At 44.1% G+C, this 72,089-nt stretch overlaps 1 protein-coding gene across 1 annotated transcript; it reads left to right on the top strand.

Moving 5' to 3' along the window:
- The first annotated feature begins 28,739 nt into the window (after nucleotides 1–28,739).
- LOC124613851 (serine protease persephone-like) lies at nucleotides 28,740–52,843 on the top strand. Its single transcript, XM_047142576.1, has 6 exons — nucleotides 28,740–29,250; nucleotides 36,569–36,657; nucleotides 38,853–38,968; nucleotides 40,949–41,202; nucleotides 50,798–50,949; nucleotides 52,581–52,843. Exons 1-6 carry the CDS (start codon nucleotides 28,740–28,742, stop codon nucleotides 52,737–52,739), a joined length of 1,281 nt encoding a protein of 426 aa, XP_046998532.1. The 3' UTR covers nucleotides 52,740–52,843.
- Nucleotides 52,844–72,089: the final 19,246 nt, after the last annotated feature.

The following is a 72,089-nucleotide window of genomic DNA, read 5'->3' as shown; positions in this document are numbered from 1 at the left end:
TCTTTAGTGGGTTATTGGTTTTCAATGCTATTGTCACACTTGTATTCTTAAATAATTTATTTATTTTATCTGAAATAGGTCACATGTATGTCATTTGTGTACATCTCCTCTTGGATTTTATAACAGCATCATTTGTTTGTTTTAATTTTAGATATAACAGATCAACTGATAGGAATTATAATTCTTAGCAACTGCTATCTGTTTTAAGGTATCAGTTTCCTTCTGGAGTGCATCATGTTGAAGAGGTAATATCAATATCCTATGTATCATCGCTTTAAGAAGTGTCATTTTGTATTTTAATGGATGGCATGATGTAGCATTTATTATTACATCGGTTGATGTGGGTTTCCTATAAACAGAAATATTATGTTCTCGATTTCTGTTTGCAATTGTGAGGTTCAGGAAATTAATACTACTGCTCCTTTCGTGTTCTACTGTAAATACAAGTTTTGTGTGTAAATTAATTGAGTTTTTAATGAAAGTATCAATTTCTTCCACTGAACCGTTATATAATAGCAATGTGTCGTCAACATATCTTTTGTAGTATGTAATTTTATTTGTTATTTCTCGATTATTTTTGAAAAATTGAATTTCGACATAATTGCCGAAGATATCTGCTATAGTGCTAGCCAGGGAATTCCCCATTGCAAGTCCATCTTCCTGAATATATACACTCCTGGAAACTGAAATAAGAACACCGTGAATTCATTGTCCCAGGAAGGGGAAACTTTATTGACACATTCCTGGGGTCAGATACATCACATGATCACACTGACAGAACCACAGGCACATAGACACAGGCAACAGAGCATGCACAATGTCGGCACTAGTACAGTGTATATCCACCTTTCGCAGCAATGCAGGCTGCTATTCTCCCATGGAGACGATCGTAGAGATGCTGGATGTAGTCCTGTGGAACGGCTTGCCATGCCATTTCCACCTGGCGCCTAAGTTGGACCAGCGTTCGTGCTGGACGTGCAGACCGCGTGAGACTACGCTTCATCCAGTCCCAAACATGCTCAATGGGGGGCAGATCCGGAGATCTTGCTGGCCAGGGTAGTTGACTTACACCTTCTAGAGCACGTTGGGTGGCACGGGATACATGCGGACGTGCATTGTCCTGTTGCAACAGCAAGTTCCCTTGCCGGTCTAGGAATGGTAGAACGATGGGTTCGATGACGGTTTGGATGTACCGTGCACTATTCAGTGTCCCCTCGACGATCACCAGTGGTGTACGGCCAGTGTAGGAGATCGCTCCCCACACCATGATGCCGGGTGTTGGCCCTGTGTGCCTCGGTCGTATGCAGTCCTGATTGTGGCGCTCACCTGCACGGCGCCAAACACGCATACGACCATCATTGGCACCAAGGCAGAAGCGACTCTCATCGCTGAAGACGACACGTCTCCATTCGTCCCTCCATTCACGCCTGTCGCGACACCACTGGAGGCGGGCTGCACGATGTTGGGGCGTGAGCGGAAGACGGCCTAACGGTGTGCGGGACCGTAGCCCAGCTTCATGGAGACGGTTGCGAATGGTCCTCGCCGATACCCCAGGAGCAACAGTGTCCCTAATTTGCTGGGAAGTGGCGGTGCGGTCCCCTACGGCACTGCGTAGGATCCTACGGTCTTGGCGTGCATCCGTGCGTCGCTGCGGTCCGGTCCCAGGTCGACGGGCACGTGCACCTTCCGCCGACCACTGGCGACAACATCGATGTACTGTGGAGACCTCACGCCCCACGTGTTGAGCAATTCGGCGGTACGTCCACCCGGCCTCCCGCATGCCCACTATACGCCCTCGCTCAAAGTCCGTCAACTGCACATACGGTTCACGTCCACGCTGTCGCGGCATGCTACCAGTGTTAAAGACTGCGATGGAGCTCCGTATGCCACGGCAAACTGGCTGACACTGACGGCGGCGGTGCACAAATGCTGCGCAGCTAGCGCCATTCGACGGCCAACACCGCGGTTCCTGGTGTGTCCGCTGTGCCGTGCGTGTGATCATTGCTTGTACAGCCCTCTCGCAGTGTCCGGAGCAAGTATGGTGGGTCTGACACACCGGTGTCAATATGTTCTTTTTTCCATTTCCAGGAGTGTATTTTGTTATTAAGTGAAAAATAATTAAAATCCTGAGTAAACTTAACAGTTCAATGAACTCTACGATTTCTTCAGGACTCATGATATTATGATACGTTAAGTTACCTTTAATAATAGAGATAGTCTCTTGAATAGGTATACCCATGTAAAGATTGGTGATGTCCACCGACGCGAACCTTGCGTTTTTTGGAATATCCACATCATAAATTAATTTAGTGAATTTAAAACTGTTTTTAATGCTATAATTTTCTTCATAAATGTAAAATGATTTTCAGATTTGGTGAAGCTTTTTGTTCAGTTTATAAGAAGGCTGTTGATATTATTAACAATAGGAATTGGTAAATTTGGTTTGTGTAATTTTATTATTATGTTTATTTTTATCTTTTTCATTAGTAATGACATTTTTAGTTTTACATGCAATGTCACATATTTCAGACCTACTAAATTGTGCATGTTTTGCAGCAATGTTTACGTCAACAGTCACGCGTTTAATATTGCGTTGGTCAATTCTGGAGCTAGATTATATTTTACGCCTTTGTTTAAAAGTTTTGCCTCAGCAGGAGTAAAAGTAATTTTGGTTAGATTGGATAAAAGTTATGTACATTTGGTGAAACATCTTGTGAACCCAGATAATGGTGACTAACAAGGGCTACAATCTTCTGATTATCCTTATTAAGAATAGTTTCTTGGACTGCATTAACTTTGTCATCTGTAAAGTTAAGTAATTGTGAAAATATAAATGGTGACAATCCAGTGCTAATTTTTTGATGTAAATTGTAAATTTCAAGATTAAATGCATCTTTTCCCTTCTATACATCATTAATTTCAGGTCTAATCCATAGAATGCTACTCTTCTAACATAAAAATTTTTCTATATTTGATCTGGTATTAAAACTAATTTTTACATAATTAGGAATCACATGATTCATTAGGCATTGTTTGTTAAAAGATATTTTGGAATTAAGTTTCATAATGTTAGTGCGCAACCCTCTAAACTTCTTGTAATCTCCCAATACCTGACTTGGCAATAAAAAAAATGGTTCGAATGGCTCTGAGCACTATGGGGCTTAACTTCTGAGGTCATCAGTCGCCTAGAACTTAGAACTAATTAAACCTAACTAACCTAAGGACATCACACACATCTATGCCCGAGGCTGGATTCGAACCCGCGACCGTAGCGGTCGCTCGGTTCCAGACTGTAGCGCCTAGAACCGCACGGCCACTCCGGCAGGCCTTGGCAATAAATTAATTACTTTTGAATACATTGTGGGAGTGAACAGTGATCAATATGTTACAAACATTTACTACCAAGAACAGTCTTGATCACAATTTATTTATTACAGTGACCGGTTTCGACCACTACCGTGGTCATCTTTAGACCTACAAGTTGTATACAAAGCTTTAATTAGAGCGTTACATACATTAAAGAAAATAGATAAACTTATAAAGCTATAAAACGATGAATTACCGATGCGTAAGGACATCCTTCTGGTGGTAAATCACTACTGGTGAAACCAGTGCACGTCTTACTATATATAATGGAGGCTCCGCCCATCTAAAATCGTCTCAATACAGACATGTTGCTGCTCAGTAGTACATCGTCTGACGTGACAGTCTTTGTCATTCCACTTTCGCAACAACTTAGAAAGAAGCCTGCTGGCACATCTTTGCACTGGCGTTTATCCTCACCGTGGCAACCACTAGTTTGCCTATCGACTTTACAACAACTTCAGTGGAAAGAAGCCTGCTGCCACACTTTGGAACGGTGTCTGACTTCACCATGGCAACCAGTTGGTTCTAATTGGTTCGCTAACAGGCCTTGAGAGGGTGACCCATGTACAGTCAAAACGAAGTTCATTATCCTAGATGTTTAAATATTTTTAACGCTTCTTAATTGACAGTAGGTGTTAAACGAGCTAAGTTTAGTATGTGTTTATTTTCCTTTCTTGACAATGTTCTTTTAACTAAGAAATTTTACATTGTTATTCGACCTATAACCCACTAGCTAGTAATGACCTCATTCTGCCTGAAGTGGGGGGAGTCTCCATTATATACAGTGTGGTCCACTGATCGTGACCAGGGCAAATATTTCACGAAATAAGCGTCAAACGAAAAACTACAAAGAACGAAACTTGTCTAGCTTGAAGGGGGAAACCAGATGGCGCTTTTGTTGGCCCGCTAGATGGCGCTGCCATAGGTCAAACGGATATCAACTGCGTTTTTTTTAAATAGGACCCCCGATTTTTTATTACATATTCGTGTAAAACGTAAATAAATATGAATGTTTTAGTTGGACCACTTCTTTTGCTTTGTGATAGATGGCATTTCCGTTGTCCATTAGTGCATATTATGCCGTTTTACGTTACCGCTGTTGGTGGATGACGCTTCGTCGCTAAATAGAACGCATGCAACAAAATCTGTCATCGTCCCGTAATTTCTCTTGTGACAAGTGGCAGAGCTGTACACGACGTTCAAAGTCGTCGCCATGCAATTCCTGGTGCAAGGAAGTATGATACGTGTACAATCGATGTTGTTGTAGCGTTCTCAACACCGACGTTTTTTAGATTCCCGATTCTCGCGCAATTTGTCTGCTACTGTGACAAACACATGGCTTACAATTTTAGACGACAGTTTTTGATAGTAAAAAAAAATGTTTTAAATGTTGTAGGATAACTGACGACGCCTGAAGAATGAAAAAGCGGCGTCAAATCGAAAGACTTGCACCGACGGAGGGTCTACCCGACGGGAGACCCTAGTCACACGACATTTACATTTACATTTTATGTCACGAAGTTGGTGAAATTAAATTTACTGCTTTTTGGAACACGCACGGAAAAGGCCGTGTTAGTACAGGGGATAGGCAAAATAATGTGAATACCCTTAGTTACTTTGGACTCGTTTGTTAATAAGGGGTTTGACCCCCATTTGCCAGTAATACAGCTGCGAGTCTTCTTGGAATACTGGCATATAATGATTGTATAGTCTCCAGTGGAATGTTATGCCTCTTCGATCGGAACCTCTTCCAACTCCTGTAGTGACGAGGGAGGTGGAAATCTGCTCCGTAGTCTGTGCTCAAATACCGCCCACCATAGTTCGATAATGTTGAAGTCCGGGGACTGTGTTGGCCAGGGAAGACGCTACATTTCAGTTGCAGACTCCTTATATCACGACTGTACTCTCCTGGCTGTATGAATGGATGCATTATCGTCCTGAAACACAGAAATTGCATCGGGATTGAATACAAGTGGCACAATACCGACTTATGTATATGCGGAGTGACGCTTCAAACTGCGCTTTGAACCTTTCCTGGGAGAACAGTATTAGATTCCGATGCACCACTATAGGTTTATTGTATCCCTTGGACCTTCACATTGACCATGAAACACAGAAATTGCATCGGGATTAAATACAAAAGGCATCACTGTTGGGGAACAACATTTCAATCATGGGGTGCACCTGATCACCTAAAATATTCACATAATCGTTGACTGTCACATGGCCTTCGAGAATAATGATGGGACCAGCAGAATTCCATGATATGGTTGCCCACACCAACACACTTCCACCTCCATGCTTAACCACTGTAATCATGCAATCAGGATTGCAGGCTTCTTTTGGTGTTCTCCAGACGTAAGTAAACCACAATTTTCTCATAATGCGGGGCCACAGTCATAATATATTTCTTTAAAGTCAGTGTCGCCATTAGACTGTTGTTTATTTACAGTGTTACACTTACACAATCATGATTTACACTTACACAATCATGATTTCGGCTTCAAAGTGCCACTATCAAGTGTTTTCTGAAAGCCGGTTAGACAACAACAGAGAAATACATAACAAGTGATATAACCGTATAAGAATCGATATTTGCAATCATGTGGATTCTTATGCGGTTATATCACTAGTTATGTATTTCACTGTTATTGTCTAACCGGCTTTCAGAAAACACTCGATAATGGCACTTTGAAGCCGAAATCATGATTCTGTAAGTGTAAATGTAACACTGTAAATAAACAACAGACTAATGGCGGTACTGACTTTAAAGTAAGTAAACGAGTCCCGATGTTGGAAATAACGAAAACGCTGGCTTTTCGGACCATATGACGTGTTTCCAGTGATCAGTCGTCCAGGATTTATGCTCCTGGCACCATGTTTTATGCTCCTTTGCGTTGGTTATCGTCACTAATCGTTTCGGTATAGCAGCTCGTCCACGAATATTCGCTTTATAGAGTTCTCGGCAGACGGTACCGATATATACGGGATCTCGAAGATTGAACTCTGCAGTCACTCTGTCCGCCGTAGTTCTGTGTTTTGACACAATTCGTGTTAACGAACGATCTCTGTTATTTAGTTTTGATTTGAAACCACTATTTCTGTCACACGGTGATGTCTTTCCATGTTTTGTGTAAGCTGTCATGACCGTTGAAACAGTTGCTCTCGAAACGTTCAATAAGTTGGCTGTCTTGGTTACTGATGCTCCAGCTAATCGGGCCACCGCAGTCTGCCCTATTTGGAACTGTGTTAGGCTTTTCACTACACGTTGACCTCGGCCTCTGAATGCAGATACAAAGTGTACACTTCTCGTAAGCAACCTGCACTGATGCCTAGTCCGCCCTGAACACGCACGATCCAGCGCGACATGTTCCTTACGTGCAGTGTTAACCGTCAAACACAACCATCCCATTACTACCACTGTTCCTATTACTTTGCTTGTCCCCTGTATTATGCAGTACAACAAGTCTGCACTGAAGAAGAGAACACGTAGAATGCAAAGGTCTACTACCGACCGCTACAGGAACCGGATGTTGTTCTCGCTTCACAAATGTCGATGAGCGGCGCCAGTCTAGGAGAACCAACGACAGAAGCAACGCACCTCCTAGACGCACGCTATTCGGCTAACGTCTGAAGACCGAGAGAGCAGCTTTGTGACGCCGGAAATGGGTATCCTCCTATTTCCATCTATTGTACTATTATTTTTTTCCTTGTTTTGTTACCTCAAGATATGACATTTCTGTCTCTTTATATATTGTAATTGTTTTACTGTTTGTATATATATATTTATGCACTTATGTCGATGTATAATTGGTTTGTTTCGTAAATATTATTTGTATTTTTACGCTGGGTCTTGCCTAGGGAAAACTGCTATCGAACGATTACATCGATGGGTCGTGTGAAGAATCAAAGTGTGTGGGATCTTTGGTAGTGTTAACTCTGCCGCGTGGAGCGCGGGCAGGGAGAGTCTGGCTGGGGTGGTGCAGTGGAGCAGGTGTGTGGTGTGAAGCTCCCGCGAGCTGCCACGCTTTCGGGGTTTGGCAGCATGTAATTGCGCTCGACTTGCGATGATAGTTTCTGACATGGTGTCGCGGACGGGAAGCATTAGCTGGCGCACGTCAAGAGCCCGTTTCGTCTGGTGACCGTGTCGAGAAGAAGGCGCGCCAACATCCAGCTCCTGCAACAGCGACGGCCGACAATGAGTGACTGTCGCCACCTCCCCGATCGACGACTGCAAACCTTCAATCAACCAAGAAGGAAGACTGGAAGCACGTAAAGTTTTAGAACTGTATGGCAGACCTCAGCTTTTCAAACTTTTAAAATTGTTGCATCACAAAATTACAGCAACTTAGCATGAACCTTTGTTGCTCATTGTCCCAATTGCATTGCCAAACAGGGTCCCTCCCTTTTCCGAAATGAACCAGAGTGTCGTTGAAATTCAAACGCCAGCATTAAAGTAATATAATTCGATTTCACTGCTTTAATTTCAAAGTTCAGTTAAGGTATTCATAGCTGGCTACAACATTTAGATTACACAAGCACAAATTAAGAGTGCGAGTTTTGTTACCGTATTTTAGCTTACCTGTGACTGCAGCTCAGCTTGGTACGTACTAAATTTTACTATTGTTAATTGTTCAGAATCATTTAATTCAAGTTCAAAGTTAAATCTCTTATTTCTAAACTGCGTAGATTCAAGTAGCTTTTGAAATGATTGTTGAGGTAGTCCAAGACTAACCGTATTTTACTGAATTTCGATGTGCTTCAGAAAGAAAGCTCACGATTAACTTCAGTCACTAAATTAACTTTCGATTTTCCGGTTTTATTAATTCCTTTGCTAAATTAAGTGTAGCGAAATTTATTACTTCTGACAAACTTTCAGTTTTCACACTACACTTGTCAACCTTCAGTTGCCACGCTTCTAGTGCTAATTATATGTATAATAACCTTTCTTTTTGAGTTATTATAGTAATTGTCCATAGGACTGGCGACCGTAATTTTCCCCAAATCTCAAACATCTAATTACCGCTAGTTAACTGTTAACGTAACGGCCGCACATTTACTTTCTTTATTAACTTTACCCCTTTTCAAAATTAATTTTCACCAGTTTCATTTGCATTTTTCCTTTCATTAAGATGTAACCCTTTCTTCCCTGTTTACCGACAGATTAACTTCGGTGACGATTGCTTTTCCCAAATTTCCATTAGGTACACGCGGTTTAATTTTTCACTGTCTTTAAGGTCGATAAGTGAGGGGGAGGTTACAACTTCATGTCCTCAAATTATCTAGGTTCGAGTTATTTGTCCACGACGCGAGTCCCGTGTAACTGAAGTCTTTACACCTAATAGGGCGAAATTTACCCCGTTCACGAACTTTTACTGGATGATGAAGAATAGTTGCGTCGTCTTTCCCAATTCAAGAACTTATGACGTGAAATAAGAGTTCATCCGTGAAGAGAACGGTCCAGTGAGTGCTGACAAAGATTCTTTCTGCGACTATCGCTGAGCTCTCCACATGCTGCTGGTCCCGTGGCGCACGCAGCCCCTTCACGAATCAACCTGCGAGCTGTACTCGACGATACGAGCCTCCCGGTCACCGCAACGAGGAAGTACGTGGCCCGGATGTGGTTGCCGTTCCTGCTTCTTCGCGCCCATAATCGGATACACAGATAGCCGGCGCTTGACGTGGATGACCCTTCTCGGTTCCGAAGCCGTACTAGGGAACAGCTCCATCGTCAGATAAGTAAGGGTGAACATCTAACAAGCTGAACGTTTCTTCTTTTATTTCTCGTCGGTGTTCTGACTGTGTGAAGCGGCCCGCCACGAATTCCTCTATTGCGCCAGTCTCTTCATTCCAAAGTAGCACTCCCACCCACACAACTTACTCAATTATTTATTGGATATTTATTTATTTACACGTCAAGTTCCGTAGGACCAAATTGAGGAGCAAATCTCCAAGGTCATGGAACGTGTGAGTACATAAAATTACAACATAAAAGTAATAACAGTTAAAAATAAATGCTTATGAACCCGAAAAAAGTCAATCCATAAGTTCAAGTAAACACAATCAACAATACAATAAGAATCAGCTTAATTTGTCAAGGAACTCCTCTACAGAATGGAAGGAGTGACCCATGAGGAAACTCTTCAGTTTCGATTTGAAAGCGCGTGGATTGCTGCTAAGATTTTTGAATTCGAGTGGTAGCTTTTTGAAAATGGATGCAGCAGTATACTGCACACTTTTTTGCACAAGAATTAAGGACGTCCGATCCAAATGCAGGTTTGATTTCTGCCGAGTATTAACCGAGTGATAGCTGCTTATTCTTGGGAATAAGCTAATATTGTTAACAAGAAATGACAGTAAAGAATACATATATTGAGGGGCCAATGTCAAAATACCCAGATTCGTGAACAGGGGTCGACAAGAGGTAACGATCACTGACTCCTTCTACACTCTTTACCCTCTACACCTCCCTCCAGTACCATGCAAGCTATTTCTTAGTGTCTTAATACATGCCGTATAGTCCTGTCCCTTCTTCTTACCAATGTTTTTTACATGTTCGCCAATCTTCGAATAATCCATTCCTTATCCTATCAGTGCACCTAATTTTCAGTATTCTTCCATAGCACCATAACCCAAAAGCACGTTCTCTTCTTTTGCGATTTTGCCGCAGCCCATGATTCTGTACAGCACAACGCTGTCCTCGAAATGTGTGTTCTCAGGATTTTCCTCTTGAAATTCAGACAGATGTTGGATAATAGTATACTTACTTGGGCCAGTAATTCCCTCTTTGCCTGCATTAGTCTGCTTTTTATGTCCTCCTTGCTTCGTACGTCAGGTGTTAATTAGCTTTCAAGTTATCAGAAACCTTCACATCGACGTCTCCAGTTTTAGTATGTCGGTAATTTCATTTATGCTACTTGTCAATATTTCCGCCTTTCTTAAGTTTACTCTCAGTCCATAGTGCGTACTGATTTGACTACTCAGTCCATTCACCAGCTCCTGCAATTCTTTTTCACATTCGCTAAGGATAGCAATTTCATCATCGAATCTTATCACTGATAACTATACTAACCTAACCTAACCTAACGTAACCTAACCGACAGGAAGAAAATGCTGTGATATGCAAATTATTAGCTTTTCAGAACATTCACACAGGGCTGGCGCCGGTGGCGACACCTACAACGTGCTGACATGAAGGAAGTTCCCAACCGATTTCTCATACACAAACAGTAGTTGACGGCCGTTGCCTGGTGAAACGTTGTTGTGATGCCTCGTGTAAGGAGGAGAAATGCCTACCATCACGTTTCCGACTTTGATGAAGGTCGGATTGTAGCCTATCGGAATTGCGGTTTATCGTATCGGGACATTGTTGCTCGCGTTGGTCGAGTTCCAATGACTGTTAGCAGAATATGGAGTCGGTGGGTTCATGAGGGTATTACGGAACGCCGTGCTGGATCCCAACGGCCTCGTATCACTAGCAGTCGAGATGACAAGCAACCTATCCGCAAGACTGTAACGGATCGTGCAGCCACGTCTCGATCCCTGAGTCAACAGATGGGGACGTTTGCAAGACAACAACCATCTGCACGAACAGTTGGACGACGTTTGCAGCAGCATTGACTATCAGCTCGGAGACCATGGCTGCGGTTACCCTTGACGCTGCATCACAGACAGGAGCGCCTGCGATGGTGTACTCGACGACGAACCTGGGTGCACGAATGTCAAGACGTCATTTTTTCGGATAAATCCAGGTTCTGTTTACAGCATCACGATGGTTGCATCCGTGTTTGGCGACATCGCAGTGAACGCACACTGGAAGCGTGTATTCGTCATTGCCATACTGGCGTATCACCCGGCGTGATGGTATGGGGTGCCATTGGTTACACATCTCGGTCACCTCTTGTTCGCATTGACGGCACTTTGAACAGTGGACGTTACATTTCAGATGTGTTACGACCCGTGGCTCTACCCTTCATTTGATCACTGCGAAACCCTACATTTCAGCAGGATAATGCACGACCGCATGTTGCAGGTCCTGTACGGGCCTTTCTGGATACAGAAAATGTTCGATTGCTGCCCTGGCCAGCACATTCTCCGGATCTCTCACCAACTGGAAACGTCTGGTCAATGGTGGCCGAGCAACTGGCTCGTCACAATACGCCAGTCACTACTCTTGATGAACTGTGGTATCGTGTTGAAGCTGCATGGGCAGCTGTATCTGTACACGCCATCCAAGCTCTGTGTGACCCAATGCCCAGGCGTATCAAGGCCGTTATTACGGCCAGAGGTGGTTGTTCTGGGTACTGATTTCTCAGGATCTATGCACCCAAACTGCGTGAAAATGTAATCACATGTCAGTTGTAGTATAAAATATTTGTCCAAAGAATACCCGTTTATCATCTGCATTTCTTCTTGGTGTAGCAATTTTGATGGTCAATAGTGTAGTTAGTGGATACTGATATTGCATTACGCCTTATGTTTCCTCTGGGATGAGGTTCGTGTGGAATTTTGTAAATGATAGTTCATTTCCCGCTTAACGAACTTCCATGTGACTCCAAAACAAAACCAAATACGACAAAAAACACCGAAATTAGCAAAAACTAACACAGAAAGAAAAAAAAGTAGATCACAATTGGCAAAAAGTAAAAGTGAAACCCGGAAAAAATAATTTGGCAATTAAAAACCAGTGAATTTTCCGAAAAACACAGAAATTGGGTGAAATTAACGGAGAAATACAGTAATTAGATCACAATTGGAAGAAAGTAATAGTGAAGCTCGGAAAAAATTATTTGGTAATAAAAAAGCGTTGAACCTGGCAAAAAAAAACTGAAATTGGCAAAAATTAACACGGAAAGAAAAAAATTAGATGAAAATTGTCAAAAAGTATCAGAGAACTCCAGAAAAAATAATTTGGCAATAAAAAAGCATGGCAAGAAATAGCATCGAAATTGGTAAAAAAATAACACTGAAATTGGCCGCAAAATAAAACGATTTTTTCCTGTTCCAGTCATTTCTTTCTAAGTTTTGATGGAGAGAGTTTAGAAAATCTCGGCCTAATAACAACTGAGCTTACGCAGTCACACAGTACGAATGCCAACAAGCTTTCGGCCACAAAAAAAAAAAAATGTTCAAGTGTGTGTGAAATCTTATGGGACTTAACTGCTAAGGTCATCAGTCCCTAAGCTTACACACTACTTAACCTAAATTATCGTAGGAACAAACACACACACCCATGCCCGAGGGGGGACTCGAACCTCCGCCGGGACCAGCCGCACAGTCGATGAGTGCAGCGCCTCAGACCGCTCGGTTAATCCCGCGTGGCTTTCGGCCACAGACAGAGATGTTATGGCCACAGGCGTCGCTAGTATTTCCACTCGCTAGCCGCACACGTGGGACTGTACCGGCCTGAAAGGGGGAAGTGGCCGGCCCGGGCAGCAATGAGCGCGCCGCCGCCCCCACGGCGTGGGCCGGGGACCCCCGCGCTGGTGCGGGCGCGCTCCGTCACCGGTATATAAGCGGCCGCCGCCGCCCGCCCTCCAACAGATCCATCCGGCCGTTCACTAATAGCGAGGCCGACCGCAATGGCAGCCGCCGCCGGCTCCGCGTCCTCCACCCCGCTGCTGCTACTGCTGCTGCTGATCACGGTCGCGGCCCCCGCTACACTCTTCCTCAACGGTGAGTCGATGCACGCTGTATTCGTCAGTCTACTGCCAGTAGAAACCTACCCGCGACTCTTTAAAGAATATCAGCCCCCATGTACGTGGGGTGTTGTATAACTAACACTCTTTTTTGCGGCCAATTTCGGTTGGAAAAAATGTGGAAGCTCTTGCAGGACAACATACTATTTTCCCGCATCAGCACGTATAGTTTCATGAGGTACCGACAGGTGGCGGAGCTATATGTAGCCTTCAAAATGGCCTCTGTAATGGAGGTGCATTACAAGCAGATAAATGTCACAGAGTTTTTTTTTTTTTGGGGGGGGGGGGGTAGAAAAGCAGATCGTTGCAGATATGCATAGGCGCTCGTAGAATGTCTCCGGAAACCTGTCAGATTAGATCAGATTAATACTCGTTCCATGGATCGTGAATACGATATTTCGTAATGATGTGGAACGAGTCAAATTTTCCAGTACATGACATAACTAAGTTAATTTAACAACATAATTAAGTTAATGTAACAATTTTTTTTAATTTTTTATAATTTTTTTGTTTGGTTTTTTTCTTTTTTTCTTAATTTATATCTAAAAATTCCTCTGTGGAATAGAAGGAGTTGTCATTCATAAATTCTTTTAATTTCTTCTTAAATACTTGTTGGTTATCTGTCAGACTTTTGATACTATTTGGTAAATGACCAAAGGCTTTAGTGGCAGTATAATTCACCCTTTCTGTGCCATAGTTAGATTTAATCTTGAATAGTGAAGATCATCCTTTCTCCTACTATTGTAGTTATGCACACTCCTATTACTTTTGAATTGGGTTTGGTTGTTAATAACAAATTTCATAAGAGAGTATATATACTGAGAAGCTACTGTGAATATCCCTAGATACTTAAATAAATGTCTGCAGGATGATCTTGGGTGGACTCGAGCTATTATTCTGATTACACGCTTTTGTGCAATAAATACTTTATTTCTCAGTGATGAATTACCCCAAAATATGATGCCATATGCAAGCAATGAGTGAAAATAGGCGTAGTAAGCTAATTTACTAAGGTGTTTATCACCAAAATTTGCAATGACCCTTATTGCATAAGTAGCTGAACTCAAACGTTTCACCAGATCATCAATGTGTTTCTTCCAATTTAATCTCTCATCAATGGACACACCTAAAAATTTGGAATATTCTACCTTAGCTATATGCTTCTGATTAAGGTCTATATTTATTAATGGCGTCATACCATTCACTGTACGGAACTGTATGTACTGTGTCTTATCAAAATTCAGTGAGAGTCCGTTTACAAGGAACCACTTAGTAATTTTCTGAAAGACAGTATTGACAATTTCATCAGTTAATTCTTGTTTCTCAGGTGTGATTACTATACTTGTATCATCAGCGAAGAGAACTAACTTTGCCTCTTCATGAATATAGAATGGCAAGTCATTAATATATAATAAGAACAACAAAGGACCCAAGACTGACCCTTGTGGAACCCCATTCTTGATAGTTCCCCAGTTTGAGGAATGTGCTGATCTTTGCATGTTACGAGAACTACTTATTTCAACTTTCTGCACTCTTCCAGTTACGTACGAATTAAACCATTTGTGCACTGTCCCACTCATGCCACAATACTTGAGCTTGTCTAGCAGAATTTCATGATTTACACAATGAAAAGCCTTTAAGAGATCACAAAAAATCCCAATGGGAGGTGTTCGGTTATTCTTATCATTCAAAATTTGATTGGTGAGAGCATATATGGCATTTTCTGTTGAAAAACCTTTCTGGAAATCAAACTGACATTTTGTTAGTACTTCATTTTTACAGATATGTGAAGCTACTCTTGAATACATTACTTCCTCAAAATTTTTGGATAAAGCTAACAGTGAAGAAAGGCACGGTGAGTCGTTGGCCGAGGCGTGTCATCATCGCTACAAGGTCGTGCGAACCTGTGCGACCTGCCGCGTGTCGGCACGCCGCACGCAGCTGCGTTGGAACGTACGGACACTCTCATTCGAGGTGATCGTCGCCACGAACGTTTCCTTCTCCGTAACAATGCAAGGCATCACACAAGTCTGCACACCAGGGAGGAGCTCACAAAGAGTTAATTGGACAGTTCTTCGTCATCCACCCTCCAGCCCGGATCTCGCACCTGCAAGAAGTAATACGTGGGTGAAGGGGAGGATGTTAATGGTGCAAGACGTTGGCTCGCATATCGACCATATGATGCGGGCACACAGGTCCTCCCAGTAAGGTGGCGTAAGGCCGTCACATTTAACGGAGATTATGTTGAAAACTAGCGTGTTTTAGCCAAAAGAGTGGGGAATAATATGGCGTATTGCAGTCCCGAATAAAGCCAACCTGCTTTCAGAAAAAAATTGTCGCATTACTTACTGAACGCGCCTCGTATAAAGCGTAATTCTCCCGAACTATGTGTGGTACACTACACGTTTGTAGGTACATTCAGTGGCGTATGTGTATATTGTCTACAAAATTTGCTGCGGATAGAGTTAGTGGTATAGAAGCACCGAAACGTTACGCTTGATGCTGCAGCTTACTCTACGAACAGCGAAAATCTATTAAGTGATATTTTTTTCCCGTTTCATCACTTTTTGGGTGGTATATGCGAGAAAAAGATTTGTAAGGCTTTGAAATTATGTGTCAAGTTTGTTGGATATGGTTAAGGGGTCTCATTCTCAAATACTGGACGAATGTAGTCGAGGTAATTTGGTCGCCTTGAGTTAAGCTGTCTCGTAACATACACAATCTTTCTACCAGTAATTCTTCACTGACTCTATTAAACCTTTAACATAAATTAATGAGTAGATTATGACAGTATTTTATTTTATTAAATTCGATCGATAACCGTCTGTAATAGTGAAAGTAACATTATTGTTGTCCCAGGAACCTGTTGCATAAATATAAACTGGGGTTAACATCCGGGTTAGCCGTTTACTGCTCTATACATGCCACTGTAGTGCTATCCTTTTGGACTTTAAGAGGGATGTGGTGGAGGAAAAGATGTGAGTGCAATACGCCTACTCCCACTTACATAACTGCTTAACAACATGAAACATAAAAAAACGCCAGTTGAATAATCATCTGACAGTTTTTATCCTGTTAGAGTCCACGCAGCGAAAACACGTAACAGCAAAATTTACAAATTTAAAGGTGGCTATGTCGGTAGTCGAAATATTACCAAATGGAAACAACAACCTGGAGGCTAACTCAATAAAATGCGCCGAGACAGTCTCAGATATCACGTCTAAAAAGTGGTACACAAAAGCACAACTAACTACGTCTTATAAAGATTAGCGTCGAAACAATCGAGAGAAATCAAAGTGCAGCAGAAATGAAATTATTACAGCAATTCAAAATTTATTACAATATACACCTAAATTAAATAATCTGAGTGAAAGTTACAGTAACTGAAATTTAGTTTAAATCAAAATAAATAAATCAATAAAAATTAAAAATAACTTTAATTATTATAGTGGGATAACTCTGACAGACAGTTGAAAAATTGTTATCAATAACAAAATAATTTAAAGGAATATTATGAGAAGGAAAGTTGCTACTCACCATATAGCGGAGATGCTGAGTCGCAGATAGGCACAACAAAAGATTTTCACATTTACAGCATTCGCCCAATGGCCTTGGTCAACAATAGGCACACATTGTTGACAAATGCCATTGACCGAAACCTTTAAGTGTGAAAATCTTTTTGTTGTGCCTATCTACGACTCAGCAGCAAACGGCTCAAACGGCTCTGAGCACTATGGGACTTAACATCTATGGTCATCAGTCCCCTAGAACTTAGAACTACTTAAACCTAACTAACCTAAGGACATCACACAACACCCAGTCATCACGAGGCAGGGAAAATCCCTGACCCCGCCGGGAATCGAACCCGGGAATCCGGGCGTGGGAAGCGAGAACGCTACCGCACGACCACGAGATGCTGCGACTCAGCATCACCGCTATATGGTGAGTAGCAACTACCCTTCTCATAATATTGTTACATTCCACCTTGGATTTCCCATAGTCTAAAGTAATTTAAAAAGTGAATAGTTTTAATTACATAGGAAATCAAATAAGTTACCAGAGTAATAGAGATATAAACAACAAGCTTCATCAGTTTCAGTGTATGTATGTGGCATTATTAATATAACCTTAAGGAAAGGAGGCGGAAAAGCGACAAAAATGAAGTCCTACGAATCTTTTGTCTGTGATGTCTCTGCTGCATAAAAGAATGACGAAGCAGATGTTGAGATACAGTGCTAGAGGGAGAGGGAACCCTAGTAAAACCAAGACGAGGTGTGTTCGTCAGCAACCTTTGAAAACGGATAGGCGGTTAGCCAGATGACTGGAAGTGAAGAAGATGATGCTAATCAGGCATTACTGTGGCTCAGCATTCCAGACAGAAACCTCTTCTCATGTTCACTTAAACTGATGGTAGATTTTTTAAGGACCTCATACGCCAACTCCGAAACGTGACAGCTTTGCCTTAATTAAAACGATTTTCACTCACACACACGTTCCTTTAAATAATGTATTGAATTGTTACAATTAAGACAACATTTTAATCTATAACGTTACTTAGGTTAAATGCGGACATCTTATGTTAGGATTGGCCCCGACTGTTATGTGTATCTACTGAAATTGCAAGTCGCTGTAACCGTCTACATATACTATTATTTCCACTGAGTCCTTCGGATGTTACACCTCCGTTATGAGGTAGATTTATGCCAATTAATAAGGCATGCGTGTTCTGAGAGTACGTCATTTGCAAAGCGATAAAAACCTAAAATAACGTTTCTTTTTTGCCTTCCTATACCAGACAGTGCCACAAGTTTCGAGAAAATCTGATGCAGAATACACCCATGCCTTATTAAATAACATAATTGCACGCAAGGATGGAGGAGTTATATTCTGAAACGTGCAATGGAAATAATAATTATAAATGTAAACTGTAATAGTAACTTATAGGCTAAATTGATGATTTTAGTTGTAAAATTGAGTATCTTTATATTCTGGAATAATATATCAGACCGTCGAAAAATATGACTCGTGGAAGCGAAGAAACTACTTACTGCGTTACAGTATCACACCCATAAACAGTTAGAGGAAGGAACAGCATCACTTCTAAAAATCGATGTTACGGATGATTTGAGAACACGTATCGTTGGAGGTACGTGGAAATTACCGCTATTGTTGCTCATATAATTAGCAACATATCCCACGTGTGATTCATTCAATGCATCGTTGGGTTGTGCAACTTCTGTCAGTCTGTAGCAGTCTCTACAAGTCTGAAGTGATTCCTGTCGCTAACGACATCGATATCTAGCACGGAGCAGAATTGCAGTCGACTGTGATAGCATCTGACTGAAGTTATTTCCCTGGCAACGACCCGTTGACTGAAGGTGATTTGTCAGACAGTACCTTTCCTAAAGACCTGCAGATGTAGCGGTCTAAAGGTTAGAGTGACATTTACGAGTTACTCAATAGTGCCATCTAGGATCATAACAGGAGGCTAGCGCACACACATCTAAATTCGTTCTCCTACATAAGTTAACAACGATAAGCTTTCACCTGCGTTTACTAAGCGTTGATAAAATTCTGACTTTCATTAGAAACTGTGAGGTGTGAAGTGTCATCCTATCGAGTGCATCTTTCTCGTAGGTCTTGGTGGAGTTATCTGATTGTGCACATATTTCGACAGCAAAAAGCATTCCCAGCTAAGTTTGCCTTTACAGGGGGAACGAGTGTTCGTCTGTTACTCGTAAAGTGAGACATGTGAAAACTAAATCAGGCCGATTAAGCCCGAGAATGCACCGGCGCGGACACCGTACTGTACAAGCAGCGCGCACAGGTTGTTGTTTGTCTTTGATACACGCCGTTCTCGACTAGTTGCGATGTGTCTACGAATGGTGGACTAGTTTTAATAAAGGCGAAAATAATGAAAATAGTCGCGCAAATCAGGATAGGGACCGAGATACAAGTTTCGATCGAGCGAAATGTCACAGCATCGGACATTTACAGCCAAATCTGTGAGACTTGCAGGGAAAGAAGTATTGAGATTTTTTCTCAAGGGATCTTATGGTCTGTCTCTGTATAGAAACGGTCTTGCTGGAACAAGAAGACCTCGAGTTCCAGTACAAACGTGTTACAGGAACTATGAAATGAGTGGCCACTAACATTCATGCATCTCGATTCATATTCTTAACAATCCTGTTCGCATTTAAATTACAGACTTTATAGTATGAGCTGTTGTAGTTACATTATCCCGTATTACCCATACCCTCAAAGCTGGTCCTACTTTATTCGTAATTAACATCGGATGGTATGAATTAGCGTTCATGAAATTTGTGATCTGAGTTTTGTTATCATAAATGGATTACTTTTCCTTTTTCTCAGTTAATAGCTAAACTGCTCGTGCCTGGATCGGTTCTGGGGTTTACAACAGTCTGTTTACCTCAAGTGCTCGAAATTTGGCACAAAATTTTAAATCTAAAACAGCAAAAATTATGTATGTAGTTTATTTAGATACCAACCCCACAGCCGAGGCCACGAAGACACGCCCGTGCGGGACTCTCGACTCTGAGGTACGTGATTCTAGTCCTGCCGGTCGAGGAACTTCTGACCACCGGTAGCCGAAGGTTGCTATCAATTGGACACCTGAAGAAAATGTGAAATAAAATCCTCGGATATCGTAATAAACAAATTATTTTCAGAGCAGCTTCAACCTCGTCTTTTTCATTTAGCTATAGCAGATACATAAGCCACAAATATTCACCGTTAATGAAATACTAGAAAAATAAGAACATCGGAATAATAAAGGCGATTGGTTTCCTTCGCTGGGCCAGGCAGTTTCCGTGAATGGGCTATACTGTAACCCCTGTTGAATACTACACAAATCTAAATAAGTGTCAATACATTTCACTTTTATTTTTATTTTGGGAGATTTCTTCTGGAATCTGAAGTACAACAATATACATCCGAAATCAAGGTGGCTAGAAGTATAAATGTCACCGTGGAATGTAAAAAAAAAAAAGGAAAAAACGCGTCTGACTTATTATCACAACAAACTAACCATTAGAAAACATATAATAAAAACCGTTACTTAAATTTTCTTTAAAGTGGCCTACTTAGGGCTAGGATTAGACAGAATTCGAGGTGACACGTAGAAAGCAACTCGCGAGCCATCGCTTAACAACACTCATTCGCCGTGCACAGCACGTAACTTTATGTTGTGAATACGACAAGATGGTGTGAACTGCTAGTACTTTCCAATGAAGACTTCATAAATTTAATCACTATTACCATATTAGAACGACGTTTCAATCACTGATACTAGTCGATTACAAGAACATAGGCAAAATCCCACCTTTTTCCGTGTTACTTTGTGTGTTCGTGGAACAACTACCGACTAAGATGACGAATCTTTGGCAACAGAGGCACACTTAATGACAGGTAGTATGCACCTCTTGTCAGTATCCACAGAGAAATCGAACTGGCCAATCGATAGCAACCTTACCCTATTTGGCCAGCAAAGGAAAGCGACTTGTTGGTATAAAGTTCCTTATCACAAGATTATGCTCGAATGTGCTGGGATAAACTCCAACCTCTCCATGCTGTATCATGGAGTGAGAGCAAGGGACACTTTTAATGGTGATCTTTCCACTGGATGGGGGGATGTCAGGAGAAAGGTTCTTTGCGAGACGAGTAGGCTGTGTTGCGGCACCGGGCTTCACTCCCTCTGTTTTCCCATCTGCAGGCGGCACAATCATGACGCCGCACCGTATAGTCCATAGCAGCCTCCCGCACTCACCAGATGTACTTGAGACGCAACTCCAAACGCTTCAAATGGCTCTGAGCACTATGGGACTTAACTTCTGAGGTCATCAGTCGCCTAGAACTTAGAACTAATTAAACCTAACGAACCTAAGGACATCACACACATCCATGCCCGAGGCAGGATTCGAACCTGCGACCGTAAGGGTCGCGCGGTTCCAGACTGAAGCGCCTAGAACCGCTCCGCCACAACGGCCGGCGACGCAACTCTCACATACAGCGATGAAAGGGAACGCTGTGCGTATGGAGGAAGGAAGTACTTTGCGATTGGGCACCGACGCTGTACGATGCTGCGTTTCTTTTCTTTCTTCCTGTGTGTAATTCTCTTTAAATTTGTGTTGGACCCAATCGTGTTCTTAATCTGCACAAATTACCTTCTACCTGTACGTCTACATTCACACACATACTCCACAAGGCACCGTGCGGTGCGTGGCGGAGAGCACCCAGTGCCACTACTACTCATTTCATTTCCAGTTCCACTCACAAAGAGAGCGAGGGAAAAACGGCTATCTATTTGCCTCCGCACGACCCCTAAATGGCTCTGAGCACTATGCGACTTAACTTCTGAGGTCATCAGTCGCCTAGAACTTAGAACTAATTAAACCTAACGAACCTAAGAACATCACACACATCCATGCCCGCGGCAGGATTCTAACCTGCGACCGCAGCGGTCGATCGGCAACAGACTGCAGCGCCTAGAACCGCACGGCCACTCCGGCCGGCGCACGACCCCTAATTTCTTGTATATTATATTCGTGGTCTTTACTAGCAATGTATGTTGGCAGCAGTAGATCCACCGGCAGTCAGCTTCAAATGCGGGTTGTCTAAATTTTCTCTGTAGTGTTCCTGGAAACTGACGTCTATTTCCCTCCAGGGACTCCAGTTCGAGTTCCGGAAGCATTGCCGTAACACTAACGTGTTGGTAGAACCCACCGGTAGCAAACCTTGCAGCCAGTCTCTGAATTCTACATTTACATCTGCATCTACATGGATATTCTGAAAATTACACTTAAGAGCCCGGCAGATGGTTCATTGAACCATCTTCACAATAATTCTCTATTTTTCCACTCTGAAACAGAGCACGGAAAAAACTAACACCTATATCTTTCAGTGCGAGCTGTGATTTCCCTCATTTTATTATGATGATCGTTTTCCCCTATGTAGGTCGGCGCCAACAAAACATTTATACGTTCATAGAAGAAATTTGGTGAGTAAAATTTCCTGAGAAGATCCCGCCGCAACGTGAAACACCCTTCTTTTAATGATGTCCACCTCAAATCAAATATCATGTCCGTGACACTCTCTCCCCTATTTCTCGATAGTACGTGCTACACTTCTTTGAACTTTCTTGATGTATTCCGTCAATTCTATCTGGTAGGGATCCCACACTCTGCAGCAGTACTCCAAAAGAGGACGAACAAGGGTAGTGTAGGCAGTCTCTTTAGTAGATCTGTACATCTTCTAACTGTTCTGTCAATAACATTCTTTTGTTCGCCAACAACATTTTTTATGTATTCCTTCCAGTCTAAGTTGTTTGTAATTATAATACCTAGGTATTTGTCGAATTTACGGCCTTTAGATTTAATTGATTTATCGTGTAACCGAAGTTTAACGGATTCCTTTTAGCACTCATGTGGATGACCTCACGCGTTTCGTTATTTAGGGTCGATTGCCAATTTTTGCACGATACAGATGTCTTTTCTAAACATTTTTGCAATTTGTTTTGATCTTCTGATGAGTTTTCTAGACGATAAACGATAGCATCATATTTACACAACCTACGACGGCTACTCAAATTGTTTCCTTAGAATTTGAGGTAGCGAACCTGCCATCGGAGAAGTCGGTTCAAGGAGATAATAGGAATAAAATCACATTACTGGGTATTTCTTTATTTACGTTAGTTACAGTTGACTGTAAATACCATCATTGACACAATTAACTTACCGTTTGTAATGTATCCTACAAAATGTGTTTAAACTGGCGGTCATCAAGTGGAATGCAAGCACGACATGGGCGCACCCTGGCGGACCCTGGCGCGCCCTCACAAATACCCCTGGTGTGTTTCGAATCCCATCACAGGCAGCTACAATTCTGGCAGCTAGTTCCATCTTCCTAGCAGCAAATAAAGAATGTACATGTAGATAAACATCGCAGTAGGTGTATACTTGCACGCATGTTAGTTGTAAATAAGCTGGAAAACAGTAATGCTAGACAAAGCGTTAGACAAGTTTACTTCCGTACCTCCTTAAGCTGGCTTCTTCGACTCCAGGTTCCCACCTCATATTGTTGTATGGAGCATTCTCTATGTCCTGTTACATTTTTGCACGCTCTTACGGAAGCAGCCTGTAGATGAGGAACAGCAGACGACCTGAAACACCACCTTGGCGAACGCCAGAAATCACCTCCGTTTTACTCGCGACTTATCGTGACCTCTCTGACAGGAAATAACGAATCCAGTCGCATAAGTGAGACGATATTCCATAAGCACGCAATCTGCCCACAAACTGCTTGTGAGGTACAGTGTCAAAAGTCTTCTCGAAATCTAGAAATACGGAATCAATTTGAAATATGTTGCCAACAGCAATCAATACTGCGTGTGAGTAAAGAACTAGTTCCGTTTCACAAGAACGATATTTGCTAAATCCGTGTTGACTGTGTGTCAATAGACCATTTTCTTCGAGGTAATTCATAATATTCAAACACGATATATGTTCTAAACTCCTGCTGCATACGGATGTCAATGATACGGGCCTGTAATTTGGTGGATTACTCCTACTGCCTTTCTTGAATATTAGTGTGACCCGTGCAACTTTCCAGTCTTTGGTTAAGGATCTTTCGTCGAGCGAGCGGTTGTACATGATTGTTAAGTATCTAGTTCTTGCATCAGCATACTCTGAAAGGAACCTGATTGGTACACAGTCTGTACGGGAAGACTTGCTTTTAATAGGTAACTCAAGCTGCTTCACTATGCCGAGAATATCTACTTCTAAGTTACTTATGTTGGTACCTGTTCTTGATTAGAACTCCTTCGATGTCTTCCTTTAATCCGACCTAGTACGGATCACACTCAAGCAGTACTCAAGAATATATCGCACTAGCGTCCTATGTGCAGTCTCCTTTACAGATGGACCACACATTTCCGAAAATCTTCCAATAAACCGAAGTCGACCATTCACCTTCTCTACCACAGTCCTCATATGCTCCTTTCATATCGTATCGCTTTGCAACGTTACGCCCAGACATTTAAACGACGTCACTGTGTCAAACAGGACACTACTAAAGCTGTATCGGAACATCACAGGTTTTGATCCACCCACTCATCCGCATCAACTTGCATTTTTCCACATCTATATCTATCTGCTATTCATCTCATCAACCAGAAATTTCGTCTAAGTCATCTTATATCCTCCTACAGTTACTCAACTTCTACACCTTACCGTACAATGCAGTGTCGTCTGCAAACAACTGCAGACTGATGCCACCCTGTGCGCCAAATCAGATATGTGTACAGAGGCTCTCCAGACGGTACCCTTATCTCTGATGATGACTCGCCGTCGAGGACAACATACTGGCTTCTATAACGTAAACAGTCTATGAGCTACTAACGTATCTGTCAACTTATTCCATATGCTCGTACGTTTGTTAACAGCCTGCAATGTGCCACCGTGACAAACGCTTTCCGGAAATCTAGAAATATGGAATCTGCCTGTTCCCCTTCATCCATAGTTCGCAGTGTATCATGTGAGAAAAGGGCAAGCTAAGTTAATGAAGGGTAGTTCCCAAATTTAAAAAAATTTTGCTGATGACGCAAGCGCATTTGGCAAGTGTGCAGCCTTACCTGACGTAGCAGATTGTAGCTAAACTTAGTTTAAATCTTAAGCTCATAAAAACTACTTTATACGATTTCAGACAAGCAAAAATATTATGATAGCACCAGTCGTTGATATTAGTGGCCGTCTTCTAAACGCCCTGTGAAAATTGCTTGTTGTCCTGTTGGATTTAGAGTTAAAATGGAGTGAACAAATAACTAAACTAAACGTGCTAATTTCAGCGTGTTATACCCTTAGAAGTATCTCTTGTTGTGTTGACATAAAAAAGACTATTGGTCTCTTTTTCATGTTTCCACTGCTTGATGTGTCATAGAATTATCTTCTGGGGCTTTGCACCCAAAGTGATTTTTTTTTCCGCGCGGTATTAGCCGAGCGGTCTAAGGCGCTGCAGTCATGGACTGTGCGGCTGGTCCCGGCGGAGGTTCGAGCCCTCCCTCGCGCATGGGTGTGTGTGTTTGTCCTTAGGATAGTTTAGGGTAAGTAGTGTGTAAGCTTAGGGACTGATGACCTTAGCAGTTAAGTCCCATAAGATTTCACACACATTTGAACATTTTGAAAATATTTTTTTCAGTAGACGCGATCAATAAGAATTTTGTGTAAAGTACATAACGGCATATTTTGCTGTAGCCTTTTAAAGGATCTTCGAGTTTTCAAAGTTAATTCCGAATGCCTTTTCTCCTTAGTCGATTATGTTGTAACATTTCAGCTGAAATGTGGTGTACGGAATCACAACACACTAACTTGTCTTCGGTGCAGAATAGAGTTAAGCGCTCTAGTGCAAAAGTTTTCAATAAGCACCCATCTAACATAAAGCAGGAATCTGAGAACCCCAACCAGTTCCAAAGAAAATCTAAAACACACCTCATCAGCGACTCTCCCAGCAAGTCATCTGACTATCTAGATTGCCGGACACAAATTGTCTGTCGAATATACGGCAGGAGACAGCACTCGTTATAGAGCATGGATGATTCGTAGCGGTGTGCTGTAAACGATTTTCTGTGTTAAGAGACGACAGTAGCTGTTTCGTTTGAAAATAAGAACGCAATCAAGAAAATACTAACGTACCTACAGGAAACAAGATCAGCTAATAGTACCTAGTGTAACTGATAAATAGTGAAAGCTTTCTCCAAAGAAGCAGCTTTCTTTCCGATTTATTTGATTAAATACGTCAGGCTTAAGAATAAACAGCATTAAGCAGTAAAGTGGTAGTTCACTCTTGATACAATTTACAGCTTCGGTTCGTATGTTTGGCTTCTCTTTCGTTAACATACGCCTTTACTCATTACACATTCCTGGAGGTTTTCTTCCTTGATGGGATCCATTTAACACGATGAATGAACGGATGGATGACGTAACGAATGGTGTATTCCCTGCTGGACATTTCTCGTGCATCTGAAAAACGAATTTAAGGTGACAGCTGTATTGCAATGGGGCCAAAATTGGAATGAGAGTTTTTCAAATAGACGTCATTCAAGAGTATTGCGAAGTATGAATTCGACATGTATGTGCGGATCAGATGTGTGAGAGATTGTAAGACTTGACGTGATTCGACGGTAGTAATAGAAAGCTGCTCCGAAAGCAAATAACCTCGCCACGGGTTTAATCGTAGCCAAAGCCTTGTAGACCAAACTGAAACTGAACGAAGCGACATGTGGGTCAGAAGACCCATACGTGAAACGCACAGTGGCTTCAACAGCAAAGTTATTTCTACCGACCTAACAGAAATTGCTAGAAGTTTTGACGGTGTCTTAAATCAGTCATGGATCAGTGCCGCCTATCCATTCACTTATCATACTGCTACTAAAACTGAGTATGCTGAAGAGTAGGCCGAAATATTAAATTCCATTTTGCTAAACTGCTTCACTGAGAAAGACTGTACTGTGATGCCTCGTTTCAATCATCGTACTAGCAATAAAATAGGTACTGGTGACCACAGGATAGAAATACAGCTAACATCGCTCAACAGAGGAAAGACGACCTTGTTGTACTGGACGAAGATATGCTCGCCGGTAAATGGTGGATTCTTTGGACTGCGCCGAGAGGAGTTCGAATGGAACTATAACGCACAAAGTATTAGTTTCGTTTTCAACAATAGAGATAAGAAGGTTTACTTAACTTCCACGTTCCACATTCCACATTCCACAGGAATGTTCTGAGTATTAACAACTGTTTCTGAATATTAAAATGTCACCTGATACACACAAATTTGTAAGATTCTTCACTTAAAGTGAAGTATAATTGACAATGTTCACTTTAAATTCTGTCTAACATATTTAACGCTTTGACTACCAATTTTATTCAAAATCATTTTTATATCGTTATTTTAATAATCTGTTAGTTAGAACTAACAGTATGAAAATAATATTTCCCTCCGTTTCGTTTCCCAAGGAGGTTCGAGGGGTGAAGGTAAGACATACAGGATTATCATAAGTACCTCCAGGCTTTCAGAAGACGACTGAGCTATAGCTACAAGACACACTGAAAACAGACAGACATCAGTGGACGGGGCATCTGTCCAATATTGTAACTCACGCTACAGGTGCTCAATACGGTCTTCGTTTGTGACGCGGCAAGCGTCAGTTGGTTGGTGCAAGGCGTTCACGCTTTGTGTCCTGGAAGGTGCGAAGGCAGCCCGTTTCGCGAAGCTGGTAACTGGGTTGCCTATATTCTTCAAAACAAACGCGAACAACTCAAGTTCGGTGACATGGTGCGTTGTCGTCCATAAAAATGTGGCTGTTTGGAAAGACGAAGTCCACAAATGGCTGCAGATGGTGTCCAAGTAGCCGAATATAACCATTTCCAGTCAGTGATCAGTTCAGTTCGCCCATGCCATTCCACGGAAACACAGCGCACATTATAACGAAGCCACCACGAGCCTGCACAGTGCCTTGTCCACAATTCGGGTCCATGGCTTCATAGAACCTGCTCCACACTCTAACCAGACCGGATGGGGGAAATCATCTGACCAGGCCACATTTTTACAGTCGTCTAGCGTACAACCCACATGTTGAGAAATGCTGTGGACGATGTCATGCTGTTGGTAACGGCTCTCGCATCGGTCGTCTGCTTCTATAGCCCATTAATGTAAACATCGATACACTGTCCTAACGGATGTGTTCATCGTACGTCCCACATTGATTTCTGCGGTTACTACATGGAGTGTTGCTTGTCTGTTAGCACCGACAACTCTACGCAAAAGCAGCTGCTCTCGATCGTTAAGTGAAGGCCGTCGGCCACAGCGTTGCCTGTGGTGAGAGGTAACGCCTCAAATTTGGTGTTCGCGGCACACTCTTGACACTGTGGATTTAAAAGATTAATTCAGTGGCAGGCTTTCTAAGATGTTACTGACGTCTCGATCGGTGACTGCGGCCTAGGGCTGAGCGTTTCCCTGCACAGACAGAAGTACACCACTGACTGCGGTGGAGCAGCGACGTTGTAGGAGGCGTGGCTACCCCGGCGTTTCTCAATCGCCGGTGCGGCATGCTGCGACTGTACTCTTGTGCGGTTTCGTTGCGGAATGCGAACCTTGCTTTGGACAACACCATAGATGTAATGAGAAACCTATACTATTCTCTACAGAACATGAAGCAGTTGTTTCTCTCACAGCAGAGGCATACCGTAGTTCGGTGGGGGAACGAAGCATTCCTACTGACTGGAATGATATGCAAGTTGTTTTAGCATCCGGAAAATGTCCTCGAACGTGACTGTATCGCTAACGTCACTCCCAAGTAAAATTTGGGAACAAGTTTCACTAGCAACAAAATGTGGGAGGGATAAACTGTATTCTGGACAGGCCAGTGTTCTGCTCTCCGTCACTTCCTGGGAGGCGTTTCTCCTTCTCACACAGGTATAATACGATGTCCTGAGAAAGACTGCACTGTGATGCTAACCATTTTCCCTTCCGAGCATTTACTGCACTTCCTAGTGTTACTTTGTCGTTTGCCGCGTGTCCACTGCATACAGACGGCCTGCAGTCTATACAAAACGCAGTTGTTGTCGCTTCTCCTGCAAGGGCGACGCCTGCTGGGACGACGCCATGCCGCCCCCGGTGCCGCCCCCGGCGCCGCCCCCAGCGCCGACGCCCCCAGGATTCGCCCCTCCTCCCGACGCCGCCCACCCCTTTCGCCGCAAGGCCATCCCCTCCAGAGCGCTGCCCGGCAGTTCGTGGACGTACCGCTGCTGCTGCTACTGTTGTTGTCGCTGTCCTCCCGCAGAGGGCGCCGCCTGCTGGGACGACTCGTCCGCCGCCCCCGGCACCTGCCGCAGGGTCCGCCACTGCCGCAGCGCGCTCGGCGCCATCCTCGAGCGCCGGCCGCTGCCGCGCCGCTGCGGCTTCGTCGGCTTCGACGAGGTCGTCTGCTGCACGGACGACCGTCGCGACGACACGGGGCGCGACGAGTACGACGGCGGCGTCCCGGCTGACTGCTGGGATCGGTACGACGACGGAGACGACGAGGTCCGAGATCCGTACTGGGACGCCGGTGACAACGACATCTGGGCAGACGAGGGCCGCGCGGGGATCGAGGAGGAACGGCCCAGTGTAGCAGGTGAGCAGGTCTTACACTGGTCCGTGCAACATAACGGCCAGTTCTCTCGTCCAGACCACTTCAGTAAAAAATTACGCTTATTTCCACAAGTGTGAAAAACTTGGAACTTCGTTCTAGGACACACGAACCCTTTTTTTTCTCAGTTACAATCCTTCTAATTATTCGAAATGTCGTGTCGTGGTCAGTAATATACGGGAAAAAGTGCCACTTATGTAGAAGGCTTCTTCCTTTTCTTCAACATCGATAGGTCCGCAGCTCGTGGTCGTGCGGTAGCGTTCTCGCTTCCCACGCCCGGGTTCCCAGGTTCGATTCCCGGCGGGGTCAGGGATTTTCTCTGCCTCGTGATGACTGGGTGTTGTGTGATGTCCTTAGGTTAGTTAGGTTTAAGTAGTTCTAAGCTCTAGAGGACTGATGACCATAGATGTTAAGTCCCATAGTGCTCAGAGCCATTTTTCAACATCTATACCGTCTCTGGCGCAATTCGCAATGGTGGACAACTGCTTATTCATGATTCGGTAATTATTTTGTTTCCAACTAGCTGAGTACCAATTGTAGCACGGTTATGTATTTGTTCCAGTTCTATTAGCTTATCTTCTTCTTCAATATCTCTCTGTCTGTCTCCTTCTCCCCCTCCCACCGTCCACTTCTTCCAGCCAGCTCCATCTCCTCCAGGTCCTATCTCTGTCCACCTGCCTGCTCCTCACCCCTCTTCCTGCCCATCTCCCCCTCCGCCTCTCTCTGTCTATCATCTCCTGCTCCTCTCTCTTGTCCATGTTCTCCACTGTCTATCTCTTCTTCCCTTTCTCTGTTCATTTTCTCCTACCCATCTCGCAGCCCATCGTCTCCTCCTATTCTCTTTCTTCGTTCATTTCCCTCTCCCCTCACTGTGTCCACCGCCTCCTCCTTCATATCTGTCTCCATGTCCTCCTACCCCTTTTCTGTCTCTCAGTCTCTTCCTCCCCCTTTCATTTCCACGTTATTACCCCCAACCGAATAGTACATTCCTGGTTTCTACCCACATTATTTCTTTCCAGATTGTATGTAATATGTGTATCACATTCGTAGACATCGATCCGGAGCAGCCTTTTAGCCGAGATATTTCCAAAATAAGACCATGTCACATATGAAAGGCTTATTTAAATAGTGGTACAAGTCCATTTTTGTTCATTCTGAGATACAGAGTCCTAAAGTTAAACGAGCGCTGAAAAATCTGCAGGTGAGATTCCAGAAATATTCAGGTTTACCCAGTTGAACAATTCATTGCCAGAACTCACTATTCCCTGATGGTCAGTTCATTCGTTTGTTCGGAAGATGAAACCGGTAAGTGTTTTCCACCTTTCGTCCGATCAGCGATGACAGAATCGAGGCGCGCTGACTGCAATCTTTCTCAAACTATTTTACATAAACTATTCTGTTAAAAATATTTTTGCTTTCCTTATAGGGACCGACGAATAAGACTTGAAGCATATAGGCTTGCACAAGACTTATACAGACAGACCCTATACAACACGCGTAGACAACAATGGGAGCTATTTGTAACAACACAAACACAGCAAAATATATGGGGGGAACCATACAAAATACTGACAGAGAAGATAAAAACCCCACTAGTTCTGGGAACGCTAAGGCAGGATGACGGCACGATGACGAGGGGATGGAGGAATACAGCGGAGTTTCTGCTGTATAAACTGCTCCCCGACGATACAGACACAAAATATCATGCAACACCAAGAGAAAACCTACACACACCACACAACACTGCAACTGTCACCTGTCCTTTTGCGCAAGAAGAGGTTGCGCTAGCAATCTCAGAGCTCAAAAACAAAAAAGCACCTTGGCCAGATGGTATCCACTCGGAAACACTGAAAAAACTAGCACCGCAGATCAGCCCGGTCCTAGCAACGTTAGTGACCGATGCCTTACGGCTGGGCAGGGTACCTACAGTATGGAAAACCTCGAAAGCAATCATTATTAAGAAACCAGTGGACAGGGATCCTTCAGATCCAAAGACTTACAGGCCAATATGCCTAATAAACACCCTAGCAAAGATTCAGGAGAAGCTACTATGTAAGCGCCTGCAAACACACAGAGCTCTCAGGGGTATGAGCCAACACCAGTTCGGCTTCAGAGCGGGCAGATCAATAGATGATGCCATCAACCAGGCCCTGCACATAGTTAACACCACAAAATACGCCATGGCAATAATGATTGACATTGCCGCAGCATTTGATAATCTTTGGTGGCCAGCACTGTTTCAGAGGCTAAGACATCTGGAGGTACCGCAATCACTGTACAACAGTTTTCTGGACTACTGTAAAGACCGAGTAGTCGAATGGCAGATGGACAGCCGGAAAGTAATTAAAAGAATTACCAAAGGCTGTCCTCAAAGGTCGATCTGCGGCCCCATCTTCTGGGGCATAACAATCGAACCCCTCTTACAACTTCTGGATGGGGATGACACGTCAGACGGAATTGTCGCCTACGCAGATGACGTATTAGTTGTAGTCACTGCAAACAACAGAGCCCAGTTAGAAGAGAAAGCCAGTGGATTACTACAAACAATTACTCAGTGGTGTCACAACAACAAACTCAGGATAGCCGAAAACAAAACAACATACACTTTACTGAAAGGATCACTCCAAAGGAATCCTTCGGTTAAAATTGGGGACACAAACATCAAACGAGCACGCATTACGCGCTATCTTGTGGTACACATAGATGAAAAATTGAATTTCCACGAACACATAAGGCAAACAACAGACAAAGCAGAAAAAATACTCCACAAACTGGTGAGGCTAAATTCAAAACAGTACAGACTACCAGTCATACGTACATACCACTGTGCGCTCTTCGAATCAGTACTCAGCTTTGCAGCTAGCACGTGGGCACATAGACTGAACGTGGTCACCAACAAAGCATCCGTCAGACGAGGGCAGAGAAGTGTCCTACTTAGGCTATCTGGAGCCTTCGGTACCACCTCTGCGGATGCACTGTGTGTGGTGCTCGGAATATGCCCCATAGATATCACGATCAAATACAGAGCTGCAAGATACTGGTTAAAGGTGGGGAGACTAAATAAGGTACACACAATAACCGGTGTGCCCATAGACACGATACGTCACATTAAAAGTTGGCGTTTGGATACATGGCAAGGTGAGCGGGATGTAAGTGATAAGGGACGTAGACTGCACGACTTCCTCCCTGACATAAGGGAGCGGTTGAGAATGAGACATATCGATCCCAGCCGCGGTATGGTACATTTCTTAACCGGGCACGGACCTTATCCCACGCACTTAAACCGCGTGAGTGTGAGGCAGACACCTACACGCACATGCGGGGAAGAAGGTTCCCCAGAACACACTGTCGTTTTCTGCGGGCAATACGCGAACAATAGACATACACTACACTTAGATTACACAGATACAGCAATAAGAAACGAAGAACAATGGGCACAATTAAACGCGCTGACAAACAGTATTTCAAAAACAACACATGAACAGTATATGCGGACACGACATCACAGACATGCCTATGTGCAGCGTAACAGAAATCTCCAGAGGATGGACAGCGATACCCACAGTGACAGCGAAAATAGTGACAATGAGGAGGAACAGGAGGAGGAAGCTGAGATGTGACAGTAAATAAGCAAATTGCTGGCAATCTAGCCAAGAAAACACCAAATGCTGTACAAGGATGCGCACCTAATTTAGTTAATACATAGGATTAGTAACAAATAGGATAAGAAACATTATTTCTCTACTAATAACCATTTGTGTGTGTGTGAGTTTGTGTGTGTGTGACTGGCGGTCAACGGCTCGATGAAACCATTCCGAGGTATTCACCGTCAGTCACACTCGGTGATGGTACTAATAAATCTCTCATCTATCCTATCTTCTTTTTATATTCTTCTTAAAAACAACAAAATTATATTTATATTTCAACCTCAAATTACTGTTATTTTGAATCATTCTTTGTAAATGTTGTAGATAAAACAAAAGGAAAGAAAACTGTAGAAAGATGAAAAACGAAAATTGTAAGATGTACGACCTGTTTTAAACATCAGGTAACAGGTCTATAATTTGGCAATAAATAAATAAATAAATATAGTTTTATATTTCAGTTTCATGATGATGTACCCATCATTTCTTTAATGGTCGTAGGTATTTTGCTATTTATGCGAAAGTAAGACACTGCGCGAAATTTCGAAAAGTGTGCAATGAAAAATAGGTGTCGCTATGATTTTGCGTTCCATGCAAATTAAAAAATATGTTGTTGAATGGGAAATTTAGCTAACATATTGATTTTTTTTTTGTACACTTCGATAGTGGGATTTCTTTGTCGCCTGTTCGAGAAAATTGATCTGATGTAGCTCACTCATTTGCGATCGTGACGTGCCTGTGATAATGCCAGAGTGAAATATCCACAAAGTGCCTCATGTTTCATAAAAGGTTTCAGATATCGAAATGAGGTTTTGGCAAATGATAGCGCACAAAGAAGAGTGTATTTTACCATATTGTTATTATATAAAACTTCATTATCCACCGAGTTATTCTAGTAATTACAGACTTTTTTGGAAAAAGAATGTAATTTTTAAGGACCGTCGATAGCTGGTGAAATGAGAAATCTTATGGGTTTCGGAACAACATACGTGAACACATTACAGGTTTCTTTGTACAGAGGATGTGCTTCTTCATAAGCTACTGACTTCACTGTTTCTCTCTTCCTCATCTAATAAACTTAATAAACCACTGTTTCACAATTGTCTCGCAATTGTGTCTGCACAACATGTTAGTGAAATGAGACAGTGCAGACTGTGCTGTCTTTTTGGCAAAAGAAGGAAATTTTGACATGCCAGCCAGAGAAATGTATATCTTTTACTCAAAATTCGCAGTCATGACGCTTCTCTGAAACAAATGGTTAAGAAGCCAGGCGAAAATAAATCGCTGCATTTTCGGCGGAATTCCTTTTAGATACTAACGAAAGCAGAAGTGACAGTAGATCTTTTTGAATGGTCACCATGTAAGTGTGGGCGAGGAGGGGCCCCAATTAACATTTACAAAAAATGTGAGCATAGGCTTGAGTTTGGAACGGCGCTTCCCCTCCAGAGATCCCCTTTTTCCGCTACAGCGCTCTGAGCGACTCCCCCACCACTGCACCTCTCATCATGGGTCCCCACCAGACTGCGCGTCCAGCTGCCACGGCATTTTGCACGCACTATAACTGGTGTATTCTTAACTTCAGAGTAAGTCGCAAAATTTTATGAAATAGATCACTAATCGTGCTAATGTGAATGAGGAACTAATCTAACATGAATTCCATACTCGGCAGCCAGCGCAATGTAGCTGTGTTCATATGATCCTGCCAATGATTTCTTGATAGAATTGCTACGAAGGTGTGGAAAAACATTTAAACAAGTTTTCTGAATTGATAGTCGACACAGAATAACGTTAATTTCTTGCTTTTTCATTTTAATTGTATTAAAATGTATTATACACTAAAGAGCCAAAGAAACTGGTACACCTGCCTAATATCGTGTAGGGCATCGTGAGCACGCAGAAGTGCTGCAACACGACTTGGCAAGCTCTCGACTAATGTCTGAAGTAGTGCTGGAGGTAATCCACACCACGAATCTTGCAGAGCTGTCCATAAATCCCTAAAAGTACGAGGGGATGGAGATCTCTTCTGAATAGCATGTTAGAAGACATCCCAGATATGCTCAATAATCTACATGTCTGGGGAGTTTGGTGACCAGCGGAAGCGTTTAAACTCAGAAGAGTGTTCCTGGAGCCATTCTGTAGCAACTGTAGATGTATGGGGTGTCGTATTGTTCTGCTGGAATTGCCCAAGTCCGTCGGAATGCACAATGGACACTAATGGATGCAGGTGATCAGACAGGATGGTTACGTACGAGTCATCTGTGAATGGATCCCACATCACTCCAACTCCATACGCCCCACACCATTACAGCGCTTCCACCAGCTTCAACAGTCCCCTGCTGACATGCAGGGTCCATAGGCTGATGAGGTTGTCTCCATACCCGTACACGTCCATCCGTTCGATACAATTTGAAACGAGACTCGTCCGACGACGCAACATGTTTCCAGCCGTCAACAGTCGAATATCGCTGTTGACAGGTCCAGGCGTGGTGTAAAGCTTTGCGTCGTGCAGTCATCAAGGGTACACGAGCAGGTCTTCGGCTCCGGTAGCCCATATCAGTGATGTCCCGTTGAATGGTTCACACTCTGACGCTTGTTGACGGCTCACCATTGAAATCCGCAGCAGTTTCCGGAAAGGTTGCACTTCTGTCACGCTGAACAATCCCCTTGAATCGTTGCCTCTGTTCTTGCAGGATCTTTTTCGGTTCAAATGGTTCAAATGGCTCTGAGCACTATGGGACTTAACTTCTGAGGTCATCAGTCCCCTAGAACTCAGAACTACTTAAACCCAACTAACCTAAGGACATCACACACATCCATGCCCGAGGCAGGATTCGAACCTGCGACCGTAGCGGTCACGCGGTTCCAAACTGACGCGCTTAGAACCGCACGGCCACACTGGCCGGCTGATCTTTTTCCGGCCACAGCTATGTCGGAAATTTGATATTTTACCGGATTACTGATATTTACGGGACACTCATGAAATGGTCGTACGGGAAAATCGCCACTTCATCGCTACCTCGGGGATGCCGTGTCCCACTGATTGTGCGCCTACTGTAACACTTAAATCTCAATAACCTGTCACTGTAGCAGCAGTAAGCGATCTAACAACTGCGCACGGATTGCGTGGCCCCTCCGGCCGAGGTTTAGAGTTCTCCTTCGAGCATGGGTGTGTGTGTTGTCCTTAGCATAAGTTAGTTCGAGTTAGTTTAAGTAGCGTGCAAGTCTAGGGACCGATGCGATGACCTCAGCAGTTTGGCTCCTTAGGAATTCACTCACACATTAACAACTGCGCCCGTGACTTCTTGTCTTACATAGGCTTTGCCGACCGCAGCGTCGTATTCTGCCTGTTTAAACATCTCTGTATTTGAAAACTCATGCCTATACCAGTTTCTTTGCCGTTAGAGTGTATATTACGTTGAGAATCATTTCATATACAAAGTGGCAATGTTTCGTGAGGCAAATCCAATGTATGCTGTCTGTTTTATTTAGAATTTTCTGAAGCAACCACAAGTGGGGGATTCACATGAAAGGTAGCTTCACACATACAGACCGAAGCGCAATCTATGCAACAAGAATGTAAAGGAAGATAGACTGTGTTCTGTGCTCAAACGTGCTGAATCTTGCTCACTGAATCACCTTCTTCTTCTCGTCTTCCACAGCCTGCCGCAAATACAAAAACGAGCGGAGCGGCCCTGAGTTCTACATTCTCCTAGGCAAACTGGTTGGCCAACTCGAATTCCCACACATGGTGAGTTTAAGAACTTATTCTCTGAGCAATTTCTACCGTATGATATTGTATCGGTGTTAAAACACTGAAACGGTATAATTCTGACTTAGGGTACGGAAACTGAAATTGAAATTTTTACGAAATATACATATGGTGTTTCAGAGTCATTGCATCAAACGTCTGGGGTGAGGGATCGCGTCATGGGAAACAACTTTTGGCAGAGACAAAACGCTCTCTGAGGCTTCACATCGACGCCAGACGTCCTGTCTTACTGGTTACACCCGTGAGAGGCGGCAGGGCATTGGTAAGCTGCAGCGTGCGTGGCCAGTCTGTGATGGCAATAAGCCAGTCATCTGATATGTATGAAAAGGGACAGGTCTAGTCTTTAAAAATTGTTAAGGTTTTCTTATCGTTAATTACTCTATCATTTTACTGGGGTACGTAGTACGCAGGACACTGGTTAGCACACCCTGCTAGTTCGGTGAAAACTCATCGTCCCAGCGCCGACGAATACTAAAGGACGGCTAGCGTCACCGGAAGCCTTAGTGAACATCTTGTGTCCTAGCAAAATTGGTTCCCCCATGACGTCCTCCATCACCGTCGGACTACAGGTGCAAAGACTTTCGAACACTCTGTAAGCAGAGGGTTTGCATACGCCTTATGCCTAGTGCCAACAAAACATTTCCAGAATCGTAAAACGTTAAGTTGAGCGACAGGGTAAGTCACAATTAATAAAATATTTCGCGCTACTATGCCATGGTCGGATGGATTTTGCATTAAAGCCCAAGGTAGCTTCTTTGAGCGTCCGATTCACGCCCCGCTTCGCTAATGACTGCATTAGAAGTCCGTTTAAGCGTGCTCCAATGTAAGAACGTGACGTCACTCGCTTTGAATTCCCGAGCGTAACTGGCCGTAGCCGGTAACTTGTCCCACTCGGTTCACCGAAAACCCAGGCACACAGTCAGTTACCAACACCAGGATTCGAACGACCGTCCACAGTAAAAGCGCAGTATCACAAAAAGATTGACCGATAGAGCAAGTATCATCTGCAAACGAGAGCTGCTTGACGTGGAATTAAAAAACCTCACCAGTGCATTTGCTCAAGAATGGTTATTAGGCCGCTGAGGTAAAAAGAGCCTTAAGACCGGCGCCCAAAATGGATACCGATGTACACGTGCCGGTAAAATCGAAAGTTTTCTTATCCTTAGCTAAGAACGCTACAGACTGCATATGAAAAATCTTGAGAAACGGAAAAAAATTGGAAATTGGTTGTAAGGTCTTATGGGACCAAACTGCTGTGGTCATCGATCCCTAAGCTTACACACTAATTATACTAACTTACCCTAAGGACAACACACACCCCCATGCCCGAGGGAGGACTCGAATCTCCGACAGGGGACCCGCGCGGACCGTGACAAGACGCCGTAGACCGCTCAACTGCCCCGCGCGGCCTGAGAAACGGAACATCATGGTAATCTACAAACCAACGCAGAAGATACAGGATCACCTAAAACTGGCCAAGGATAGTGGCAAACCGCTGGAAAACAAACAGGAATTTATAGGACAGCGTGTAGTTGTGGGGAGATGTACGTGGGCTCTACAGAAAAAACGTTCAAATAAACGACTAGAAGGACAATAGTAGAGAGGGAGAGACTGGCTGGTTAGCCTTTGTAGAACACGTTTTGCACCCGGAGACCACCACATTCATTTTGATGGGGCCCAGGTATGGGCAGCCACCAGCAGATACCATTGAAGTCTGTACATACGAACAATAGATTGTTAAACGTACCAGTAGTTTCACTAGAAAGGAGGAGGACGTGAAATTGAACGATATCTGGATCAACAATGCGATGATAGCAACAGCGGACGACGGCAACCGACAACGGCCTATTGTACTCGGGTGTTGAAAGCATATGACGTCACGCCGCTGTGCGGGAGCACGGGTAAACGGAATTTTGCTACAGTCATTAGCGAGCCGGTGTGTGAATCGGACTCTCAAAGAAGATACGATTCCCCTTGAAAATGGCATCCGCAGATGGGGACGTAACGTTGGGTTTTAATGTGAAATCCATTCGACCACGGCATAATAGACCGGAATATTTTGACTAAGTTTCTCGATATGGTGAGCAAAGTCAAACACACGTTTCTGTGTCTCGTTTTGCAACGGGTTCACGGGCATCGGCTCAGACTCTTGAGACGGCTGTGGTGTGTTGCAGGCGGCGCTGGGCTACAGCGTGGCGGGCACGGAGGGCCTCAGCTGGCTGTGCGGAGGGACCCTCATCAGCGACCAGTTCGTCCTCACCGCGGCCCACTGCTGCGCCAATAGGGTCACGTGAGTAGCCTTCTCTGTACATCTCCGAGGCACAAATAAATATCTAATCTCTCCTCTGATGTATCTTCAGTTGGTGGCAGCGATTCATGCAGAGACTACCATGTCGCATTAACACTTGGGAACGCGTGTTAATGACAGGTGGAATGTTGGCATTGTGTGCGTCGTCCGTAAAATGGGAAAGTCGATTCACTAGTTCAGTAGTAGTGCGCTACGAAAGGAAAAGAAGGAAGGAAATTAGCGTTAAATGTGCCGTCGACAACGGACTCATTGGAGATGTGGAGGTGGAGCACGGACTGCGGAAGGACGGGGAAAGGGCCACTCCGTTTCGGAGGAAACATCCCGGCATTTGGGTTAAACGATTTTGTGAAATCACGGAAAGACTAAACGTGCATGGCCAACAGACACCAACATGCTGACAGTAGTCTGCACGAAGGGTTGCTACTCTATGTCAGGCATGTTCTAGAGCCTGCAGAATGTTCCCTTCTTTGGGCACCTCCAGCTGCCGTACTTCAGTAAGACAATGACCGGCCACACGGGCCTCCACGCACGCGTCATGCGTAGCTCATCAATGTATCTTGCATGCGGTGTAAGTCAGCTGGTTTGCCTATGTCTTCCAGCAACGACTGTTGTTGCTTTGTGTACTCACAAACAAATCTCGTTTGTAATCCTCTTCGAAAAAGAATTCCAAGTGCTCTTTGATTGCATATTGAGTAGTCTAGAGGCATCAGCTACACTCTATTGTATGGTCTCGGGGTTAAGGCGCTCAGTCCGGAACAGCGCGACTGCTACGGTCGCAGGATCGAATCCTGCCTCGGGCATGGATGTGTGTGATGTCCTTAGGTTAGTTAGGTTTAAGTAGTTCTAAGTTCTAGGAGACTAATGACCACAGAACTTAACTGCCATAGTGCTCAGAGCCATTTGAACTCTATTGTAGTACCGCTTCTGCGAAGCCATGCACTTAACCTCACTGATTTCAGAAATAGATATTCTTATTGATTAATTTTTACAAACATTCGGAAGAAAGGGCGTTTCGGTAATTAGAGTCGGAGGCAAGCACTGATTGGACTGCGATTAGAAAGGAAACCGGCCGCCTCCTTTGCAAAAATACCATCCCTGAATTCCACTTACCTGATACGAGGAAACCGCATAAAACGTAAATATTATGACCAGGCAAGGATTTGAACCCAATGCCTTAGCCACCGAGCAAATGTTAATACGTTTGATTTGGTGAACAATCAGAAAAGATGGTTACTTGTTAACCGGAATTTCATACAGAGTCTCAGTAACCTGTTTTCAATTAAAAGTTCTAGCATGGTACCTTCGATACTTGTGACATAGACACGTCAGTTCCAGCGAACACAAAGTATCCATTCTAACCCATCGGAGCATGAAATGAAATGATGGTATGACATTATTAGTAGGGAGACAGCATCTGGGTTGTTCGGTCCCCCAGTGCAAATCTTTTTATTTGACGCCACTTTGGCGACTTAAACGTCGATCATGGTGAAACGATGATGCGGACAACACAACACCCAGTCCCCGTCAGTCTTTCGTTCAAAATATGCTAACTAACTCATTTGCTTTAGTTTGGGAAAATCGTCCAGCAAAGTGACCCGACTTGGAGCGCTACATGCCAGGTTTATAAATTATAGTCTCGTGGGATATAGCTGAACTGGAATGCGACCAAATTACTGTCCAGTGATAAGTGACTGATAACAATCCTAGGGATGCCCAGGAAACGAACCTGTGACCTTTGAATCCATAATCTGGCGCTTCATTACAATTCTTGCACCAAATAATGACGCAGGTTATCTGTTTTCACCCAAATCTTAAGTTAGGGATAGAATGATAGTTACACAGCCGGGCTCTCCTATCCCTGATTAATATAATCAAGACGACATCCATGTTAAGGCTGTAAATCTGCGACATCCGGAGCGTGAGTACTGATGAAGAGTCTAAGATGCTTCACGTCTGTTGCAGGGGCAGGCCGGTGGCAGTACGCCTCGGGACGGTCGATCTGACGTCCACAGGAGACTATGACGCTCAGTACGGGATCTCAGAAGTCGTGCTGCACCCCAGCTACAGGAAGCGGCAGTATTACAACGACATAGCGCTGCTGAGGCTGGACAGGAGGGTGGAGTTCAGCGACGCCGTCTTCCCCGCCTGTCTCAACACGCAGGACGGAGACCCGCCCAGCTTCACTGCCGCCGGCTGGGGCGCCACGAACGCTGCCGGTGAGTGAAGCGGCCAGAATGTCTGAATTAAAATCAAATGGAAATTACTAAAGGACAAGCAGGAGAAGTTTCTTGAAAATATCAACAGAAATTTGTTGTTCGACTATATCTTCTGCAACTGTATGTATGTCAATAATTTTAATTCGTCTACGTATTCATTCCAGACTGATAAAATATTGACGTGTCCAGCAATGACTGTTTCTTAATAGAACAGTCTCACAACAATAAATGAATAGATATATCTTTTTCCTCGCTGAAACGTAAATAAATCCTCACCCCTTTTCGAGGCACTGTCTTTCTCTTTCTCTCTTTGTATCTTTCTGTCTCTCCCACTCTCACACTCTCACACTCTCTCACACTCTCTCACACTCGCACACTCTCTCACACTCTCACACTGTCTCACACACACTCACACACACACACACTCTCTCACACTCTCACACTGTCTCACACACACTCACACACACACACTCTCACACACACACTCACACACACACACACACACACACACACACACACACACACACACACACACACACTCTCACACACACTCTCACACACTCTCGCACTCTCACACTCTCGCACTCTCACACTCTCGCACTCTCCCTCTCCCTCTCTCCCTGTCTCTATATCTCTATCTCTCTCTCTAACACACACACACACACACACACACACACACCACCCTCACACACTCACTCAATCAAACTCCGACCATATCGCACACCACATTATCGTACTGTCTTGTTTTGTCCTCCTCTTCCGATACTACACTCACTTCCACACTATAAGCTATTTGATTTAATTTTACCTGTTTTCTTGATTTGTGGCAAGTGGCAGTCGACTAAATATTGAAAAGTGGGAGGTCATTCACATGAGTACTAAAAGGAATTCGCTATATTTAGGTTGCAGGAAAAATCTAAAGGCTGTAAATTCCAACTAAATGTTGAGGGATTACAATTAAGAATAGTTCAAATTAAAACGATGTCATACGTAATGTTGCACGAAAAGCGAACCGAGGACTGCGAGCCGGCCGAAGTGGCCGTGCGGTTAAAGGCGCTGCAGTCTGGAACCGCAAGACCGCTACTGTCGCAGGTTCGAATCCTGCCTCGGGCATGGATGATTGTGATGTCCTTAGGTTAGTTAGGTTTAACTGGTTCTAAGTTCTAGGGGACTAATGACCTCAGCAGTTGAGTCCCATAGTGCTTAGAGCCATTTGAACCATTTTTGAGGACTGCGATTTATTTCCAAAAAAGGTTTGAAGATGCAACAGGTCTACTAAAGAGACTGCCTACATTAAATTTGTTTGTCCTCTTCTGGGGTATTGCTATGCAGTGTGGGATCCGCATCAGACGGGACTCAAGGAGAGCGTCGAAAATGTTCAAAGAAGGGCAGATTGTTTTGCATTGTCTCTAAATAGGGGGTAGAGTGGCACGGATATGACATGCGGGTTGCGTTGGCAATCATTAAAACAAAGGTGTTCTTCGTTGTGCAGAGATATTTTCACCAAATTTGAATCACCAACTTTGTCTTGCGAATTCGGGAATGTTTTATTGGCTCCCACCTACTTAGGGACAAATGATCATTGCAAAAAAAAAAAAAAAAAAAAAAAAAAAAAGAGAAATCACAACTCACACGGGAAGATGTTAGTGTTCGTTTATCCCGCAGATTGTTGGAGTGTAGTACGGCAGAGAAACAGCGTGAAAGTGCTTTGATGAGTCCTCTGCCTGGTGCTTAATGAATTGCGGTGACGTCATGTAGATGTAGAGGCACACATGGTAGTATTGTTTGATAACGTAAGCATATATACATATAAATTGCACTCTAAGATAAAAAATACGACGCACCACGAAGGAATTATCAGAGTGCGATGGAAATCGCTAGATGTGATGTACATGTACACTGAAACAAATGGTTACAATTTCAGAAGAACTGGATGCCCTCTTGAGGAGCAGGAGCTTCACAGAGCAGGTCGACAACGCGTTGGTCCCCCTCTGGCCCTTATGCAACCAGTTACTCGGCTTGGCAATGACTGGCAGAGATGTTGGATGTCCTACTGAGGTGATATCGTGCCAAATTCTGTCCAGCTGGCGCGAGAGATCGTCAAACTGTTTGGAGGGCTCTGCGCTTACTGCTCCATACGTTCCCAGCTGGGGAGGGATCCGGTGACCTTGCTGGCCAAAGTAGAGTTTGGCAAGCACAGAACAAGTACCGAGCGAGGTGGCGTAGCGGTTGGCACACTGTACTCGCATTGGGGAGGACGACGGTTCAAAACCGCGTGCGGCCATCAAGATTTAAGTTTTACATTAATTCCCTAAATTGCTCCAGGATGGTTCCTTTGAAAAGTCATAGCCAATTTCCTTTCCCCTCCTTGACACAATTCGAGCTTGTGATCGGTCTCTAACGACCTCGATGTCGACGGTATGTTAAACGCAATCTTCGAAGACAAGTAATAAAAATGTGTGGAGGCGCGCATTCTCTTGCTGAAATGTAAAGCAATGAAGGACAACAAAACGGGGCACAGAGTATCGTAGACGTACCGCTGTGCTGTGTGGGTACCGCGGATGACAACCAAAGGAATCCAGACGTGGAAAGGAGTGGCTCCCCGAACGATCACACCTGGTTGTCGGGCCGTACGACGGGATACAGTGACGTTGGCATCCCACCTGCCTTCGGCCTGTAATCACACTGACTGGAGTAGCACTGTTTCAGTACTGAGTCGGGCTTCGAACTGGTCCCCGACGACCAGCGGAGACGTCTCTGGAAACGGCCTCCACAGTAGTGGTGGGATACCAAAGTCACTGTCGGCCGCTGTGCGGCCCGAGTGGTGGTCTGGGGCGCCGCTTCATTTCACAGCTGGATTCCTTTGGCTGTCGTCCGCGGCACACCGACAGCGCAGCGGTACGTCTACAACACTCTGTGCACCGTTTTGGTGCCCTTCGTGGCAAGCCATCCTGGGCTTACGTTTAAGATAATGCCGGCCGTGCTTGCCAAAACCTACCCGAGCCCGCAAAACTGAGAACGTTCGGAGCATTATGGGGAGGGCACTCCAGCCAGTCAGTAGCACAGAATTCGGCACGATATCCCTCAGGATAGGTATTAAAATCCATGGAGAAGAAATAAAAACGTTGAGGTTCGCCGATGACATCGTAATTCTGTCAGAGACAGCAAAGGATTTTCAAGAGCAGCTCAACGGAATGGACAGTATCTTGAAAGGAGGATATAATATGAACATCAACAAAAGCAAAACGAGGATAATGGAATGTACTCGAATTAACTCGGGTGATGCTGAGGGAATTAGATCAGGAAATGAGACACTTAAAGTACTAAAGGAGTTTTGCTATTTGGGGACTAAAATAACTGATGCTGGTCGAAGTAGAGAGGATATAAAATGTAGGCTGGCAATGGCAAGGAAAGCGTTTCTGAAGAAGAGGAACTTGTTAACATCGAGTATAGATTTAAGTGTCAGGAAGAAGAATGCTGAAGATTAGATGGGTAGATCACATAACTAATGAGGAGGTATTGAATAGAATTCGGGAGAAGAGGAGTTTGCGGCACAACTTGACAAGAAAATGGGACCGGTTCGTAGGACCTGTTCTGAGGCATCAAGGGATCACAAATTTAGCATTGGAGGGCAGCATGGAGGGTAAAAATCGTAGAGGGAGACCAAGAGATGAATACACTAAGCAGATTCGGAGGGATGTAGGTTGCAGTAGGTACTGGGAGATGAAGAAGCTTGCACAGGATAGAGTAGCATGGAGAGCTGCATCAAACCAGTCTCAGGACTGAAGACCACAGCAACAACAACATCCCTCAAGAAGATATCAGACAGCTCTGTCTGATTGACAGCCGAATGACTGGTTGTATAAGGGCCAGAGGGGGACTATCGCGTTGTTGACTTGCTCAGTTTGTGAATCTCTTGAATAAATTGTCAAATCTCTCTCAAATTGTAATCACTTGTTTCCCTCGACATCAGATTTACCAATTTCCTCGGATAATTCGTCAGTGGTGCATCGATATTTTTTTTCTTTTTGTCTGTGAGTGTAGACACAAAGTAGAGAATTGTGACGAGTGACGTGCGTCACGTAGCTTGCTACTAAAACTGCCAGATCTCGTTCTTCGGGTGTAAAATCCAGGTAAATTAATTTTAACTACCAAGCCACTCGGATATTTCATTTTATTCTTTTATTTTATTTATGTACCTAAAACAATATGACATGTATTTATTTAACACATCAAAGAATGACAAGTGAAAGTGTGTCGTTTGATGACTGTAGTACAGCTACAAACACGTTATGTTATTTGGAGTGTAAGTGTAAATATGGATGTAGTTTCATCAAAAGAGAAAGTGAACCATTCGTAGCCATATAAGTGCTTCCAAAATAAATGCTGCGTCAGTCAATTTTTTCGTAAAACTAACAACTGTGTCTTTCATTTACTGCTAGAAGATAAATTGAAGCAGATGTAACGACCAAGAACATAAACTTGGGCTTCGAAAATGGGGTTGCTGTTTCCAGATATGTCGGACGTAAACGGTAAATTAACACACTATGATTGAAGTCTGTTCTGTTACTAGCAAAAATAGTCGTAGAGTATGAGCAACTGTCATGGATGTCCCGTGAAGCATGTTCGGGAGATCTAAAGTCTGTGTGCCTTGAAATAAACCTTTTGGATAAATTTCACTGCAAGTGCTTTTAGTGTGATCGCCGACCGCCAGTAGACCTATTGCACTGCCATTTCGCAAAATGTCTATAAACACGGGGGTTGGACATAAAATAAGGAGAAACTGGAAGAAATGCATCCTTGAACGTAAACGCAGGTGCCAGCAGAGCCTGCAGCTTGCGCTGCTGCAGCTGACCACTAGCGGCGGCTGCCGAATCTCCTCAATACTTCGCGAGCTTCAATCGCGATCAGAGCAGTGTGTCCTGTGTAGTCGTGGGTGCACTGCACTGCCAGAAGTGACTTGGAACGTGGACAGGTTGCCCGTGCTCATATGACTGGTGCTTCCTCTACGAAGGGAGCCGAAGTGTTTGATGTTTCAAGAGGCACCGTATCGAACACCTGTACCACATACAGGGAAAGCGGGAAAACATCGTCATCTAAGACGCAACGCGAACGAAGCGGTTTGTTAAGTGTTAGTGACAGACGGTTATTAAAGAGATTTGTGACGGAAAATAGCAGGACGACAGCTTTTAAAGTCGCCGCAGAACTGTCGCAACCGCGAACTTTGTCGGCACCAAAGCAACACGAAGGGAGGTCCGTAAAGAGTCACCTGCAGGGCGGGGTGGCGCTCCAGTTCCACTCACCAGTGATGCAACCAGCCGCAACAGGGAAACATCGTACCGAAGCTTTTAAACGTGCGTTCTAGAGCAGAGGAACAAAGGCATTAGGCAGGACGAGATTTTTTTCTTCTCACTGTTTCCCACTTCTGGCCGTGTTTAAACGCCAAGAGTTGAACGTGGATGGGGATCTGATGATGATTTGCGCAGCCATATCGTGGTATTCCATGGCTCCCACGTTTACTACGCGGAGTCACATTACAACCAAGGTCTGTGTGAGCATTTTGGCTGATCACGTCTATGCCACGGTTCAGTGTTGGCTCCCCAGTGGTGATACTGTGTTCCAAGACGACAGGGCAACTATTCAGAACAGACCGCACCGCTCAGGACTGATTTTGTGACCACGAGGATACATTCCCGCGTCCCTCCTGGCCACCAGTCACTACTCTCAACGTTATCCAGTCTTTGTGGTCTACATCAGAGAGAAGTGAAGGTGAACGCTGTCCGCCTCCATCGTCGTTACCTGAACTCGCCACTACTTTGCAACAAGAATGGCATCAGATTTTCTTGAAGACATACAGAACCTCTATTTATCCATTCCTAGACGACTAAAAGCTTTTTTGTATGCCAACGGATTTCCTAAACCGTATAGGCACAGTGACCGTCGTGTTTGCGTTGTTTCCATGTGTTAGCCCATCCCTTGTAGGTACAGCGCTGTCAGTTGTTCGGTTAGCCCTTTTCGTGAGCAGTGACTCTCCTTTTCGTAAGGTTATGTACAGGCACGTGGCAAGCATCATCTCAGCCTGAGCGCGTAAAGCGGGTATTGTACGACGATCCGCCGCGGACGGCACTGGTCCAGCCGACAGCCATCTGGCGGTAGAATGGGTGAAACGGCGAAAATTAGCAGACTCATTATCCGCTCGCCACAACAGACAGCAGTTCTAAGCTGCCGTCCTCAGCTCGTGGTCTACCGGCTTTCGTTACTACCTCTGGATCACGGCGTCCCGGGTTCGATTCCCAGCCGCGTTGCTGGTTTTTCTCTGCCCAGGGACTGGGTGTTTGTGTTTTCCTCATCATTTCATCAACGTCCACATCATTCGTGATCGTGGCTAAATTGGAGTGTGAAAAAATTGGGACTTTGTACGGCGCTGATGACCCCGCAGTTGAGCGCCCGACAAACCAAACATCATCATCATCTAAACTGCAGTCAATCCGCGCATGCGCCCTAGGTAGCGATAACTCGCACATGCGCAGAACGGCGTACCTCAGTGCATTCCGCTTGGTATTTGTTTAGTGTTCGGTGGCTAGTAGCTAATTTTAATTTTCCGTTGGGGATTATCCACGTTTTTTTTCAGTAAGTAGGTTTTCATAAGTGCAGAAAAAAACTTTCTTTTATACTAGCTGTTTGTGAAAGCATTTTTTTCTTTTGATTCCTTCGTATTATAGAAATGAAATGGAGCAAACAGGCGGTAAGCGTCTTAATTCAGGTATACAGCGGCGAAAGGTGTCTCTATGATCCACTGCATCATAATACGGTACGTTGGCAATCGTTTATTTCTGAGTAATATGCGCATAATGTTACATGGTGATTTTCGATTTGTATCGTAATGCCTTAGCTTACGAAGGTTCATGTTTGATTTGATTTCATATCTTGCTTTATTTCAGCACGCCAGAAAAGAGAAACTGGCAGGGATGTCGAGAAAAACCGTGCAGTTTCGCCCAGTGCGACAGACGATGACTGCAAAACTCTGAGTAGTACATTGACCATCGCATTCCATTTTCCAAACTGGAAAAATAACACAAGTGCACCTTTACGTATTGGTCCTTTAAAGTGTTGCAAATTGCAGTGCATACACCCACAACTTCTTTTGAAACGGTGGCTATGCTATTCTGTGGCTAAAACCCAGACTCTTAAAAGGTCACCAGGAAACGTAATGTTACAACCAGCCTGCAACATAACAGGGCATGTACTGGTATTTTATCAATCATCTAGGCTTGTATGATCACAAAACATAAATTTATATGATTTAATTCTTACTTTCGAGAAGTTGAGATAGCCTCCCTATTGACTGTGTCACAGTTACTGATTCCATCTTCTATCATAGACAGTAGCTTCTCGAAACAGGCCATGTCCATACTCGGGAAGTTCCGGAAATCTTGCGGATCTTCGGGCCTCAGTTCTTTCATAAGTAATGTAATCCCCTGCCTCCGTTTCTTCTTTCCAGCCAGGGTCGAACTCAACAACGTCTAGCTTTTCGCTTTCGTCGTCGTTCTGCCCTAATTCGAAGATTTACTGTCACAGCCAGAGCAATAGCTCCAATAAAACGTGGGTCCTCCATGCGCAAAATGTAAATTTAGACATAGATGTACCTGTGTAACCAAGTGTCGTAGTATAAAACTAACTGTTGAGTCTGTAATTCAGAACAATAGTAACCTACATAATAGAATAACAATTACTTAATAAATAATGATAAAAAACAGTTTCTCATGTAATAGATACCTTGATCTCACATAAATAATTTGGACGAGTGACTTTCCAATGTCACACGGTACCCCTTGTGTTTCGCGCGATAGAACGAACGACTTTACAAGAGGTCAAACGGTTCTATCTGCGTTTGCCGCGTGGAGTGGTCGCGCGGTTTGAGGCGCCATGTCACGGATTGCGCAGCCCCTCCCGCCGGATGTTCGAGTCTTCCCTCGGGCGTGGGTGTGTTTGTTGTTCTTAGCATAAGTTAGTTTAAGTAGTGTGTAAGTCTTGGGACCGATGATCTCAACAGTTTGGTCCCTAAAGAATTCACACACATTTGAACATACATCTGTTCGCCTTACATGCGTTATTATCGTCGACTGCGCATGTGCGCCAGGTATATCCTGCGTGGATGGTGAAATAGCTTTACGTGAATCCGCTTGTAGTTACAGATATGCACGCTTGGGGCGCTGGTGCGTAGGTATACGATTTACGCACATCGTGTAATAGGGGCTTAACGGTCGCGGAAACGGAAACCGTGGACATTTCACGTCGAAATTTTTCGGACTTGAAATACCCTTTGCCAAGAGTGTGCTGAAAGGTCTCATCTAACATAGCGGAAAAACCAATAGCCGACCACACTGATCAACGATCGTGACCATGACGTATGGGAAAAGACATTTTTGCTGACGTACACACCGGAAACTACAATAGAGACTCTTCTAGCTTTATCAGTTGACATTTCTGTTCACTTATTCGAAGATTGAGGATTCGATGCCAGCTGAAAGTCGAAGACACACGATTAGGTGACGGAAGACTTTGGTACAAGAGGCGCCGCCATTCTGCTGAATGCATTTCGAAATAAAGTTGATAGGGTATGTTTCAGGATATCATCTCGGTCTACGAGTCTCCAAATTTCGGAAGATTCAACAATGATAAACGAAACGGAATAAAGAAGACTACGGAAACTATAACATTGAAATTATATGTACAGAACCGATACTTTTAAATTAACCTCGTCAATGTCACTTGCGTTACAGATCTGCGGGGGTTAGCTATCTCCGGTTTGGTTCTCCGCATTGAACTAATCAGGAGGAGATGATCCTATGAAACAGGCAGCAAAATGTTTGAATCTTTGTTACTCTGAAGACGCTGTTCTGTACGAGAGCACGTTTAAAAAGATAATGTCTCGTTTCTCTAGCAAGACACTTTGCGACAGGTTTTACTAGCTTTCTGAATAATTTTGGCGAATGATTCGGCAAGCTGGTCTGCCAAATGCAAGACAAGTCGAACAACTTGCTGACACGATCGAAAGACCAATTTTTGAGTAAAATTCTCCTAGGTCGCCAGACACACCGTAAGGAATGGCTGTAGAGACATCACAGGTGAACAGATCTTCCGATACACAGCATTTCATGCCACGTCTTTGCTCCAGAATTTCTACGTAATATTACTTGTACAGCCCTCAAATTTTGAGACTTCGGTCTGGCTTAACGCACTGCAAATAATTTGGAAAATTAAAGTACAAGGGTGTAGGCCGGCAAACAACCGTTTCTCTTTTTAGGAGTAATATACCTCTGTGAAAATTATCTGCCAGAGTTGTCGCTGCAGGAAGATATTTCTTTTTTTCTTTTTTGTAAGTACATATACGTAAACATTTGATTGTCCTTTGGCCAAATCCATTGCCATTCCCCAGAACCGAATTCATTCTAGACCTAGCCTACAACATTATGTCGACAACTCAGTGTGGGATTTCGACATTTTCATTCCAATTTATCTGATATATTTCGTGAGCGAGAATAATTTCATTTGTCAAATTTATAAGACATTATATCTGGTGACTCATTTTCAGGAACGCGAATGAGCTCAACGCTTCTGAAGACCACAATTTACCCATTCCCATTATCGGACTGCCAAAACGCTTATAAGGACAAATTTCCAAAAGAAATTGACTCATCAATAATATGTGCCGGAGATCCAGAAGGAAAGACTGATACCTGCGGGGTATGTATTAAACTAAAGAACTTGTATATTACGCAGTATTAATTGCCGCTGATAATCATATTAAGTGGAAATTTCAAAACTTTCTGTCATTACCTTGCTTCAAATTTACCTATATCAGTCTTTTACAATATACACTCCAGGAAATTGAAATAAGAACACCGTGAATTCATTGTCCCAGGAAGGGGAAACTTTATTGACACATTCCTGGTGTCAGATACATCACATGATCACACTGACAGAACCACAGGCACATAGACACAGGCAACAGAGCATGCACAATGTCGGCACTAGTACAGTGTATATCCACCTTTCGCAGCAATGCAGGCTGCTATTCTCCCATGGAGACGATCGTAGAGATGCTGGATGTAGTCCTGTGGAACGTCTTGCCATGCCATTTCCACCTGGCGCCTCAGTTGGACCAGCGTTCGTGCTGGACGTGCAGACCGCGTGAGACGACGCTTCATCCAGTCCCAAACATGCTCAATGGGGGACAGATCCGGAGATCTTGCTGGCCAGGGTAGTTGACTTACACCTTCTAGAGCACGTTGGGTGGCACGGGATACATGCGGACGTGCATTGTCCTGCTGGAACAGCAAGTTCCCTTGCCGGTCTAGGAATGGTAGAACGATGGGTTCGATGACGGTTTGGATGTACCGTGCACTATTCAGTGTCCCCTCGACGATCACCAGTGGTGTACGGCCAGTGTAGGAGATCGCTCCCCACACCATGATGCCGGGTGTTGGCCCTGTGTGCCTCGGTCGTATGCAGTCCTGATTGTGGCGCTCACCTGCATGGCGCCAAACACGCATACGACCATCATTGGCACCAAGGCAGAAGCGACTCTCATCGCTGAACACGACACGTCTCCATTCGTTCCTCCATTCACGCCTGTCGCGACACCACTGGAGGCGGGCTGCACGATGTTGGGGCGTGAGCGGAAGACGGCCTAACGGTGTGCGGGACCGTAGCCCAGCTTCATGGAGACGGTTGCGAATGGTCCTCCCCGATACCGCAGGAGCAACAGTGTCCCTAATTTGCTGGGAAGTGGCAATGCGGTCCCCTACGGCACTGCGTAGGATCCTACGGTCTTGGCGTGCATCCGTGCGTCGCTGCGGTCCGGTCCCAGGTCGACGGGCACGTGCACCTTCCGCCGACCACTGGCGACAACATCGATGTACTGTGGAGACCTCACGCCCCACGTGTTGAGCAATTCGGCGGTACGTCCACCCGGCCTCCCGCATGCCCACTATACGCCCTCGCTCAAAGTCCGTCAACTGCACATACGGTTCACGTCCACGCTGTCGCGGCATGCTACCAGTGTTAAAGACTGCGATGGAGCTCCGTATGCCAAGGCAAACTGGCTGACACTGACGGCGGCGGTGCACAAATGCTGCGCAGCTAGCGCCATTCGACGGCCAACACCGCGGTTCCTGGTGTGTCCGCTGTACCGTGCGTGTGATCATTGCTTGTACAGCCCTCTCGCAGTGTCCGGAGCAAGTATGGTGGGTCTGACACACCGGTGTCAATGTGTTCTTTTTTCCATTTCCAGGAGTGTAGTTTGGTAAATAATAATATGGCTAAAAAACCAAATGCTTTTTAAGTATCAAACACTTATCAATTTCTGTTTTTAGGGAGATTCTGGAGGACCTCTGGTCATGGGGAAGTCGGCACCTTACACGGCTGTAGGCATCACTAGTATGGGTCCAAAACCGTGTGGAGGTAATGTGCCCAGTATTTACACCCGTGTGTCACATTACATTGATTGGATAGAAGATCACGTCTGGCCCTGACATGAAAGGACAAACGTCAAGGATTTCTCAAGCACGTTTACGGATGTGTTCTCTCTTGCATTCAAACTTTACCAAAGATTTTTAAGTTTTATGTCATTAATGTTTAATGGCCCTCACTTGTTTTAAGTAGTTGTGTACCTTGAAGTTTCTGAACATTGTTGACAATAGAGTGTACTTAAGGTGTACTGCGTTACCTACGAATTGCGTTACAGAACTTCTACGCTGTAGAACGTGTCAGATTAATACGTGTAGTACCAAGTACTCTGCAGTGACTGTGTTTACGCTGCTTTTACATTCTCAAAAATTAAGTGTTTTGACGAAATTCAGCTTTAAATTAACTGCGGTAAGATGAACTGTTCAACTTGGTACTGCCATCTAAGTTATCATGCAGTGAAAATATTCACACTGAAGATTCAATGGTGAAAGAAGATGAAAAGTGTTTATTGCAAGTCAAAGACTGATAATTACTGTCTGTGATAGATGTACCCATTCACATAAATTAGTACCAGTAGGTTACAAAAAAAAAGAAGACTGATATTTATTATATAAAACTGTGATATATTTCCAGCAAGACATTTCTGTTCCGTTAGAACTACTGGTGGTTTGTTTATAGGGAACAATGTCTTACCATATTGAATATACACTGTGTTTTCTACTTGATGTGCCCATGTGTTAGTAATTTATTACGTTTTATGTATTTATGTGATTTTGAAGGAAATTAATCATTAGTGTAATAAAGTACTTAAATGAAGATCGAATAGGTTTTTAGCATAATCCCTGTTATGTGGAACGAGAATAATAAAAGTTCTGGTATTGTATTGTTCTTTCACCCTTCGACTGATAGAGCGGTAGTCAAAAGACTGATGGTTAGGAAAACTTCAGACCAGCCGCCTCAGTCACCTCTCAGTCGTAAATCGAATTTTTTCCATTGTTGTTGTTGTGGTCTTCAGTCCAGAGACTGGTTTGATGCAGCTCTCCATGCTACTCTACCTTTGCAAGTTTCTTCATCTCCCAGTACCTACTGCAACCAACATCCTTCATCCATTATTCCATTATAACTCCTAAATAAACGAAGTGATTATTTGCTACAGGTGAGTCACTAAAATCTTCAGCATTTTAATGACTTATAAAACGAAAATGATTACAGATAGAAACTAGTTTATTCCAGGATATAGAATTTTATTTCAAACAGTTTTCATTTAATTTTTTTATACTTGTTATGGCTAAAAGATATCAATTCTTGTCAATACACCTTTGAAAACGATTTCTAAAAATTCCCATCATCCACCGATTCATGTCATGCTGCAGTCTTCTCTTCATTAGCGGAACTGACGCGAGCCATATGGTAGTGTGGAACTGATTTGTATGACATTATACGTAAAGTAACCTCGCTGGAAAAAAGAAAAAAATCCAGGGGGTTGGTCTAGAGAACGCACTGGTGATAAAGCATTATGATGAAGGGTGAAACGTTTTCCAGGAAACAGGTCTGTTAGCACTACCATTAATGTACCAGCTCTGTGTACGTACAACTATCTTTTTGCATGCACATATATAGGTTTTGCAGTCCTCAGCCACGAAGCTGGTGATTTCAAAAGTTCCGAAGCACGGCAATGTAACGGAGGGATTTTATCGTAACCATTACACATTTCTACTTTTTTTAATGAGAAAACGCTACATTGGAATTGGATTCATCTCTGAACAAAAGAACAATATTTTCTGGGGTAGGTTGTAGAGTGTCCACTTAAAGATAATTCAAAAGTATTATCTTTGGCAGCGTTGTCTAGGGGTAAATCTTTAGTCATCGCCAACTTATTAATAATCCGCGTTTCATATGTGTGTTGGAAGTATACGCACGCCGACCAGAATATTCTGGAAACCTTCACTGTCACGTTAATTATTACGTTATATCAGTTTTGCTATTAGTACAACTTTAGGTAAGTTTGTACTTTTTATGAACACAAAAATCTAAGAGCAAAAGAAAGACATGTTGAATAATCATGAACTGAAAACCGAAATTTCCAGAATGTTATGTCTGTGTGGTTGTGATTTTGTAAGTTTGTACAAAGTGAAACTGTTTTTCGTGAAGCTAAATATTTTTGCTAAGCACGAGTTGACTATTTACCTAATGGAGGAGGAGGAGGAGGAGATTAGTGTTTAACGTCCCGTCGACAACGAGGTCATTAGAGACGGAGCACAAACTCGGATTAGGGAAGGATGAGAAAGGAAGTCGGCCGTGCCCTTTCAAAGGAACCATCCCGGCCTTTGCCTGATGTGATCTAGGGAAATCACGGAAAACCTAAATCAGGATGGCCGGACGCGGGATTGAACCGTTTACCTCATTAATAATAACTTACTGCCTGGAATAACTTGAATAAAATGTCAAGATTTTGTGAAGCACACGTGGCAGTTATTATTATTTGAGCGACATAATGATAGCAACCTACATTATTGTCGGAAACCATTTATCTTCAGATTTATATTCCATTTACTTTTCTCTTTATTTGAAATGGTAGGGAGCCTGGATCAGGGAGTAGCAAAACGCTGCGTGTACAAAACTGAAAAATTTTCTACTTTTAAAAAATTTTAGCAGATGTAAATTCTTAAATGAAACAGACATTTGAGATCTTGCCCTAGAGACACCACTACACAAAAGGTGTATCCAAGGGTACACTACTTTCTAAAATGTTTTTGTAAATTACCTCGCTCTTTACAAAACGAATAAAATTAATGAAACGTCGGCCAAGTAGAGCAAACCGCTTCCTGACCTTCGGATGGAGAATGCGCTGCAGTGGGTTACAAGCAGGCTGACCCGCGAATCGTAGACTACAGCAAAGAGAGGTTCCTCCGTGTATCGACTTCTGTACAGTGGCGGCTAATATATATATATACTTTATGGGTGTCCACAAATTTTTAAATTCAGAAAAATATGAGCATGCGAAATTAATGCATCTGCTGTGTAACAGTCATGGGCGTCAACATATTTATACAACTTCAGCTGCTGTCAATAATACACACATCAAAAAAAGTTTTGCATCTCCCCGGTTCCCAGAACTCGTGAAGATAGACGTTGACTGTGGATATTGTATCACAGACACAGTGCCTTTGAATGTTTAGAGATGTTACTAAACCAGCCCAAAGACGTAAACAACCTTGCATTAGTAGCGCCTATTAGGCGGAGGCGGTCCGACAGCCGATAAGTTCCAGTCATTCCACCAGGAAGGAGGTACACGGCTCGTATTGTCTGTAGTTCAACCATGCCTAGACCGTCAATACCGCGGTTCTATCGCGTCCCCATTGTTACTTTGTCTCAGGAAGGGCTCTCAACACGTGTCCTGGCGTCTCGGAGTGAACCAAAGCGATGTTATTCGGACATGGAAGTGATACATAGAGACAGGAACTGTCGACGACATGCCTCGATCAGGCCGCTCAAGGGCTACTACCGCAGTGGATGACCCCTACCTACGGATTATGGCTCGGAGGAACCCTGACAACAACGCCACCATGTTGAATAATTCTTTTCGTACAGCCACAGGACGTCGTGTTACGACTCAAACAGTGCGCAATAGGATGCATTGTGCGCAACTTCACTCCCGATGTCCATGTCGAGGTCCATCTTTGCAACCACAACACTATGAAGCGCGCCGCGCGGGATTAGCCGAGCGGTCTCGGGCGCTGCAGTCATGGACTGTGCGGCTGGTCCCGGTGGAGGTTCGAGTCCTCCCTCGGGCATGGGTTTGTGTGTTTGTCCTTAGGATAATTTCGGTTAAGTAGTGTGTAAGTTTAGGGACTGATGACCTTAGCAGTTAAGTCCCATAAGATTTCACACACATTTGAACATGTTTTGAACATGAAGCGCGGTACAGATTCGCCAAACAACATGCGGAATGGACCGCTCAGGATTGGCATCACGTTCTCTTCACCAGTGAGTGTCGCATATGCTTTCAACCAGACAATTGTCGGAGACGTGTTTGGAGGCAACCCGGTCAGACTGAACGCCTTAGACACACTGTCCAGTGGGTGCAGCAAGGTGGAGGTTCCCTGCTGTTTTGTGGTGGTATTATGTGGGGCCTACATACGTCGCTGGTGGTCATGGAAGGCGCCGTAACGGCTGTACGATTCGTGAATGCCATCCTCCGACCGATAGTGCAACCACATCGGCAGCTTATTGTCGACGCATTCGTTTTCATGGACGACAATTCGCACCCCCCTCGTGAACATCTTGTGAATGACTTGTGAATGACTTCCTTCAGGATAACGAGATCGCTCGACTAGTGGTCAGCATGTTTTCCAGACATGAACCCTCTCCAACATGCCTGGGATAGATTGAAAAGGGCTGCTTATGGACGACGTGACCCACCAACCACTCTGAGGGATCTACGCCGAATCGCCGTTGAGGAGTGGGACAATCTGGACCAACAGTGCCTTGATGAACTTGTGGATAGTATGCCACGACGAATACAGGCGTGCACCAGTGCAAGAAGACGTGCTACTGGGTATTAGAGGCACCGGTGTGTACAGCAGTCTGGACTACCACCTCTGAAGGTCTCGCTGTATTGTGGTACAACATGTAATGTGTGGTTTTCATGAGCAATAAAAAGGGCAGAAATAATTTTTATGTTGATCTCTATTCCAATTTTCTGTACAGGTTCCGGAACTCTCGGAACTGAGGCGATACAGAACTTTTTTTGATGTGTGTAATAATATTAATAATAGTAGTCATAACTTGACTGAAAAAAGGAATAATTGTTTTGTGGAATTTTGTTGTTTTATACATAATTAAGTTTAGTTTATGGCAAGAACGAAATAATGTTTAAGCTTTCGCGACTCTCCTTTTCGCATTTTTGTGTAAGTGGGAATTTTCGTGGTTTTTTTTTATTTTTTCGGACAAATGTACTTGATCCCTAATTCGTGTATTAATTAACGAATTGACTTCTGGGCTGAAACTCCGGCAGTCTTACATTGCACGCAGATAACGACTTACTCTTATTATACACTTCTTTGTTAAATGGTCGCTTGCAGTCACTGTTATTTGATTTTGTCACTTTCGCAAACAACAAATCTGGTCTGGAATGCCGTACTTTCTTTGCGGCTAACTTTTCCTGTAAGTTTTTTTTTCTGTTAGCGCTTAATAAAGGTTCAACAGAGTTCATGTTGACACTGCACAGGAAATCGGATTCCTTCACAGCAGACAACCAACTTCAAACACAAACTATCGTTTGCGAAAATGATTAAATTCAAGTAGTACTACCTACCAACAAGGTCACTTGCCTAGAATGCAAATGAAGCAGAAAGAGCCAGAAGGGCCAAAGCACACCGTCCTCGATCCCCCCTCTTTAAGTGAATATCAGAGAAACCAGTCAGTTTTTCGTGAATTTTCAAATATATGTACAAAGTGGGCCTACAGTACAGATAAACCATAAGATCAACAGATGTCAGATGCACGAATAAATGCTACAGTCTCATAATCGACGATGATTTGCTATATGGCTCTCAGCAGTTCAGGCGGCTTACTTTATGATAAAATCCAAAACTTTATGTATCATATCTCATGTAGAATCCCACCACATAGGTTTTCTCGCAGTATGAGTGTAACATATACTGATGTCCCATCTACTTTTAGTATACAGTGTGTGAATTCGCAGATCTGTTTATTGTACTACCGGCTAGCGGAATTTTTCGCGAACGTACATAAAAGTCTGCTGCACTGTGCTACCACCCAGTCGCACTGACGTAAACTAGTAATTGGGTGGTAAGGGCTAGCAGTGCACGCCATAAATCTTGCGAATTGTTTATCAATTTCGTATGTCAGAATGAGATTTTCACTCTGCAGCGGAGTGTGCGCTGATACGAAACTTCCTTGCAGATTAAAACTGTGTGCCGGACCGAGACTCGAACTCGGGACCTTTGCCTTTCGCGGGCAAGTGGTCTACCAACTGAGCTACCCAAGCACGACTCACGCTCCGTCCTCACAGCTTCACTTCTGCCAGTACCTCGTCTCCTACCTTCGAAACTTCACAGAAGCACTTTTCCGGAATTAAAGCTGTGAGGACGGGGCGTGAGTCGTGCTTGGGTAGCTCTGCTGGTAGAGCTCTTGCCCGCGAAAGGCAAAGCTCCCGAGTTCGAGTCTCGGTCCAGCACACAGTTTTAATCTGCCAGGAAGTTTCAATTTCGTGTGTATTTTGGGCCGTAAGGCAACTACGTCACGCCAGTTGTGTATGCGCAAAAGATCCTTAAAACGTGCACAAGTGAAGGTGTGCTAACGACCCTGATGCCAAGTTTCACTGACCGTGAGGGCAATATGTAGCGCAGCGTGGTAGATTTAGCGCCATGTATTTCAAATGACCACATCTACATTACGTTTAACACCATTCAAAGAGAAGTAACCAATAAATCCGCAAGGGGTCAAAAGTGAGAGTGCTCTGGTGCTCTTACCCAGCAGCCGCCACTGCTTCTGTATTAAATTACTACAAACCTTGTTGACGTCCTCAGTTTCCAAGGTGAATCCTTGTCAGTGAGGAAACACAATTCCCTAAGGAAGCTGTGTCCAACGGTCAGGACAGTGACATGTGGGATAAAATATATATCATGCCACATATTCCAGTGGACCTCTGCACACCTTTGTTAAGTTACAGCATTCTGTGATTATGATGTTCACGAGTCATTCATCCTTCGTGGCTGCCTGAAGGATCTCACACGTCTGATTTTTCTTGGAAAGAGTTCTGATGCATTTCTATGAAAATTTCAGAGGCACATGCTGTTGTTGCAGTAAGTATGACATACCGTGTACTGCCCATCTTTTATCGATTGCAATCAAGGTGATTGCTAGAAATTAGTGCGAGCGTAAAAAGGTGAGACAGTTTTTGTGCCTCACAGAAAGTGCCGTTTCTGGTCATGTTTTTCTACGTAAAACCATGTCTATTAAATCCGATCTATACTCTGTAGAAGTGCATTACCATGTGCAATATCGCAACGTCAGATAACCATCTTTTCGTTGACAGCGGAGCTTTCTCTGGAACATGATATTACATGTATTAGGTGATGTCCCTCCGATGATTTCTGTGTTGCCGTCTGTCAGCAGGAGGTGTCACTTCGGCATCACCACTGGTCTTACTTCATTTTAGCTAGCTTGCGTATTCGGCACTGTCTTTCCAGCCATCGCCATTTGTTAAGTGGCGCTCGCCCACCTCCATGTGCTCATTGCCCTCAGCCTCTGACGATTTGCCATTATCTGACGGAATGCCCTTTTTGTAACTACTTCCGTTCTCATTTATGTTTGCCGTCTGAGTTGTCGGCCGTTTTAGCGAACTACGCGCGGTCTGTCGATCGCGTTTTACTTTTTATTCGTCGTAGCAATACGGCGAAGGACATTAAATGTTTAGTTCAGGATCTCCTTTCTCCAAGTCGCTGTTTTATCTGTCTTTCCTTCCGTCGATTGAGCCTACCGTGTAGACTTCTTTAACTCCTTTCTTCGTTTTCGTGTTCTATGGTTCTAAGATGGGCGCGTACGACCCTAGTTATTTTTGAGTCTTAAAACAAAAACAAACAAACCGTAGTACAGATCGTCCGTGGTCGTTGGTGAGTGATATTCGTGGTGTCGGTCTGAAGTAATGCTGCAGAATCAAGAGAAGCGCTGATAGGGGAATCAGATCGGGGAGTGAACACAGGCCACTACGGTAATAGTTGCGGCGCTCTGTGTCGGTGTGGAGCGGAGCGCAGTCTCTAATGGGCAGTCCGCGGACATTTATAAACTTTTTGCTTCCATTGTGGAAACAGGTTCACGCAAGGCCGAGGAGGTCATCGCAGCAGGTGTGTGAGGATGCGGGAGATCCCCGGCTGGCGGCGGCGGCGGCGGCAGAAAGCAGGCCGGCCAACTGTGGCTCTCGCAGTCAGAAGCAGCGCGCAACCGAGCCTGCGCGTGCCGGCACAGAACCTCGGCTCTGGTCGTGGTGCTCGCCGAGGACATCGGGGAAGGCTGCGGACTGGGGAGCACAGGTTCACATCGTGTTTCTCGTCTTCCAGGGAGCTTTCCGCACAGCTCCGCATTCCCGCCTTGTAAATGAAACACGCTCTTCTAGAGTATCATACGCAGGATGCAACCGGACCGAAGCCTTTTCAGGGAAAGAGAACTCATACGAACTTTCTCGATGCGATCTCATCGTTGGAAGGGATAGTACAGGAGGAAAAGTTTTCAGCTTGTCGCAGCAATAGCGTTCAAGCACAGATGAATTGTTAAGCCTTTACAGATGACACAGAGACTGAGTCTACGTGAGCATTAAGAAAGTAGCGTGCAGTAGACATTTATGTTTCGAGCAGTCATCGTATGTAAACATGGAAAAATGTAAGTATGTGACAGAGTGGCTAAAAGGGCAACTGTGTTTGGCCTAAACAGCGGCCATGCGGCGTGTGAAATGGCTAGATTTGTTGGTCTTCTGTGGCGGACTGTTCAACTTGTCGACAAGAAGTGGTGTAACACACGTGGCTGCGAAACACGACGTGCGAATTGTGGCCGGAAAAATATTCTGACGGCGAGGGATCGGAGGCGCGTTTCGCGGCTTGTGAATCAAAATCGCTTCCAAGCGCGACAGGAATTGCTGCGGGCAGTGAATGAAGATGCATAACAACCTGTTACCGAGATGACATTGCAACGGAAACTGCATGCAATGAACACATCGGTCACTTCGTAAGAGCCCATCGCTCATACAGGCACGCAAAGACGACAATAGTAAAGTTCATCGTGTTGGAAGAATATATGACTGGTTCTCTGAATATTCCCCAACTCTATTACATCTCCATTGGCCTGCAATATTATTTGACTTGGACCCCATTTACAAACCTGTGGGAGGCGCTAGAACAGCGGCTAAAACGACGACATTAGCATCCCCGAAGTTTGGTGGAACTGCAGGATCAAATCCTCAGCTCTTGGCTTAACCAGGATGTAATGTTACTGCACAATCTTGTGGCCTCATTTCCAAACCGAATTCAGGCGGCTACCAAGTTCAGTGGCCCGATTACACGGTATATACGATGATGCTTGTAATGATTTGTCTATGGGTGACCAATTTTTTGTCCGGTGACGTTGTTAATAAAATTTTATTGTTATCACGTTCGCACAAGCTGCACAGCAATGTAAGTCAAGTGTAAACTTAATCTAAGAATCAGTTTGAACTATATGGCTATTTAGAATAGTCACGTTGTTTCTCGTTGTCATGGATAAGTTGGAATATCGGGCTGAAATAAAATTCTTCGTTTTCGACAGTCTATCGACAATGGAAGTCGATCCAATGTTATTAATAATGAGCCGAGAGATTTGACTTAATGTGGTCGTAGCGCACTTGAAGGTGACCCATGTGAAAAGCTATCGGACTGATCATTACGGTATTTCACGAAAAGCGATACAATGTGTAAGAAGTGCCTGACGTCAGTGGGCTACCTGAATGAGGAGCAGCATTTTCATTACACGAGTGTACAAACATGAGATAGCTTTGTGCAAGTAGGGCACTGCTTCAGTCAAATGCTACCTACAATAACGTCTAGACATACAGGGTGTTTCAAAGTCCTTGCATCAAACGTCTAGGGATTACAGATAACTCCACGGGCAGCAACTGTTGTGAGAGACGAAATGTTCGCTGACGCTTCCCGCCTACGGCAGACTTCCTGTTGTGTTGGTGATGTCCCTGATAGGCGGCAGAACTTAGGCAGTCTGCTGTGTGCGTATGCCTTGCGTGTTACCTACAACCCAGTTACCTGCCGTCTGTGAAAGTGAGTAGGTCGAACAAAAATGAAGTTCTTGATTCGCTTCTAAAGTACCTTTAGATCTTTAGAAGCACTGTTTTTTAAGATTTTGTTGTTGGAAATCGTTATGGGGTAGGTAGCACGCAGGACATATGGTTAGCACGCCCTGCTTGTTCACTGATATCTCGCCATCTCAGCGGCGACGTCTCCTAAAGGACAGCCTGCGCCGCCTGGAAGAGTCAGAGAACATTTGCTACCTTAACAAAAACCTCTTTTCCATAACGTGACCTGTACACGTTTGATTCAAAGAGTTAAGAGAACACTGCTTATTTCTCAAGCCACTATACAGTGTATGGCGCATATTATTTCGTACGAGTACTGTCGATTTTCTCTCCCATTCCACTACCGTGTGCAGTGAGGGGAAAATGACTGTCCCTAAGGTTCTCTGCTCTCTCTAATCTCTCTCGTGTTATTCTCATGATACCCACTTGAAAGAGACGATGATGGGAGTACAATGGTCGAGAAAGCTTCTCTAAATTTGTTCAGTAGTTTTCCGTAACGACTACTTAGTCTTTCTTCCAAGGGTTTCCATTTCAGTTATACGCGAATTCACGTTACACCTTATGGACCGACTTGTTACTGCCCTAGCGGCGCGCATCAGAATTCGTGCTTGTCAAGGACTACAAACACTACTCCAAAATTGGTCTCACTAGCGGCCCGTATGTTTCCTTTACATATGCTTAACACGTTCCCAGGACACTTCTAACAAATCCAACTCTTGCATGCATCTTCCTCACACTGATTTTTACGAGATGGTCTTGCCACATGTCGCTACTTATATGATGTGAAGTCCTCAAGATATTCACCGCTAATCTTACAATCAGATACTGTCTTGTTTTCCTCTTTGTTACAGACATTATTTACATTTGGCCACATTTAAAGAGAAATGCCATTCACAGTGCCAAGTGTAAATTTTCTCCAAGGCTTTCTACAGTTCTTTACGACAGTCCGACGACGAAACTTCCCTATACGCAACAGAACCGACAGCAAACAATGCTACACTGGTGCTGATCCTGTCTGATAAATAGTTTGTGTGCGTTGGGAAAATTAGGGATCCTACTAAGACCCCTTTCGTTTCTGTAGAACATTAGACACCCAGTTTGACTTTCCGCTAGTCAATTATTCACCGAAATTTTAGAAAGCATTCTTGACTGGAGCACAGCGATCAGTATAAAATGCTAAAATCAATAAAAACAGTCTGGGTCGCATTTTCAGATTTTTTATTTGAAGGCAAGCGGTTTCGGCCCTTTCCTCGGACCATCTGCAGGCTTACACCGCCATTACGGCTGCTGGTGGCGACAGACGGTGCGAGATCCGTAGGAGTAAGGTTGTCACATCAGCAGCCAAAACGGCGGTGTAAGCTTGAAGACAGTCCGAGGAAACGGCCGAAACCGGTTCCCAGCAAATAAAAAATTGGAAACACGATGATGTTCTTGAGAGCCGAATGCCTACCGAAAATCTGATCTTCACAAGATGTTGCGTATGAATAAAGCGAGCTGCTCGTCACACCGGTCGCTTGTATCGAATCCGTACTGATTCTCAGAAAGAAGCTCGTCTTCCTCCAGGAACGTGATAATACACTACTGACCATTAAAATTGCTACACCAAGAAGAAATTCAGATGATAAACGGGTATTCATTGGACAAATATAATATAGTAGAACTGACATGTGATTACATTTTCACGCAATTTGGGTGCATAGATCCTGAGAAATCAGTACCCAGAACAACCACCTCTGGCCGTAATAACGGCCTTGATACGCCTGGGTATTGAGCCAAACAGAGCTTGGATGGCGTGTACAAGTACAGCTGCCCATGCAACTTCAACACGTTACCACAGTTCATAAAGAGTAGAGACTGGCGTGTTGTGACGAGCCAGTTGCTCGGCCACCATTGACCTGACATTTTCAATTGGTGAGAGATCTGGAGAACGTGCTGGCCAGGGCAGCAGTCGAACATCTTTTGTATCCAGAAAGGCCCGTACAGGACCTGCAACATGCGGTCGTGCATTATCCAGCTGAAATGTAGGGTTTCGCAGGGATCGAGTGAACGGTAGAGCCACGGGTCGTAACACATCTGAAATGTAACGTCCGCTGTTCAAAGTGCCGTCAATGCGAACAAAAGGTGACCGAGACGCGTAACCAATGGCACCCCATACCATCACGCCGGGTGATACGCCAGTATGGCGATGACGAATACACGCTTCCAATGTGCGTTCACCGCGATGTCACCAAACACCTATGCGACCATCATGATGCTGTAAACAGAACCTGGAATCATCCCAAAAAAATTACGTTTTGCCGTTCGTGCACCCAGGATTGTCGTTGAGTACACCATCGCAGGCGCTCCTGTCTGTGATGCAGCGTCAAGGGTACTTCAGCCATGGTGTCCGAGCTGATAGTCCATGCAGCTGCAAACGAGGTCGAACTGTTCGAGCAGATAGTTGTTGTCTTGCAAACGTCCCCATCTGTTGACTCACGGATCGAGACGTGGCTGCACGATCCGTTACAGCCATGCGGATAAGATGCCTGTCATCTCGACTGAGCCGGCCGGGGTGGCCGAGCGGTTCTAGGCACTACATTCTGGAACTGCGCAGGTTCGAATCCTGCCTCGGGCATGGATGTGTGTGATGTGCTTAGGTTAGTTAGGTTTAAGTTGTTCTAATTTTTTGGGTGACTGATGACCTCTGAAGTTAAGTCCCATAATGCTCAGAGCCATTTGAACCAACCATCTCGACTGCTAGTGATAGGAGGCCGTTGGGATCCAGCACGGCGTTCCGCATTACCCTCCTGAACCCACCGATTCGATATTCTGCTGACAGTCATTGGATCTCGACCACCGCGAGCAGCAATGTCGCGATACGATAAACCGCAACCTCCTTACACGAGGCACCACAACAACGTTTCGCCAGGCAACGCCGGTCAGCTGCTGTTTGTGTATGAGAAATCGGTTGGAAACTTTCCTCATGTCAGCACGTTGTAGGTGTCACCACCGGTGCCAACCTTGTGTGAATGCCCTGAAAAACTAATCATTTGCATATCACAGCATCGTCTTCCTGTCGGTTAAATTTCGAGTCTGTAGCACGTCATCTTCGTGGTGTAGCAATTTTAATGGCCAGTAGTGTATCTGAGCTCAGAATTTGCTGGAGGATCCCACAACACACAAAAGCCAACTACATTTCTCTGTAACTCTGAGCATTCAGCCTTCCTGTAAACAGGAACGGCCTCCGTTCTGAACGAGTCACGCGGAACTATTTGTTGGACAACAGATTTTCGATCAATGCTATGTCAAGGAAAAAGCTAATTCCGCAGTATCTTCAATTTAATATCTGATTGCAATTCCATGATGGCATACTAGTGCTAAAATCAGTCTCTGTCATCTGCGAATCTGCGTTTTATTTGGCCACTAAGTTGAGAGCTTTCAACAAGATCTGTTTGCAGTTCATTCTGTCTATATCCGCACAGTTGCGTCATTTTCATGCACATGTCAAGTAATCCAAAACTAGACGTACGGTCGAAATATTACGTACGCTCTGAGACAAATAAACGACGAACCACGATTATCCGAATGGGACGGAAAATTATAGATGTGATGTACATATACAAACAAATGATTAGAGTTTCAGGGAAATTGGATGATTTATTCATCAGAACGATCTTCACAAATAGAGCAACACAAGAACGCGTTGGTCCACCTCTGTATCTAACGTAAGCAGTTACTGAACTTGGCATCGATTGACAAATTTGTTCGATGTCTTCCTGACGGATATCGTACCAAATTCTGTCCAACTGGCGCTTCACGTTGTCAAACTTCTGAGCTGGCTGGGGGGCCCTGCCCCAAATTGCTGCAAACGTTCGAAATTGGGGTGAGATCCGGCGACACTGCTGGCCGAGGTAAGGTCTGGAAGGCACGAAGACGAGCAGCAGATATTCTCGCAGTGTGCTGCGGGCGTTATCTTGATGAAATGTAAGCCCAGGACGGCTTGCATGTGGGGCGACAAAGTGGGGCGCAGAACACGTCGACGGACCGCTGCGCTGTGAGGGTGACGCAGGTGACAACCAAAGGGGTCCTGCTTAGAGATTGGCAAAACTGTTCTTTTCAGAGAACGGGTCAGAACTGTTCACTCCCTGAAATGAACTAGCTCTTTTTAATGACTCACCACTCATTCGCAATAGAAAATAAATGGAAGGCACATTGCCCTTTAAACTTTGTTTATTCCAGTACTATACCTGTATTTTGATCTTATTTGATCCTATTTTGAGGTAACACAGATAATGAGTAAGAATTTTGTATTGTTTATTGAAATTTCAATGATACAATAAAGTTTTTGATTATTGATTTATTTTGCACTATTGTGGTTTTGGCTTTGTAGTCATTATCATGGTCAAAGGTGAAATGGTCATAAAATGTCTGACATCTGAATGATTTTAATATTGTGACAACAATCATTCAGACATGTCAGACATGTAATAAATATTTCACCTTTGCATGTGATAATGGCTACAAAGCTAAAATAGCATGCTGATAACGACACTTTTCAGTGCCCCGCAAAACAAACCTCCACATCTAAATAGCGATAGTGTGAAATGAAGTAATAATGAAACTTAATCAAATGGTTGGATTTTCATTCATAAAGTACAGCAGTCCGCAATGAAGGAAAATCACTGATAGCTTTATATTACATCCTGAGTCACTTTGAGATACAAAAGTTATACATTCATCTGGTGGAAAAAATAAAAATATTACAATAAAATTCTAAGTATTTTTATCAGATAGGGAAATTTTGAAAATAAGACTGATTCATATTATGTAAACAAACTTTAATTGCATAAAAAGTAACTTACAAAAACTGTAATATATTTCAGTATGCACAGTCGACACACACAACGAGTATATGTTGTGTTAAGAGGAGTCGACAGGAACCTAATCTGATCAGTTTAAACAAATAAAAATAAAAAAAACAAATGATGTATACATAACATAATTATGTAATATACATAGCGGTATTACTACGAAGAACAATATCCAGTAGAGACGAACTCCGATGCAGAGGTGCTGAGTCAAGCAGGTCGAGCAGCGAGCTGTATTACTGCGTGAGCTAAGACCGCAGAGACCAGAGTGACACCTGAGTTGCATTGCTCAACGCTCTGACTAGAGTCGAGAATGGAGGGATGAGCGTTGAGCGGGTGAGTTCCGAGGGTGGAGGGAGCAGTGAACTGCCACCAGTCACCTGCTCGGAGATAAATCGTCCGTTCTCTTGCGAACAGGTTGTTGCAAGTAGTTCTTATGTTCTCCACTAGGAGGCTTTCTGTCCTGTTGCTCGCATCAACTGCCCAGAGGGCAGGACGTGCGACTGAAACGATCGCTGATGGAGTGCGATGCTAAGTTAAGCTGCGCCAGACACTGCACGTGGCAGAAGAAGGACAGAGACGGCAAGGCATATGTGATACACAAAATCCAATGGGGCACTGCACAATGCAGGCAGCCAAGACAGAAGCAGGGCAGAGGCCGGCGCTGGCTTTGTTCTGTGGCGTGTAGTGTGCTCTGACCAGCAGAGGCCGCACTGATATGCTCCATCTCTCTCTCTCTCTCTCTCTCTCTCTCTCTCTCTCTCTCTCTCTCTCTGTTGTGGGAAACGTTTGGAGCTACCGTTCCTTTTTTCTGAATCACTGATTGTTCACTCCTTTGAAAGATTCAACTCTATGAATCAGGTCAGGAGCGGATCCCCCATCTCTAGTCCTGCTGTGTACTGAAGCGGCACCCCGGACCACCACTCGTGGCTGTCGGACCGCACAGCAGGCGGCAGTCAGGGTGGTGGCGACCCAACACTGTCCAGGGCGTCTCCAGACGCGTCTTCACTGGTCTCTGGAGCTCAGTTCGAAACGGAACACAAGACACTTCTACTCCATTCGACTAGATTCGACTCGAGATGTGGCCGACACCAGTGCAAACGAGCTCGTTGGCGCACTGAAGTGAGGGACAGCCGTGAGCTCAGTCCCCTCCCTGTGAGCCGGCTGTTAACGGTCGTTGTGGTCACTTCAGCACCAGCTGCACACCGTACCGATGACAATGATTGTCTCTGTGATGATTGCTCTGTCCTCATGGAGCAACATATGTAAATCAAATGCTCAAGGTGTTCTCCAGAATGTATTGAAGAAGAGAAAGAGTGTCGAAAGTCTGATCCGCACAATCAGACTGCCGGACCAAAACAACTACACGTGGACGCCCGCTGCGACTTGACTGAAATGCAGAACATGGGCAGTTCTTTTCTGGAAAGAATCATCAAAGGTTATCCGATGTTCAACACGAACCTACCACAAAAAGACAGGAAGCAGAAATTCGCAGGAAGTGTCAGCACTTTGACGACGTTCAAGCCACTGTAATACGACAAGATCCCAAAAAAGGACTTCTCGAACAGTTTCACAGGGGTGTAATGAACCTTCTGCGCGTTGTACTCAAATAGTGGAAAAACTGTATAGAACACCTGAAACATTAAAGGCAACATCGTAACTTTTCTCCTTTTTTTAAGATTCACTCTCGAAACTTTTTGGTGTTCAAAAAGTCTCTCCGCAGTGCCGTATGAAAGCCGCGCGTGCCGTACGATTGTTCGCCTGCCTGGGTTACTTCCCTTCAAGTGGACTCTCCCAACATTCCACGGTTTCGTTTATCTCAGCCAGCGTCAGTAGTATAGTTGATGTGTGTCGTTTGTAACGCCGCAAATGCATATCCTCCTATTTCCATCTATTGTACTACAATTTTTTTTCTTATTTTGTTACCTGAATATATGACATTTCTGTGTCTTCATATATTGTAAGTGTTCTACTGTTTGTATATATATATATATATATATATATATATATATATATGTCGATGTATAATTGGTTTGTTTCGTAAATATTATTTGTATTTTTACGCTGGGTCTTGCCTAGGAAAAACTATGCTATCGAACGACTACATCGATAGGTCGTTTGGAGAACCAAAGTGTTTAGGATCTTTGATCTTTGGTAGTGTTAACTCTGCTGCATGGAGCGCGGGCAGAGGGAGTCTGGCTGGAGTAGGGCGATGGAGCAGGTGTGTTGTGTGACGCTCCCGCGAGTTACCGCGCTTTCGGGGTTTGGCAGCATGTAATTGCGCTCGTCTTGCTATGATAGTTTCGGACACGGTGTCGCGGACGGGAAGCATTAGCTGGCGCACATCAAGAGCCCGTTTCGCCTGGTGACCGTGTCGAGAAGAAGGCGTGCCAACATCCAGATTCTGCAACAGCGACGGCCGACTATGAGTGACTGTCGCCACCTCCCCGATCGACGACTGGAAACCTTCAATCAACCAACAAGGGAGACTAAAAGCACATAAAGTTTTAGAACTGTATGGCAGGCTTCAGCTTTTAAAACTGTTGCATCACAAAAATACAGCAACTTAGCATGAACCTTTGTTGCTCATTGTCCCAATTGCATTACCAAGCAGGGTCGCTTCCTTTGCTGGAATGAATCCGAGTGTCGTTGAAATTCAAATGTCAGCATTAAAGTATTATCGTTCCATTTCACTGCTTTAATTTCAAAGTTAAGTTAAAGTATTCATAGCTGGCTACAATATTTAGATTACACGAGCAGAAATTAAGAGTGCGAGTTTTGTTGCCATATTTTAGCTTACCTGTTGTGGGGTGGCAGGTGTGGAATCATTGTTATTAAATGTTCCTATTATTTATTTAATGCTGTTTGCTGTTTCTCAACACTGGCTCTCTAACAACAATATTGGCAAACAGAAAGTGATTAGCAAAACGTGAAACCTGTAATTAGAATTCCTAGTGCCCACTTCATCTGAGAAATGCATTTATAGCTACAGCTTATAGCTCTGAGGAATTAGGAGATTGTCTGGGATTCATATTCAAAAACCATTTTCTCTAAAATGTTCACTATATTCTGAAAGTCACAGACCAAAAAGAATCCACACAATCCAACTACCAGAGCAGTTCAGAGTCTAATGCACTGATGCAACTATAACTGTCCAAATTAAATGTTTAAGTGAATGCTCGCCATAATTTGATGATAATGTTCATCAAACGCAACGCTAAATAATGGTAGAATGTCTGCCCCGCGGCGGCACGTGAAAATACGACGTACGCAAACTGAAGATAGATCATTAAAGTCTTCCCAGAATTAACACTTCACTCGATAACGATTTCATGGTTACGTGTATCCCGAGTAACTTATTACGGCATCCGAGGCTGTTTATTGCAATGATACCGACGCGACGCGACTCCCGGCACAGGTGGTGCGCTAATCAGCGTCTGGAGAGAACTGGGGCCTTCCCTCTCTCGTGCAGCGTTCTTACATACAGGGTGAGTCACCTAACATTACCGCTGGATATATTTCGTAAACCACATCAAATACTGACGAATCGATTCCACAGACCGAACGTGAGGAGAGGGGCTAGTGTAATTGGTTAATACAAACCATAAAAAAATGCACGGAAGTATATTTTTTAACACAAACCTACGTTTTTTTTAAATCTAACCCCGTTAGTTTTGTTTGCACATCTGAACATATAAACAAATACGTAATCAGTGCCGTTTGTTGCATTGTAAAATGTTAACTACATCCGGAGATATCGTAACCTGAAGTTGACGCTTGAGTACCACTCCTCCGCTGTTCGTTCGTGTGTATCGGAGAGCACCGAATTACGTAGGGATCCAAAGGGAATGGTGATGGACCTTAGGTACAGAAGAGACTGGAACAGCACATTACGTCCACATGCTGACACCTTTTTATTGGTCTTTTTCACTGACACACATGTACATTACCATGAGGGGTGAGGTACACGTACATACGTGGTTTCCGCTTTCAGTTACGGAGTGGAATAGAGTGTGTCCCGACATGTCAGGCCAATAGATGTTCAATGTGGTGGCCATCATTTGCTGCACACAATTGCAATCTCTGGCGTAATGAAAATCGTACACGTCGCAGTACATCTGGTGTAATGTCGCCGCAGGCTGCCACAATACGTTGTTTCACATCCTCTGGGGTTGTAGGCACATCACGGTACACATTCTCCTTTTACGTACCCCACAGAAAGAAGTCCAGAGGTGTAAGATCAGGAGAACGGGCTGGTCAATTTATGCGTCCTCCACGTCATATGAAACGCCCGTCGAACATCCTGTTAAGGGTCAGCCTAGTGTTTATTGCGGAATGTGCAGGTGCACCATCATGCTGATACCACATACGTCGACGCGTTTCCAGTGGGACACACTCTATTCCACTTCGTAATTGAATATGGAAACCACGTGTGTATGTTTACCTCACCCCTCATGCTAATGTACATGTGCGTCAGTGAAAAAGACCAATGAAAAGGTGTTAGCATGTGGACGTAATGTGCTGTTCCAGTCTCTTCTGTACCTACGGTCCATCACCGTTCCCTTTGGATCCCTACGTAATTCGGTGCTCTCCGATACACACGATCGAACAGCGGAGGAGTGGTACTCAAGTGTCAACTTTAGGTTACAATATTTCCGGATGTAATTAACATTTTACGGTGCAACAAAAGGCACTGATTACGTATTTGT

This window comes from Schistocerca americana, chromosome 4, assembly GCF_021461395.2.
Source record: "Schistocerca americana isolate TAMUIC-IGC-003095 chromosome 4, iqSchAmer2.1, whole genome shotgun sequence".
Classification (NCBI taxonomy): Eukaryota; Metazoa; Arthropoda; class Insecta; order Orthoptera; family Acrididae; genus Schistocerca; species Schistocerca americana.
Note: the sequence above shows the minus strand (reverse complement) of the source record. Positions and strands in the feature narration are given on the sequence as shown.

What these genes read in the sequence shown, in the direction of transcription:
- LOC124613851 (XM_047142576.1), top strand. Translation starts at nt 28,740, where the DNA reads ATGCCGCCCCCGGTGCCGCCCCCGGCGCCGCCCCCAGCGCCGACGCCC. An exon ending in GGAACGGCCCAGTGTAGCAG is followed by an intron (nt 29,251 to 36,568) that starts GTGAGCAGGTCT and finishes CGTCTTCCACAG; the next exon opens with CCTGCCGCAAATACAAAAAC. An exon ending in TGCTGCGCCAATAGGGTCAC is followed by an intron (nt 38,969 to 40,948) that starts GTGAGTAGCCTT and finishes CGTCTGTTGCAG; the next exon opens with GGGCAGGCCGGTGGCAGTAC.